Raw genomic sequence first — 70,374 nt, 5'->3', positions numbered from 1 at the left:
TACATTAAAGCATAGTTATCCACCAAGTGTTTGTTTATTTATTTTTGTAGTATTGGAGATGGAACCCAGGGGCATTCCACCTTCTAGCTACACCCCCAGCCCTGATTTTTATTCTTTTTTTTTTTTTTTTTTTTTGTACTACTGGGGATGGAACCCAGGGATTTTCTACCTCCAGGCTACACTCCCAGACCTATTTTATATTTTATTTGGAAACAGGATCTCACTACATTGCTGAGAGCCTCCCTAAGTAGCTGAGGCTGGTTTTGCACCACCATGCAGGGTTTATTCTTTGCTTTGAAATAGGGTCTAACTAAGTTGCAGAGGGCCTCAGTAGCTGAGGCTGGCGGCAAACCTTCAACCCTCCTGTCTCAGTGAAACGGGGGTTTCTTCTGAGCCCCCCAAGATGAAACGGGGGGGTTTCCTGAGAAGAAACCTGGAGTTTCATCATAGATGAAATGGAGTTTCTTGAGAAGAAACTCGGCATTTCCTTACAGGGTTCTTGTCTACAGCGAGCGAAGAATGACACCCGCAGACCTCAGGAAGGGGAGTAAAAGGTTTATTGGAAGCAGCAGGGAATAAGGAAGATGGCTGAACACCCCAAAGGGCTGTCAGGTCTCTGATGTCCAGCCGCTGCCTTCAGGACATTACTTGGGAGTGGCCCAAGCCCAATGCCTTCAGTTACAGGCTGCTTTCTTCCAGAATCCACACAATCTGCCAGAAAGGAATAGGAAAGGTGGCAGAACACCACTCAGGCTGTTGGGGCTCTGATGTCCAGTAGCTGCCTTTAGGTCACTACCCAAGTGTCGCCTGAGCCAAGTGCTGTCAGTTGCAAACTACCTTCACCCAGAGTCCATGCAATCTGCCAGAAAGGAGGAGCAGGTCACCCCTAGGGGCACTGGTCAGCCTTGATGTCCAGCAGAGGCCTTCAGATCACTAACTGAGAGCATCCCGGGCCACGTGCCCTCAGTCTGCCTTCTCTCAGAGCTAACACGACCTGTGAGAGAGAGAACAACTCCCCCAAAGGAGAGGAGGTCCTGAGAAGGAAAAACCTCATTTGCTGGCCAGCTAGGGGCCTTTGCCTGACGTTTTCGAGTCTTCTTTTGGGTTAGGGTGATTCTGGTCCTTCTTATCTCTGAGCCTTTGGAATTTCAGATATTCATCGCCCCTCAGGAAACTCAGGAAATTAACTTTTTCTACCAAGGTCTCTTCCCTATCTGCCTATTTCCTTCTACTTCCTCATCAGCCTCCCAAGAACTGGGGTTATAAGCGTGTGCCACCACGTCCGGCTTGTTTATCTATCTATCTCTCTCTATATATATATGCATGAAATAATAAGGCCAATTTAATTTCTGCAAGCCATGTAGGTAAAAAACTTGGTATTTTACTATTTAGTTCCAAAATAACATTTAATGACTCATTGATAAGATTGAGGAAAACTAAATATTGGTTGGTTTTTTTTTTTTTGTGGTACTGGGGTTCCTGGAAACCCTTCTACCTCTGGGTTACACGCCCAGACCTATTTTTTTTTTTTTGGTGATACTGGGGTTCCTGGAAGCCCTTCTACCTCGGGGCTACACTCCCAGACCTATTTTTACATTTTTATTTGGAAACAGGGTCTCCTAAACCAGCGCACGCGCGGCTGGCTTCGAACCTGCGCGATCCTCCTGTCTCTGCCTCCCAAGCGCGGGGATTACAAGCGTGCGCCACCACGCCCGGCGCCCAGACCTATTTTTATATTTTTATTTGGAAACAGGGTCTCTTAAGCCAGTGCAGCTGGCTTCGAACCTGTGCGATCCTCCTGTCTCTACCTCCCAGGCTCGGGGATTACAAGTGTGTGCCACCACGCCCGGCCTAAATATTGTATTGTACAATATTTGCATAAAAAATAATGGATAACTAGGAAGACTTAAAAGACTCTGCCTTCATTATAATTATTTAGTATTATTCAATGCTTGGTGCCTATTTCATTGTGTATAAGATAGTGTACTAGAACTTTTTCTTAAAATAGAAAATATTATACTGAGTTCTAATTTGATAGAAATTATTGAATCCCAATCTAAGTTTTTATGGGCATTGTGTTTCAAAACAAGTGAGACGCAAGCTTTGCCTAGATGTGAAATCTCACCCAAACGCCCTTTAATTTGCCCTGTTCCTGCCACTGACCATAAAACAATAAATGTAAAACTGGGCAATATTCCCTCTCGTCATAAGCTTTTCCAATTATTGAAAATTAAGTAACTCCCTATAGAGAAGAAATCATTAAATATATAGTAAATAATGAGGTTAATTAATTTAACCCTTCTAATTAGGAAACTAATTAAATCAGAAAATTAAAACTGACACAAGACATTAAAATTAGGAAGTTCTGAATTTAGATCTAACAATTGTCTCTTCCACGTCAACCAATTTCAAGAGGAATCTATATTAGCTACAAAAATATAATCAGTACGCTGTTTCAGCCTAAATAAATTTTCCATAGTATATATAGCATTTCTTGAGAGTTCACTTCTTTTTCATTTTTATTACATAGCAACTCAAACTTTTTCCTTTAAAATTTTTTTAGAAGAGTGAATTAGAATAAGCCCCTCAAAGATGGGCTTAACCTAAATTCAGTAACTGTAGCCATGAGCAGGTCACTTATACTCTAAAGGCCTTGCTTTCCTCATCCCTAGTGCAGAGGAAGTGAGAGCAGCCCGCCATCTTGGAGGTGGAAATAGACCTCCACGGGAGAGCCGGCAAGGCCAGCCACATCCTTCAGTGAGGCGAGCACAGGAGCTGACCACAGGGCCTTTAGTGATTAGTGTCGCGCTAATGGATGAAGCCAAGCAAGTCGTCGTCATCGTCGTCGTCCTCCTCCTCCTCTTCCTCCTCCTCCTCCTCTTCTTCTTTCAGAACTGGGGGTTGAATCCAGGGCATTCTACTTCCAAGCTACATCCCCAGCCCTATATTTTATTCTTTATTTTGAAACAGGGTCTCACTGAGTTGCCAAGGGCCTAAGTAGCTGAGGCTGTCCATGAACCACGATCCTCCTGTCTCAGCCTCCCAGATGCTGGGATGACAAGCGTGGGCCACCATGCCTGGCAAGCAAGTACTTTTCAAATAACCCATCTCTTTCTACAACCCCAGGCCTGTTAACATTATTTCTGGATATCAATTTCTAGTCTCTGGGAAAGTCTCAGCACATCCACTAAGTGGATGATTAGTTTTTCTGTGTGTTACCACTGAAAGTGGTGCTCCTAAGCATAAAAACAGCCAAGAAGGCATCCTACTGTACATTTGGGGCTCTACAAGGTTTTCAATCATTTTTGTGCCACATGCAACGGACAGGGACACGGGGCACTCTAAGAGGTGAGGAAATGCCGATTTCCAAAGCTCGCACCCCAAATCATTCGACAGCAAACAAGGCCTGTAAACACTTATCTCACCATGGGAGAGTGAGCAGCCCCAATCTGTAGAGAACCCGCCAAGTTTCAGGGCTGTCTTGCTTCAGTGTGTACTTCCCGTAGTTGGCACCCTGAACAGAAACCAAGCGCAGCTGGGCATGGTGGCACATGCTGGTAATTCCAGTACTTGGGAGGCGGAGTCAGGAGGACTGCAGGTTCAAGGTCAGTCACAGCAACTTAGTGAGACTCTTAGTAACCTAGCAAGAACCTGTTTAAAAAAAAAAAAAATTAGCCGGGCGTGGTGGCGCATGCTTGAAATCCCTGCGCTTGGGAGGTGGAGACAGGAGGATCGCGTAGGTTCAAAGCCAGCTGTGCTGGCTTAAGAGACCCTGTTTAAAAAAAAAATTATAAAAATAGGTCTGGGAGTGTAGCCTAGAGGTAGAAGGCTTTACAGAAACCCCAGTACCACCAAAAAAAAAAAAAAAAAAAAATTAAAAGTCTGAGGGTATAGCTCAGGTAGAAGGCCTCTGAGTTCAACCCCCAATACCAAGAATAAAGAAGGGAAGCAGGAGGAGGAGGAGGAGGAAGAGGAGGAGGAGGAGGAATTAAGTACAACCTGGTCAAAGTGTTATAATCATAAGTACAAGTAGAAGCTGATCAGACGCAATCTCATCTCCTAGGTTTGAATGTTTAACTTGTTCATTTTAATTACTGTAAACAAATGTGCTCTTAGGCATGGCGAGGCTGTTGAGTGCTTTTAATTAAGTGATCAAAGCAGTTCCCGACCACAATTTTATTTTCATCCACATCGAAGGCCATAAATGAAGACACGTTTTCAGTCACCCCATTGGCTACTTCTGACTAGGGATGTATTTTTTTGTTGTTTTTTTCCTAGACATGCATTTTGTCGCTCGTGCCTCCCTCTGCCCTGCTGCTTCCAGAAGCTGCAAAGCTCGGCCTCTCTTCCCTGAGGCCGCAGACTCAGTGCAGAGTTGACGCCCCGAGGAACTGAGTAGCTTCATGCAAAATCAAGGTACCAGAGTGTGTGACTTTAGCCTTTAACGACCTTTGTCTTAGAAACAGATTTTAGGGGATATTAAGTAAATACTCATGAACTCAAAAGTAATTCGGCCAGGCACTTTACTTCTGCGCAGACAGGTGCCCACACACAAGTTGGGCAAACACTGCACACCGCGCAGGCAGTCCTGGCTCCTTTTTATCCTGCTGAGGTGTGGACCATTGTTCTTGAGGATGAGAGGGACTGGCAGGTAGTGTTATGGTTCAAATGCTGTAGAGGGCTCTTTTTCTTATTCAACTAAAGTCTGTTGAATAGAAAAATTAAAACTAATAGGCAGCTTGGTGCAGCTTTAACAAATCTTTATTACAGAATCAGCAGAAAATAGAGGAGAAAGCAGTGTGCTGTGCACGCTGGAAAGCCTAACAGAGGAACTCCGGCCCTTTTTGGGGACCCCAGCCTTTAAATGGATTTTGCATTGGTATCTTCTTATCAGGGTTACCAAAGCAACGGGCTAGTAACTTATTGCTTAGCCAGGTGGTGCCTCTTTGTCCCCGGACAGCGCACTTACTAGGTGGAGGGTCAAGAATCTACCTGTCCTTTGCCCCTATCGTATTGGGCAGTATTGGCTGCTCATCAATTATGGGTTCTTCGAAGCAGCACTCGGAGTTTAGCTTTCCTACACCCAGGCCAGTCACAGAGGAGAGCAGTTAAGCAGAGGCACTGATTGCCTCCATATATTTTTAGGACCAAGGCTTCAATTGCCTCTAAGGCTTTTACTATAGGTTAATCCTTAGAACGAAGGGCAAAGAGAGAGGGGAAGTCTGCATTGTTAACAGCTGCCGCCCCTCCCTGCCTGAGCGCCAGCGCAGCGCCCAGGCCCTGACTACTTTTTACATTTACAAAACCAGTTTTCCAATACCAGCGCACTGGATGCCAGTGGATGCCAAGAGGCGCTATGGGAACGTCCCACGGTTGCTTCCGCATTGCTCTCCTTCGTGGGGCCTGGGCACGCCTCTGCCGGCGATCCAGGATGGAGGAGGGCAGGGCCAGGCCCGCATGCACCCTGTGGGCAGCACAGGAGCTGGGAGCGGCACTTGTGGGAGCCACTGCGGTCTGGAGTCACACCAAAACGGCCGGGGGCCCACGCCATCTCTGGATTTGTGTGATGCTAAGAGGAACTCCTTGGAGAAGCAGAAAGCGCGTCCTCAGGTGGAGAGCAGAGGGCCTTTATCTCAACAATCATCGGCGCAGCTCTTGGGCACTAGGAGCTGGTTACAAGTCCTGCAGCCACTCTGAGGTGGTGCGAATTTTTACTATAACTTTTAGTAATTGTTCAGCTTCCGTCAACTCCAAACACGGCTCGCCATTTCTGCTTCATCTTGACCACTCTACTGCCCAGCAGAATGTGCTTCTTCAGACACCCCTTGCTCTTCCCACTTGTGGGACACAAAAGCTGCGGGCGAAGGGAGCACTTGCCAACATATGCTCCCACAGTATGAGTCTTCAGCCCGAGCCATCTGTGGAGAGTGTGAAAGCCTTAAAGAACGCGCAGGTCCAGTGCGGCGTGTCCTAGGGCCTCAGAAGCACAAGTCACACACCGACGCTTCCAGCACCACAAGTTTATTCTCACTTCTAGGGGTTAGAAACCCAGCCCCAGGTGTGGGCAGGGCCCTGCTCTCCGAAGGCTGGACAGGAAGGCCCTTCCGGGCCTCTCAGGGTGTCACAGGCAGGAACTTCCCCGGGCTGTAGACATCGCTCTACCCTGTTGCCATTTTCTCGGTGTGTCTGTGTCCAGATTCATTTCCTTTTTGGTACTAGGGGATGAACCCAGAATAGTTCTACTTCTACACTAAATCCATGGCTCTTTTTATTTATTCTTTTACAGGTACTGAGGATTGAACCCCTGAGCATTCTACCTCAAATTATAACCCAGGCCTTTTTATTATTTGTTTTGAAACAGGGTGTCACTAGGTTGCTGAGTCTTAAAACATTGCTGAGGCTGTCTTCAAACTTGCAACCCCCCCTCCATCTCAGCCTCCCAAGGACTAAGCCCCCAGCCCTATTTGTCATTCTTTATTTTGAAACAGGGCCTAAGTAGCAGGAAGCCTAACTAAATAGCTGAGGCTGGCCGCAAACCTGCAATCCTCTTGTTTCAGTCTCCCAAGTACTGGGATTACAAGTGTGCGCCACCACACCTGGTATTTATTTATTTATCTATTTATTTTGTGGTACTGGGGAGGGACCTCAGGGGCCTTCTATCTCCAAGCCACACCCCCGCCCTATATTTTTATTCTTCATTTTGAAACAGGGTTTCACTGAGTTAGTTGCAAAGGGCCTAAGTAGCCGAGGCTGTCTGTGAACCGCCATCCTCCTGTCTCAGCCTCCCAAATGCTGGGATTACAGGTGTCACCACCACGCCCGGCTCAGAGCATCATCTTATTTCCTCAAGGTAGAACTGTTCTTTTCCATCTATAAATCCAACCATGGGGTACCAGCCACTGTTAGTGATACACACCTGCTATTTACTGTCTGAAAGTCTCTCCTTGATTTTTGTTTTTCAAGTGATAGTAGAACCGTGTGGGTGGGTTTTAAGAAAAAAAACAGACACCTACATGGACAATGTCTGGAAGGATCTCAGTAGCGGTCTGGAGTAATTTACACATTTTTCTAACCTGTGCGTTCCAGTTTTTCAACACCGAGTAGCTGAGATGGCTAATGGCAACAAGTACTCCCTCCTTTTCTTTCTTTATTTTTGCGGTACTGGGTATAGAACCCAGGGGCCTTCTACCTCTGAGCGGCACCCCCAGCCCTATTTTTATTCTTTATTTTGAAACAGTCTGAGTTGCAGAGGGCTTCACTGAGTAGCTGAGGCTGGCCACAGACCGCGATCTTCCTGTCTCAGCCTCCTAAATGCTAGGGATGTAGTGTGTACCACCACGCCCAGCTCTGTCTTTTTCTGGAGCTTAAGTGCTGTGGTCTATAAACACAAAGGAAAGTTTGTTTATATATTTATTTAGGTCTTGGGGATGGAACCCGAGGGCCTTCTACCTCCAGTCTACACCTCCAGACCTATTTTATTTCTTATTTGGAAACAGGGTCTTGCTAAGATACTGAGAGCCTCACTAAAAAAGGAAGGCTTATTAAACAATACCTAGCTTTAAGGGTTCTGTGGCTAAACTGAACAGATCATGAGACTAGGATGAAGACTGTGGCATACAATATAAAAATGCGTTTTAGTTTCTTTTTCTTTTTTACGTTACTAGGGATTAAACCCAGGAGCATTCTATCTCCAGGGCTACACCCCGTGTCCTATTTCTTATTATGTTTTGAAACAGGGTCTCACTAAGTTGCTGAGGGCCTCAGTAGCTGAGGTTGGCCATGAACCCATCTCAGCCTCCCAAGTACTAGGATTATAAGCATGTGCCACCATCACCATGCCTGGTCCTTAAAAATGTGTGTGTGTGTGTGTGTGTTTTTTTTTTTTTTTTTTTTTTTTGCGGGTCTGGGGATGGAACCCAGGGGCATTCAACCTCTGAGCTACACCCCCTGCCCATTTTTTTTAAATTTTGAAACCAGGTCTCACTGAGTTGCGGAGGGCCTCACTAAGTAGCTGAGGCTGTGAACCGCGATCCTCCGGTCGCAGCCTCCCGAATGCTGGGATTACAAGCGTGCGCCACCACGCCCAGCTCTTTAAAATGTGTTTTAAAAAAGGCTTTTGGAAATATTTCCTTAAATAATTGTTTCAGGTTTTCCTCCACAGTACAATTTCAACTATTCTCTACTTTTGTTTTTTCTAAACTCACACTTTTAAATTCTGGTACTGGAGGCTGGGCGTGGTGGCACAGGATTGTAATCACGCGCTTGGGAGGCTGAGACAGGAGGATCGCAGTTTGCAGACAGCCTCAGCAACTTCGTGAGACCGTGATCCAAATAAAATATAAAAGAGGTCTGGGAGTATAGCCCAGAGATAGAAAGCCTCTAGGTTCCACCCCTAGTACCACCCAAAAAAAAAAAAAAAAAATTCTGTTACTGGGGACTGAATGCAGGGACATTCTACCTACAAGCTACACTCCCAGCCTTTCTTCTTCTTCTTCTTCTTCTTCTTTAAGGTTTATTTTGAAAACAGGGTATTTTTAGAGCCAGGTGTGGTGGTGCATGCTTGTAATCCCAGCATTTGGGAGGCTGAGACAGAGGATCGTGGTTCGAGGACATACTCAGCTACTTAAGCCCTTTGCAATTCAGTGAGACCCTGTTTCAAAATAAAAAATAAAATACAGGGCTGGGTGTGTAGCTTAGAGGTAAAATGCCCCTGGGTTCCATCCCCGGTATTGCAAAAACAAAAACAAAAAACAAACAAACAGGGTATTTTTATCTATGATCTTCCTGTCTCAGCCTCCCAAGTCCTGGCATTACAGGTATACACCTTCTGGATAAATCCACATTTTCACTTTTTCTAAGCTTAGGCTATCTAATTTTTCCAAGAAAAAGATGAGAAATGTGTTATCATATTTACCAGATTATTAGCAGTAAGCAAGCTGTTGATTCCCTGAAGGTCATCATATGCTTTCTTTAATTTTTTTTTTTTTTTTTTGCGGGTCTGGGGATGAAACCCAGAGGCATTCAACCTTCAAGCTACATCCCCTGCCCTAATTTTTATTCTTTATTTTGAAACAAGGTCTAAGTTGCGGAGGGCCTAAGTAGTTGAGGCTGTCTGTGAACCACGATCTCCAGTCTCAGCCTCCTGAACGCTGGGATTACAAGTGTGCGCCACCATGCCCGGCCTAAAATTTTTTTTTTCCTAAATTTTTTTTTTACTGGTGCATTGTGTTCACACATCTTAATGGGATGAAGGTTATCAAACAAAATGATTATGCTTTCAATTTACGTGGGCAAGTTCCACCCGTGTCAACACCGGTGTCAAGCCTCACATTTTGGGTATGTTTTGGCACTGTTTCCTGAAGCTCTTCCTACAGCGGGTCATCTCTGCATCACAAAAATCAGTAATAAGAATTACTTATCCAGAATACATTTATTTTTTGTTGCTGGAGATTGAACCCGGAGGCATTCTATCTCTGAGCTATAACCCCAGCCCTACTTTATTTTTATTTTGAAACAGGGTCTCCCTAGGTTGCTGAGGGCCTTGCTAAGCTGCCGAGGCTGGTGTTTAACCCGCAGTCCTCCTGTCTCAAGTTCCCAAGTACTGGGTAAGTGTGCGCCACCACGTCCGGTTCAGGAAGTCTGTTAAGACCTTATCATCCAAATGAAGCTGATTTCACATAATATTTTTACTTTTCATCACTCAGCAGGCTGGAGTGGTTGAGGCACTGAGCGACGTTGTGTGATTCTGCCTCCAGATCTTCCTGGTGCTGACGTGGTAAGACCCACTTTATACGGGCCCTGCACCACTTACATGGAACTGTTACAAATTCTCACAAGTTGATTTTTTTTTTTTTTTTTTTTTTGGTACGGGGGATGGAACCTGGGGGCATTGTACTTCTGAGCTACACCCCCAGCCCTATTTATTCTTTATTCTGAAACAGGGCCTCACTAAATAGCCGAGGCTGTCCACAGACTGGGTTCCTCCTGTCTCAGACTCCCAAATGCTGGGATTACAAGCAAGCATGGGCCACCGTACCCGGCTCAATTGATGGGGTTTTAAATAGCAGACTTCTCAATCCTACAGTTTGCATTAGTATCACAACCTGAAGTAGGGCCAACTGGTGGTCTTCGTGAATTTGGAAACTGCTTATTTTTTTGGTAGTGGGTTTTGGACCCTGAGCCATTCTACCTCCAAGCTACGCCCCCAGCCCCTTTGTATTTATTTGGAAACAGGGTCTTACTAGGTTGCTGAGGGCTTAGTCACCATGGCTGGTTTGAACCTGCCATCCTGCTGTCTCAGGCTCTCAAGTACTGGGATTACAAGTATGCGCCACCATGCCCAGCTTTCTTAACTTCTGGAATAAAATACCTGGCTGAGGTCGGCTTCAAGCGACAGCTTAGTTTAAAAACGGCACGTTCCATATTCAGGGCTACAACTGACTACACCATCTTTCTTTCTGATACTGGGGATTAAACCCAGGGGCACTCTACTTTTTAGCCTCATCCCCAACACTATTTAGCTAGAAACAAGGTCTTGCTAGGTTGATGAGCCAGGGTCTTCCTGGATTGCTGACAGCCTTGCTAAGTTGCCTAAGCTGGCTTTGAACCTGCAATCCTCCCTTCTCGGGCAAGTACCGGGATTTCACCTGTATGCCATCATGCTCTGCTACACTGGCATTTTCTTAAAATGTTATATAATCATCGTAAGCCTATTCCTAACTATATTCCTGAGCATTCAAAACTTTCTCAACTACAGAGGGATGAAATAAACATCTAAAGATGGGTCACAGATTCTTGGTTATTCATGCCAACAAGCACTAGATGTGTTTATTATTTGTCAAAGAAATTTGCTAACTCAGAAGAGGGGTTTTCGATTGTCCCAAGTGACAAATGCAAGAGAAAACAATACAAGACAAAATATTAAGTATACTGAAACGCATGCCACTTACTTTCCGTCCCCCCAAACCACGTCCACGCCACGCGCAACCTTAAAAGACAATCGGCCCTGCACTGGTGTGACCGCCCGGCGAGCGCGGCGCACAGGCCGCTCCGACCCGACCCAGGCCGCAGCCGTCCAGCGGCGCTTTTCGGAACGTCCACCAGGAGCCAGGATGCGACGCAGCGAGGCCCACTCGGCCAGCGCGCGGCGGCCCCACCACCGGGGTCTCGGCTCCGTGCAGCCTGGCGGAGCCCATCCATGGGCATGCTGGGCCGGCGGCGGGGCCGGCTCCTGCCGCCCGCAGGTGCTTGGGCCAGCGGCGGGGCGGCCGCGGTCACAGCGCCGGTCCCCGCGTTCCCCGGCCGCCACCACCCTTGGGATCAGACCCCGCCGCAGGCCTGCCCGCGCGCCGACACTGCCCCGCCCTCGGTCGCCGCCCCGCCCCGCCTCTCGCGCATGCGCCGCCCACCCCGCCCCACGCGCACGCGCCACCCGCCCACCCCGCCCCGCGCGCATGCGCCGCCCGCGCCGCGGTGGCTGACGGGAGGGCCGCGGCGCCGCGGCTTCCGGGACGGGCCCACTCGGGCGGCGGGGGGGGGGCGCGCTCGGCGAGCCCGGGCCCGCTCGCGGGGCCGCCGGCTGGGGCGGGGGGGGGCGCGGGCCGGGCCGTGCGCGCGGGCCGGGGCGGCGGGGCGGCCGGGCCGGGCGGCGGGCGGGCGGCGGGCGGGCGGGCTCCCCCCCGGCGGCGGCGCGATGGTGCGTCCCGCGGGGCGCGCGCGGCTCCCGCGCTTCGGGCGCTCGGCGCGGGCGGGGGCGCGGCGGCGGGGAGCGGGCCCGAGTCGCAGGGCCGGGCCGCGGGGGCCGGGTCGTCGGCGGGGCCGGGGGCGGGGCGGGCCGCCGCAGCCTTCCGCGGCGCCGCCGCCACCATGTCGGAGCGGGCGGCCGAAGTTCCGGAGGAGCTGTTCCGCGAGGTCAAGTACTACGCGGTGGGCGACATCGACCCGCAGGTACGGCCGGCCTGCGCGCGCCCGCGTCGGCCCGAGCGGGGGCGGGGGCCCGGGGCTCGCGCGCCCCTGCCGGCCGCCCGGGGTCGCCGTCCCGGCCGGGCGCGGCGGGTTCGGGGCCGCCGTCCCCGCCGCGGGCGGCCTTCTCGCGCGGACGCGTCTGATGCGCGAACGGCGCAGCGAGCGCGGAGCGTGCCCCGTACGCCGTCGCTGGAGGCATTTGATTTTCCCACGCCGCAGGATGCGGTGGGGCTCCCGAAGTGATGCGTCTGTTTACGCGGCGGGCTGCTGGTACTCCACGCGAGGGACGTTCTTCAGGTCAGGTCGCACGTCGCACAGCTGAATTCGGAGGGTGGGGAGACCCAGCGGTCAGAACAGCCGGGGAGGTGGGCTGTACCTGATCCGCGTGGCCGATGGCAGTTGTAGAAGGCGGGTGGAGTTGACCTTCCAGAAACGGGTAGCTTGGGAACGGAACTCTCCCGGGCTCCTTTCGCATCTTTGCGGTGCTGCTACTTTAGAGATCTGGAGCTTTGAATTTAAGAGTTAAACAAACCAGGCATAACCCTAATCCCAGTACTTGGGAGGCTGAGATGAGGGTCACAAGTTCCAGACCAACCTCGGCAACTTAGGGAGACGCTGTTTAAAAGCAAAAAAACCCACCACCACCACAAAACTAGAGTGTAGTTTGAAGGTAGGATGCCCCAGGGTTCAATCCCAATACCAACCCCCCCCCCAAAAAAAAAACAAACCCAAAAGCAGTTTCTGAAAGAGAGGTCGAGATGAGTGAGCAGAGCAGTGCCCTTCCCAGTGTCGACCCCTCCCCCGCTACCCACCCGGCTCTTTCCTGCTCTTCCTTTTAGGACTTTGGCTCTTACTGGGGACTTGAACCAAATGGTAGTTGAATCTGGGAACACACTGAACTGGAGCCTTACTTGCTCACTCTGAATCAAATCTTAAGTGCTTAAGAATGTTCTTGGCAAACCACTTTAATCTGAAACAGTGTATTTTCTTGAAAGTTTAGAACCAGAATGTCCATTCTCCAAATAGGGACTCAGAAGGTGCAGGAGCGGTGAGCATCCTGCAGCATCCTGCAGCCTCCGGCCCTGGTCTAGGTACCAGATACACGTGAGGAGGAGCAGGCCAGAGCACCGCAGGCTGCCAGGTGGCAGGTGCCAGAAGGGACCACTTTTCCCCACTGGTTTGTAGAGTATCCTGCCGAAAGGTCACTCAGTAGGTGTCGAGTCTTGCGATAAGCATTCATTAGAGCAAGGCGTTATTTTCATGTGCCATGTACAGACTAGACATTGAAGGCATTTCTGTATTTGGGGCACATCCAGATGGTCTCTGGGGAGGACGGACATCAAGTACCTGGTGATACAGACAGCAGCATGGGAGATGTGGAAGAAGCCATGGGTTCTGGCATCCTCAGAGTTTGTGAGGTCTCCCGAGTTACTTTCAGTAGAGTTTTGGTGGAAGCATTTGGACTCTGGGGAGTTGAAGACTGTAAAGGAGGTGAGAACGTGAGGACAAGAAGGTGAGACTTGTCTCAGGATATCTCTCACCAAGGCTGTGGGAGAGGAAGAGCCAGGGAGCTGGTCCTCAGCAGCAGGTGAGCTGTTCCAGCGGCGTTTGCAGCTGCGAGTCCCTGGAATCAAGGGAAGAAGGGTGGGGTGGCTCTTGGTGCGTCACCATTATTTTTTCACTTATTAGACAAATACTTAGCTTCTGCTGTAGTTTATATCTACTTGGGGGGGGGTCACTGAAAAGGTTCCCAGTGTGGGTGGGTTTAGCTCTGGACGCCATGCGCTTGCCTTCAGGTCCTTCCCTCCATCCCACCCTCCCCTAGTGCTCTCGCCTGCCCCGCCCTGCCCCTTCAGTGGCTGCCTTTGGCCTTCAGCTCACCACCCACGCTGCGCTCTGCAGCTCTGCACTTGCGCTGCCATCTGCTTAGGCTGCCCTGACTCTTTATCTTGGGAAGTCCCAGTCCTTTCCTAGCTGTAGCAGGCCTCCAGCCAGGTATCACACAGTGCGCCCCACCCGAGACGCATCACAGTCCCCCCTTCTGCTGCCCTGCTTGTGAGTGGCTCCAGCATCCCCCAGCACGTCTGATAGTCTGCCCTGCCAGCTTCTTGAGTGCTCGTGGCCCTGGCACTCCCCACCTGGCTCATGCCACCCTCCTCTGGCTGGTGGCTCTCCTTCAGCCCCGTACCTGCCTCTTGGGGCTGGCTCATTGCTGCACTTGTGTCTTAGCTGGGCTCCTGTGTCTGGGGACTCAGCCAAGCCCAGTCCCGCCATAGGTCTGATTGCTCCACTTCTCTGCATGAGATTCTTTGGGGAGTGATGGACAGACTGTTTGCATAGCATCTAAGAGCGCACCGGGTCAGATCTGACTTCACCTGCCCGCACCTGGAGCTTTGTGCCCTCCCCCAGGGTGACACCCGTACATTCACAGGTTCTGTTCATGGGTCCCCTCCAGAAACTCCCTTAACTGGCAAAAGCACCCATCCCAAGCCTTTAGGTTGAGGGCCAGGACGAGTATCCTGCGGGGCCTGGTCTCAGCAGTGACTGCTTGGTCCTGGTCCCTGCTGTCTTGAGGAGAGGTGGTAGCTAGTAGCTGGCTCACAGTCGTTTGCTACTTGGTAAACCAGTCAAGATTTGCTGAGTGAAAGGTTGTGAATTCTGTGAAGGGTATATGGTACATTCTTGTTTAAAATTAACATTTTCAGTAATTATTTCTATAAACCAGGAGTGCAGTAGAGTTTTTTCCATTTTAACTTACATTTTTTGTTTTCAGGTTATTCAGCTTCTGAAAGCTGGGAAAGCCAAGGAAGTCTCCTACAACGCACTGGCCTCGCACATCATTTCTGAAGACGGGGACAATCCGGAGGTCGGAGAAGCCCGGGAAGTCTTTGACTTGCCTGTTGTAAAGGTCGCTAGAAACTCTGGTTTTCCATCTTTTCCTCATGTGTCTTGAAAGCATTACATGACATTTCAGGGTAGCTCTCTTCAAGGTTTGCAGAGGTTACACTTCAAGTAGGAGATGGCTGAGGACTAAAGCCCTTTCCACCTCAGTGACCCACCTTGGCTTTGGGCCTTTCGTTCCAGGCACGATGGAGCCAGCTTGCTGCGGCAGTCCTAGGTCACCTTTTACACCTGCTGTAGCAGGAATCCCACACTGCCCCAGCCTGGCTCTTTTGCAAGCCAAGGACACCTGCCTTGGAAGCGGGGCTGGGGCTCCGTGGGCATCTGAACTGTGGTTGGGTGTGCATTAGACTCCAGAAGCAGGTGCAGGCCTGTCGAGAGCGCGGCTGGGCTAGGGCAGCTTCCTTCCCCTCAGCGGTGAGCAGCCCTGACCCCCAGCTCATAGCGGAAGGGGTTCTGTCCCCCACTATCCGTGCCATTAGCTACTCTGCCAGGAGCCGCGGGCTCGCTAGTTAAACTGACCCCTGTGCCGTCTGGACTGCTCTTCTGCCTGGCCTATGGTGGCTTATTGTAAGGGGGCTTCTGGTGGCTGAACTGTTTAGACATTAGTCTGTCTGTGGTGTTCTGTGTTGGCCAGTAACGGACCACTGTTAAATGTGCTTTTAAGATTTGTTAGTTTTGTAATGCTAATCCTTCAGTTTTGCTTCCCTTCCTCTGTCCCTCCTCTTCCTTCTTTTTGTGGTCCTGGGGATTGAACCTGGGGGCGTTCTGCCTCCAAGCTATATTCCCAGTTCGATTATTTATTTTAGTTTTGAATAGGGCTCACTAGTTGAGGGAGTCTGATTACTTGCTGAGGATGCCCTGGAACCTGCTCCTCCCGTCTCAGCCTCCCAAATACTGGGATTACAGGTGTGCACCACCACACCTGGCTTCATTTGTTTTCTAATTATCTCTGTTATATGTTTGTTTTCTCTCTTTTGCACTCTTAAATGCTTTGCCTTAAGAAAAGTCAATGTAAGCCAGGCGTGGTAGCGCACGCTTGTAATCCCCGCGCTTGGGAGGCGGAGACAGGAGGATCGCGCAGGTTTGAAGCCAGCCACGCTGATTTAAGAGACCCTGTTTCCAAATAAATAACTATATAAAAATAAGTCTGGGAGTGTAGCCCGAAGAAGGGTTTCCAGGAACCCCAGTACCACCCAAAAAAAAAAGTCAATATTGCCGGGCTTGGTGGCGCACACTTGTAATCCCCGTGCTTGGGAGGCGGAGACAGGAGTATCGCGCAGGTTCAAAGCCAGCCTTGCTGGCTTAAGAGACCCTGTTTTCAATTAAAATATAAGATAGGTCTAGGATTGTAGCTCAGAGGTAGAAGGGCTTCCAGGAACCCCAGTACTACCCCCCCCAAAAAAAAAAAAGAGAGAGAGAGAGAGAGAGAAAGTCAACATTGAAGTCATTGAAGTTTAATTATAACAGAGTTTAGGCACTAGGAAAGATTGCCATCCATTGAGTCAAATTGGGCAGCAGAGACTGGCTGCTGATAAATGGTCACTTCACCAGCATCCAGGGTCTGAAACTGCTTTGTAGGCTTAGGAACCTGACTTTTAAAAATAAACCTGAAAGTAGATCTGTCTCAAGAGGAGGTTCTCATAAATCAGACGCCCATGAGGCTGCTGAGTCCGAGCGACTTGATCCACAGTGGTAAGTACAGTGGTCACGTGTGGTCAGTGTGGGCTCAGACTGAGGTCGCTGCGCAGGTTCCCTGGTCGGCTGGCCTGAGGGCACTTCCTAAGACTTGCTGGGAGCCTGGCCGCCTCTTCCTCCCGCTATGCGTCTTGGGCCCTTCCTCTTCCTGGAAATTGTCTCAGACTGTGTCAAGAAGTCTTGATGCAGACTTGATAGTGGAAGGTTAACTTTAGAATTAACACAGTCTGGCCCCAAACCTCATTTTTGGAATAAATACTTTATGACACCCACCTTAGTGTCCCAAAGTGAAATTCCTATGTAATACAACTATAAACTTTAAAAAAAACGTGTTGCAAGGGGCCGAGGGTGAGGCTCAGCGGTGGATCAGTGCCCAGCGTGCACGAGGCCTGAGTGTGTCCCAGCAGCAGAGCAAATGGCCAAGCATGCACGTAGATTGGCCAAGCTGACACGTAAGCACCAACGAGAGGAAAACGAGTGGCACGCATGTGTTGCACCATGCAAATGCCCGCACGTGACCACACAAGGGGATGGGAGGGAGCGCAGATGCTCTGCCCAAAGGGCCCTGAGCCCGACCCTGGGGCACAGGGAGCTGTGCCCACACGAGAGTGCTTCAGGATGGTGGCCAGTCCTCCGGCAAGTCCTGGGCTGATGCAGAGCAAACAAGTGAGGCCCGAGTCTCCAGGGGCTTCTGCAGCGTACCCGCGGCATCGCAGCACCACGTCCCCGCCCGGGTGCCCGCTGGCCGTAGTTAGTACTTGAAGAGCAAGGCCTGCTCCAGCTCAGTGGAGTGCCCTGGCCCACGTGTGACCTGTGTGCCTGTGCTGTCCCGGGCCGTCACGTTGCAGTCCGTGGTGGCAGGGTTGGAAAGCTGGTCTGGCAGTGGGTCCAGCCTAGGACAGTTCTGGTAGTCCTCAGCCTCGGCCTGTCTTACTGGATCTTAAATTCAATGCTAAGGCATGGTTCCCCTGAGACATAACTATTGGCCTTAGATTTTAAATTAGTGCACAATTAAAACACCAGCATCTCCATGCACAGTAACAGTTTGTCCATCAAGTGCATATTTGTTTTTTGTTTTGTTTTTTTTTTTCTTTTTTGTGGTACTGGGGATGGAACCCAAGGGCATTCTACCTCCGAGTTACACCCGCAGCCCTATTTTTTATTCTTTATTTTGAAACAGGGTCTCACTGAGTTGCCAAGGGCCTCACTAAGTAGTAGCTGAGTCTGGCCTTGAACTATGATCCTCCTGTCTCAAATGCTGGGATTATAAGTGTGTGTCACCAGGCCCGGCTGCAAGTACATATTTGAATTTCATAGATGTTTAAATTCAATATTTTAGGTACCAGGCATTTTTAAATACTTTTTTTTTGACACTGGAGATTGAACTCAGAGGCATTCTGTCCCCAAGCCACACACCTAACCCTTTTTATTTTTTATTTTGAACCAGGATCTTGCTAAGTTGCTGAGGCTGACCTTGAACCTGTGATCAGATTCAGATCACAGGGATTACAGGTGTGTGCCACCACACCACCTGGTTAAATACTTTTTTGATGGGAACATTTTTCTCAGGGGCCTTGGCATCGTTAGGATGTTGGTTATGCTGACTGACTTGTAATAAGCTGGTTTTACATGTTCTTTTCCTTTGGGATAAATCTCCACTTAATACTTTGTTGTATAGTTCTCCATTTATGCTTTATCCGTATTTCTTACTCTTGCATTTTTCTGTGTAGACATACCTGACTGAGGGCTTCTGAGTGGTTCTCCACCTAGACTAGACTTCATGGTAGCTCTAGCAACAATCTTTATATCGGGAAACTCTCTTCCAGCCCCTGGTGAGGCTTTCTAGGGTGTGTGATGCATAGATGGTGGTAAGGGTATATGCTTCCTAGAGCCGCCTGCGACACACCTGTGGTCACAGCAGCTCCTCTCCCAGCTGACTCAGGAAGAGTCCGTACTTTACCCATCCACACCTTAGAGTGTGCTGCTCCAGACTCTGAAGGCTTGGGCACTAGACAGAAGGACAGCCAGCAACACTGGTTTTGGGGAACCCTCCCTGAACTCAGGCATCGCTCCACAGCTCCGCTGGGCTTCTGGGTATTGCTGAGAATGAAGCATGGCCCACGAGAAGATGTTCTGAATTCAGTAGAGTCAGAACCCATGCAGGCTACTGGCACTGGCCCAGGATGTACATTTAACTAGAGTCTTCCTAGGACTATAAAAAGGGGAAGATGCTGGATAAGACATATCAATACAAAAACATAAAGGGCTTTCTTTTGATTTTGGTGTACTTTTTCTAATGAGTTGGCTTAAACCTTTCATAAAATTATAAAATCATAGCTGGGCATGGTGGCACATGTGTAATCCCAGTACTTGGGAGGCTGAGAGAGGAGGATGACAGGTTCACAGACAGCCTCAGCTGTTTAGTGAGGCCTTCTACAACTTAGTGTAAAAATAAAGAACTTTAAAAATAAAGAATGAAAGTAGGACTGGGGTTATAGCTCAGTGGTAGTATGCCCCTGGGTTCAACCCCTACTACCGCTAAATAAATAAATAAATAAATAAATAAATAAATAAATAAATAAAAATAAAACCATTATGAAATAATTACCTAGCTGGGTGTGGTGGCGCATGCTTGTAATCCCAGTGCTTGGGAGACTGAGACAGGATTGCACAGGTTCAAAACCAGCCTTACAATCAATCCTTTTATTTCACAAAATAGATGTAAACTTATGTCGAAGGGTAATTTGGGTTTGAAATTGAAATGCCACCAAGCGATGCTGAGGGCATGCTTTTGTCTAAAGCCTGTTGGATGCACCCTTGACAGTAGTGTGCAGGCATTCGCGTGGAGCCCAGGTTGCAGGAGAGCAGAGACTACATGTTTCTTGTTCAGTGTAGGTCCCCAGAACCTGCACCATCTCTGCACAGGGTAGATTTGGAATAATATTTCGTGGCTGTGTTGATGGATGAGCAATGAGCATACATGTGTGTTTCACTTGCCTGAAGGTCCTGGAAGCCAGCTGGCTAAGTGAGGGCATTACTATATTTTTAGATTGCTATCAGGATAATGATCAATGTAATTCTAAAAATTAAATATAAAATTACGGGATACTTTTTAAGAATATAAAGTACCTAAAAAAGTAGCAACTAATCTGTTTTTATAATTAACGTCTGTTTTAGAATTCTGAAGATTAGCCAACAGAATAATTTTTATGGTTCACCAACATTGTATCTCCTTGGCTTTACCAAAAAAAAAAAAAAATCCTTTGTACTTGTACTTAGTTGAACTCAGGATTCCAGAAGGGCACATGAAGGGCTGGCTGGATCCTGGGTCCCGGTCCTGGGTCCTGAGTGGGCTACGGTGCCAGGCTGGTGGGTCGCAGCCCCACCATCTGGTTGTGAGGTTGGCGGTCAAAGTTTGCACTAGAATTTAAATATTTGTGTGTCATAATATATATGTCTATATATGTTAGTGATTCATTATAGAATTGGGATTTTTGTTTTTGTTAACAGTAATTGATGGCTGGCTATGATAGTGCTACTTATACTTATATTTCGATGTGTTATAATCACAACAGAGCCTTTTGATTTCCTAGTGAATAAATGCCATTTTGATAATAAATTGAAAATAGTTTTTGATTTGTTTTCTTCTTTTTCAGCCTTCTTGGGTGATTTTGTCCGTACAGTGTGGAGCACTTCTGCCGTATCCTTTTTTGGGGCAGGGGGAAGGGAAGGGTAATTTGGGTTTGAAATTGAAATGACAGTTACTGAGTGAAAGGTGGGCTCCTCCTTGGAACCAGCTGTCTCTTCTGCACTCTCTCCTTACTATTTTCTGTCTCCTCTCAAATGTCACATACTTGATCCTTGTCATCCGTGTCAAAAGGGACCGGCTGTGACTAGCAACTCTAGCTAAGACCTGGAGGCGCTTTGTGGAACCCAGCTAGGCAATATCTAGAATTATGAGTGTAAAAACCAAACACAAGTGCACTTGAAGAGTTCTATGGGGAGGAGAACATGAGGTGAAAAGTTGAGTTTTGTGGCATGCATTGTTAATTTTTTAGTCACGAGGGATGGGGGTTTATTAAGTCCTGCACCTGCTATGCGCTGGGTTCTGAAATAGAGTAGTGAAGACACCCCGTCTGCCCGTGGGGCCTCTTGCGAGGCTCCTCAGTAGCGCTGCTCGAGTGCGAGTGTGCCTGCCAGGGGCTGAGGGTGGGCAGCCCCTCGGAGGGAGCTCCTCAGACGTCCCTCAGGCCTAGCGGCTTCTGCGTTTCTCCAAAAGGAGAGTCACTTCAAGCGTCGCCTGGTGGTGGAAATCTTTTTTTTTTTTTTTTTTTGGTACTAGGGATGAAACCCTACCTCTGAGCTATACCCCCAGCCCTATTTTAGTTTTTTTAAATTTTGAAACAGGATCTTACTTAAGTCGTGGAGGGCCTCACTAAGTGAGAGGCTGGCCCCAAACTTTCAATCCTCTTGTCTCAGCCCCCCAAGTACCGGAATTACAGGCGTGTACCACCATGCCCAGCTCTAAAATCGTGTCCTGCAGTTATGATGTTGGGCTCTTGGGCCTGGGCAAGACACTGTCGTTCACCCTTTTTGACTTTGCGCTGTACCAGCAGCTCCTTTGAATGTCCTTACAACCTCTTAAATGAGTGCACAGAAGGAACTTACTGTAGTGAAGTATTTAGGCAGGACCGCAGAGAAACATCTTTTTAAGGCACTTCTTGAAGGGAGTTTAGAACTTTGAACAATTTCAACTAAAAATTTTAATATTTTTCACCCATAATTTGAAGAGTTGAAGGAAATCAGTTCCTTGGTTTGTTTTGGTTTTCATTATAACACAGTTTGGGGGTGGGTATTTCTGAAGACCAGAGGCCAGCTTACCTTCTGGATAATTTCCTCTCCACAGCAGACTCCCCGAGAAGCTTTCGTTCTTAGGAGTCTGTCCATGAGAACCCAAAGGCCAGAAAAGGGACCTGGAGTCTCTCGACCGTGCACTCGGAGATTTGTTAATGTTTCCTTAATCTCTGGAAGTAGAGTCCCTGAGCTCAGGTAGGAAGGCTCAGAGAGATTTGAGTGACGTCCTATTGGAGTCGGTTGAGTTTATTACAGTTAGGGAAACTGAAATATATGTAAGATTTGTCTGAATTAACTAGGTTAATTCACCTGTCTCAGCAGGTACACTTTTCTCCTATAAGGAGAGAGACCAGCTTTCACCCATTTTGAATTTTGGGCACTCCAGATTGTTCAAAAGCAGCCCTTGTGTTTGCATTGAGCGAGCTGTCAAGTACAGGCACACGGCGATTGCACTCACGCCGAGTGTAGCCCTGTTCTCAGTATTGGCGAGTAGGAGCTGTCAGGAATGAACCTGAATGAATTTTAGAAATCAGAGTTTTGGAACTAGGAAATATCTTGGAAATTTCAAAATTCTTGTTTTAACCAAGGGATCAAAGTTGCCTAAGTTCACAGAGGTGGTGGTGGTGGTGGTGGTGGTGGTGGTGGTAAAGCCAGCGCAGGCTCCTGTAGGAAGGAGTCGGCACTGTGCGGGAGTGAGCACACCACAGGACCGAGCACACCACTGTTGTGTTCAGAAAGAGCGAGAAAGTGCTTTGCTTTTGCAATGAGTGCGATGCCATACGTGTATATTCTGTGCACGTGTGTGTGTGTGTGTGTGTGTGTGTGTGTGTGTGTGCTGGTGTGTAAGTGTAGTCAGCTAGCTTCAGGTCAGAGTACTTTCCCTGGGAACGTGTTACACCCATTTCATTTATGGCTTTAGTGGAGAGATTGTATTTTGAAACGTACTTCACTGAAAATTGCTGGGTTCTTCTGTTGTAGGACTTGTGATTATTCCGTCTCCACTCTGCTTAGGTCATCTGAGGCCTGCTCTTTCTGAGTGGTCTTTGTGGGAGGGGAGGAGGGCCTGTCCAGGGGCAGGTAGGGTGTGTATGTTAGTGAAGTACAGGTGCACTGACATTACTCATTGTAATCTTAATAACTAAAACAGAGTAAATGGTTTTTCTCCAGAGTCATGTCAGATTTTTTTTGGGATCACTGCCTGCCTTTCTCAGGTAAGCATGGTTACAGTTTGTCCTCTGTATTTACACATTAGAGTTCTGAGTCTTTATATGATTTCAGTTGTGACTTCTTGTTAACCAGTTTCAGAGAAGCCTTGTACTAAACTGATTACATTCAAAATGAACTTCTGGTACCCTGAAAATGATTTAAATACTTTTAAGATTTAAGGTTTTAAAAGTAAGTAATAGTAGTCTAAAGAAACTATAAAGATTTAAATTTGAATATGAAAAAATATTTAAAATGAAGTTAAATGATGACAAGGAAAATTCAAGGACTGTAGTTAGAATATTTTTATCAATCTGAATGTTGATACAGGTCAGTAGAAAAAAATAGTATGAACTTTAGCTGGCAGTCTGAGAAATGAATATTGAGCTTATGGAGAAAAATGACAGATACTTACAGAACATGTGGTTCTAGTCAGAGACACGAGTGTTTGGTACTGGTTGGGTAGGCGCGAGGTCTGGCGCCGGCCTCTCAGCCTGTGCGGTGCAGCTCGCCTGCAGCAGGTGGTGGGCCAGGAGCTGAGCAGCACCTTTTCTCCTCCCTGGTGCTCTCCTGAGAAACGTGGAAGTGAGGGCAGACTGCTCACATGAGGGTAAAATTGGGTACACGCAGATCACTCTGTGGGATAAAAGTTTAAGAAACTAGCATATATGCTTATGCAATAGATATGTAGCCACTTTAAATTATGTTTATGAAAATATAAAGATGAGGGAAATGTTCTAAGGGGCAACAGCAGGATAGAGCATAAGGATGCATGTTCTTACAGCGTCCGGGTAAAGCACGCGCTGTGGGGCTGGGGTGCTCGTGATGGGCCTCTGGGTAGGGACCGCACTCGGTTATGGTGCTTTGTCCTCCTGACCCCAGCTGTACCACTGTAAACGTTAGGTTGGAATTACTTAAATTCATTTTGAAGTTACATGGAGTCGTTTGTGTAGAATTAGTGGTCACCGCACAGAAAATGTGTAGAGGCGCACTCCCTTCTGCCCGCCCTGGGCGCTGCCATGGGCGCCCTGGCTCTCAGGCCAGGCGGGGTGGGCAGTGTGACTGGGTCCTGTCGCTCCTCCGTGGAGGGCTAGGGAGCCAGGCGAGGCATGGTTACCGCTGCCCGCTGCCAGCCACTTGCAGGCAGACTCCTGTGACGGCTGCTGGTGCCAGCCTGAGTGTGATCCCTCCCTGACCAGGCAGTGCACGTGTGAGCTTAACTCTGTTAACTCTATTCTTATTTTTTGTCTCTGCTAAATTCTGAGTACTTTAAAATTAGGAAAACCTCCTTTTTTGTTCTTGCTTGATGCAGACCCTTAAGAACACAATTTTTTTTATCATTTAACATTTAATATTTGCAAATATATTTATTACAATTTACAGATTAGTTAAGTTATATACAAATAGAATTTTAGCTATAAAATCCCAGTGAACTGGTTACATTTAAATCACTATCTGAATAAGCCAATTTAGGAGTTTTCTAGACCTTTAACTTCACCATCCTTAAATTATAAAAAAATAAAAGCTGATAGTTTTGATTTCAAGTTATAGAAGAACACAAATTTGCCTTTTTTTCTGAACAGGATTTTGTTGGGATTTGTATTTTTCAGTGTTTTTCGTATTTGGTATAAATACATGATCTTTAGGCTTGGCTCAAATGAAAAGCTTTTCATGCTGGGTGCTCTGATAGTTTTTGTTGTTTTCCTTATATTCTCTATGTGTTCCAAAGTTACAATATGCATTTCAGAACAGGTTAAAAGTGAAGATGCCTCCGCACAATCACTGTTTGCACAAGCCGCAGCGAGCTTTTGTGCTGCCCACTGGGCCACACTTTGCTGCTTGGCCTTCTGGGCTCCAGAGCCTCCGCCCACTCCCTAGAAAGGGCAGGCTGCAGTGCGAGAGGAAGCCAGGTCGGCGGAGGGCCGGTGGGCAGGGCCGGGGGCTGCTTTCAGAGCAGGAGGGCCCAGTGGCGTGGGGTCAGCAGAACTGGGAAATCCCAAAGCATCTGAACATTATTAAAATGAACTCTTGAGTTGAACCCCTAGAGAACACTTGAAGAAGACGGCTAGCTGGATTTGACAAAGCGGTGGCATGATGGATGTTAGGTAGGACACGGAGGCGCAGGGTGCACCACACCCCGTCACATGCTGGTCAGCTGCAGGTGAGCGCACGCTGGACAAGGGGCGTCTGTCCAGCTGAGGGAGGCTAGGCTCCACAAGAAAGCGGATCACAGTGGCCCCGGTGCCCTGTGGGACTGGCCACGGACTGAGGGAGGAGTCGGGCACGCTCGGCTGGCCAGTGATGAGTGGAGAGGAGGAGCAGGCCTGTTCCTCCTGTGTCCTGTACTCAGGTTGGTAGAGACTGTTGGGGCCTCAAAACTCAGCTGTATGGGTTTGGCCTTGGTAGAGAAGCCAGCAGGATGCTTCTTCACTTTTTTCTTTTATATTTAACATATGTTTTATGTTAGAAAATTTGGGAAACAATCAATAAACCAGACAGAATTAAAGTCACTTGCCTGGGAGCTGGGAGCATGGCGTAGAGGTCAGGGTGGAGATTAGTCTGACCAGGTAGAAAGTCACAGTTCCAGATGGGAGGAGATTTGCATCTGGCTTAGTGGGTGCAGCATGGAACCCAGCCATGGAGGGGCTGGTGGCTCCGGCTCCGTGGAGGACGCAGTCTGGTGGGTGCCTCCTGCAGGCCCAGGAGCTTGGGCTCCGTCGTGGCTCCTCCATCCCAGGAGCTTCAGGGAAGTGGCGGCCTCCAGGATGGAAGAGAGGAGCCTGGTTTTTGGGGAAGTCAGGGCTGCTTTGAAGCACCAGTTTGGAGTGTAGATGAGCTGTCCAAACCTGGGCACTTGCAGGTAGCATGTCATGAGGGGTTTCCCAGAGCCCAGGCTGAAGAGCAGACTAGCAGAGCAAGCCTCAGCTAACATGTACAGTTGAAGAGGTGTGTGGGGGGAGAGCTCAAGAATAAACAGAGGATGTTGGAGGAGTTAGGCACTATTTTTAGATGTCAGGAGTGAAGTCAGACTTAATCACTTACTTTATTACCGGGAAAGAGCAATCTCCCAGGTAAAGGCTTGGAGCCTGGTGCGTAGTTGTGTGTATTCCTCAGTTGCGTCTTGCCCTAGGAGCAGGAGGAGCGAGAGCCTGGGAGACGACAGCAGGCGCGCCCATGGCTGGGCGAGCACCCTGGGGCTCCGGGGCTCCGCAGGGCCAGGCGTCTAGGTTGAGACAGCGTAGACAGCCTGGGTGGGGGGCTGAGGAAGCTGTGGCCGGCCAGCTGGCTGTGTCTAGGTTCTTAGAGGTAAGACAGTGTATGGTGGCCTGGGAGGGGCCCTGCTGGCTCTCCGACGCCTAGACGAAAGGGAGAGTTTTGTCCAGGAGTTGATGCATCCACGGCAGTGGCCGTGTCTGGGCAGGAAGGGGAACTTAGCACGATCTTTGGTGGCACTTGATACCCTTTCAGCAAGTCATTAGAGAAGTAGACCAGAATTCAGGATCAGTCTGATGCTTATGGGTCATTTGCTACATTACTATAATTTGTCGCTTAGTGTGATGGACTGAAGCCTCCAGTGTGGTGGAGTAGAATATAAAGCTCTTCTTCTTTTGGTACTGGGGATGGAACCCAGGGGCATTCTACCTCTATTTTTTTTATTCTTTATTTTGAAACAGGGTCTCCCTGAGTGACAAAGGGCCTAAGTAGTTGAGGCTGGCCGCGAACCACAATCCTCCAGTCTCAGCCTCCCTCCCCCCTCGAGATGCTGGGATTACAAGTGTGCACCACCATGCCTGGCATATAAAGCTCTTCTTGAAATCCAGAAAATTTTTTTAGGAATGGGAAGATTTTATTTGATAGTTGCGTATGTAAAGAAGCCCTGCAAATTTTACTTTAAGGAGAGTGTACTGGGAACGCTAATACCTTGTGGTTGCTAAGAAATGCTAACTTGGTTTTAAGATACATTGACAGTCACACATGGAATGTGCAATGCAGGGCCTTGGGTCCAGCACGTTTTCAACAAGCACTTCTGTGCAGCAGGTGCCAAGCAAAAGAGCACATGTTCATCATGCAGCTCCTTCCCCGTCAACCCACAGTCCAGAGGGTGAGGGGTGAACAGACACAGTGCGCTGGGACTCTCAGGGATACAAGTGGGTGCCGCGTACAGACGGGAGCAGGCCCAGTGGTCAGTTCTGCACTGGTTGGAATCTGTCGAAGGACCTGCACGTCTCTGCTCCCAGGAACACCTGTACACGCACACCAGCCAGGACCACCTCACCAAAGGACTGTTTGCTTGGTGGTTCTCAGTGACCTTCTGTCTTTTCCCGTCAGGGTGTTGACACAAGCTGGAGCTCTTTGTTGGAGTCTTCCAGAGCTCTCCAGGGAGAGGTAGGGAAGGGAGCTTGTGGCAGCAGAAGTTGGGAAGCACAGAGACCACCCGCCTTCTTCTGAGCCGGTATTGATGCAGGCCGAGGCCTTTGTTGTAATGTGCGGGGTAGGTTTGGGGAACAGGTCGAGAGTCCGATGGAGAGCCTGGCCAGGTCACAACTTAAACCTAGAAGCCAAAGTGGAAGGTCCTTTCCATCGTGTCTCAATCAACAAATATTTCTTGACTGCCTACCCATGTGCCTTGCGCTGTACTAGGTCCTGGGACAGCCGCCAGAGCAGCGTAGGACTTTACGACCCTGGCTTTTAGTAAGTAGTGTTGTGACGTAAGGGAGGCTGGGCCAGGAGAAAGCAGGTAAGCTAGAGTCAAAGGCTTGTCTTTGGGGCTGGGAGGCCTGGAGTAGAGGAGGGTGCTTTCGATGGGCTGGAGGAGGCATTTATTCCCGGGGAGCAGATGAGGTGCTGTCCTGTGCTTCTCGGTGCTGAGAGCCGAGCGGGGGAGCAGGGAGCCTAAGACTTGTGCACACCTTGTTGGGGTGCGGTGGGATCCGTCGTCGGAGCTGCATCCTGCAGGAGGAGCTGTGGCCCGGGGAGCCCGCACAGGAAAGGCTTAGCATGTTGGAGGAAGCGTCTTTGGAAGTGGCTGGAGTTGGAGGTCCCTGCGTGGCAGCATTTGCTAGCAGGAGCCAGACAGAGCAGGAAGCGTTCTAGGGCCCCAGCCTAGCACACCGAAGAGATGGCAGGATGAAGTTGGCATGGTAGAAAGATGGCTTTTAAAAGGGAAAAATCAGCCGGGCGTGGTGGCGCACGCTTGTAATCCCCGCGCTTGGGAGGCTGAGACAGGAGGATCGCACAGGTTTGAAGCCAGCCACAGCTACTGAGTGAGGCTCTCAGCAACTTAGTGAGACCCTGTTTCCAAATAAAGTATAAAATAGGTCTGGGAATATGGCCCGGAGGTAGAAAGCCCCTGGGTTCCACCCTCAGTGACACACACACACACACACACACACACACACACACACACACACACTTTTTTTTTTTAAAGAGAAAAATCACTTCCCCAGATAGAAAATTAGTGCTATTGAAAAATTGGAAAATACAGAAAAGTATAAAAATGTCCCCATAATCCTGTAACCCCCAGCAGCTTGTTAAAATTTTGGTGTGGAAAGAGCATTCCTGGTTACGCTGAGGCGGGCCGTGGAGTGACTTGGAGGGACGCGCTGAGTGTTAGTGCAGAGGCGTTGATGAGCCTGGGTCCGGGGTTCTCCAGGTTGATTGAGCTGGCTGCTGCAGACAGCTGTTAGCCCAGCTCTCCGCACTCCTCGCTCTGCTCCTCCACGGCGCAGTGCTCCCGTCTAGCTGCTGCCTGACACAGGCAGACGGGCTAGCATGTCTCGCCAGCGGGCCCAGCCCCGGCAAGAGGCATACCCAGAGTATGTGTTAAACTTCATTTCTAATAAAGATCATACAATGACTCATTAGATTAAGTTTTCTTCTGTAATTAAATCTTAATTCTCTAAAGGCTACAAGATAAAAACATTTTTTGTGAAAGCTTCTAGTAAATGTAACCTGCTCTTAGGAAATAGGACACTGAGTTAGTTACTAGAGATACAGTGATTTTCAGAGCGCCTGGAACAGTGGAGTGTTCTTGCTAGTCACAGAGCAGTGCGGGGTTCACCTGATTTCTAGGAGCATTTGAAAGACGATGAGAAGCAGAATGTCCGCGCGGTGGCAAGCCGTGCACGAGGAACTAACGAGAAGTACTTTATAAAGTCAGCTTGAGAAAGCTCCGGGTTTTCAACACTCACGATCCTCAGCATAGAATAAATTCACTCAGAAAAAATTCACATCGTTTATATGATTATCTAAGAATTAATGCTCACAACACTATTTCCCTTAACTGTTTCGTTTGCTTTTTAGACTCTAAAATTTAAAATTTTAAGAAATTTTATTTGACTTACCCAGAAGTAGCAGCTCTTGAGAAGCACTATAGAACCGTGGAGACAGAGCAGACCTAGACCTGGGTGCAGACAGACCTAGCTTTGAGGCCGGGTTTTGCAGTGTGGAGGTGTAATTTAGCGGGTTTCCTTGCCTTTAGAATACAGTGGTGAGTTCTGCTCCCATGGTGCTGGCTGGGATTAGGGGTCTGTGGGGCACTTGGCACAGTTCCTGGCACATAGTAGGCAGGCAATAAATGATTGCTGTGTTACCATCACAGCAAAAGCCTGCTTTATGCAGAGCCCTTTACTTGGAGTATTTATTTCACCTGAGCAAGCATAAGAATTACTCTTTTTATGCTTGCCTTATTTCTCTTTGCATTAAATGATATTTGCTTTCTCCTGATATTATAAACCACTGTGTTAACGTTTTATTTTTTCCATACCATAATTAGTATTTGTTGCTCATTAGTTTTGAGAAGCTCCTTGTAGCTATTGACACTGCTGTTGTATTTCAACATTTTCAAAATGGCAGAGGTGGAAGCTGGAGTGGGACGCTAGCTCTTCCTGCCCGTTTTCTCTTTGGAATGTGGATACAAATGTTTTATTCATTTGACGACCAGAGAGGACTTGTGAGCCTGCCTCGAGAGGGGCAACGCCGAGTGCTTACTTCCACCGTAGCTTAGGTTAATGTGGATGAATAAGGAGGAGAGTGGATGAGCTGTTGCGCTGTGCCCTGTGCCAGCGTTTGTTAAGTGCACACACGGCGACTGCGGTGAAAGCTGCTTCTCTCTGCCGCCAGGTGTCCGCTGCAGACAGGAGCGCCCTGTGGGCTCTGGTCACATTCCACGGCGGGAGCTGCCAGCTGAGCCTCAACAAGAAGTGCACGCACTTGGTCGTGCCGGAGCCCAAGGGGGTAAGTTCTCCGCGTGCGCCGCTGGCCGCCTGCGTCCGCACACGCCGCCGCAGCAGCCACGTCGCGGTTTCTGGGCTGCTTCCACGCTGCCGACGCCGTGTTCAAAACCTCGTCCCGCTGGCCTAGGTCGCTCGTGTCCAGGTTCCTTCTTCAAGAGACGTGACCTGACTGTACACGATAGGAGCCAAATAAGACTCCAGTCACAAAGAAATCTGGGTTTATTTTATAGGGAAAATAGAAGTTTTCTATCTTTAGAAATTCCTTTCAAATTTTATAAAATTTCAGTTTATTTGTGAAAACAATATTTTTAGTAGCCATCACATTGATTTTGGGAGTGCTAGAGATGAAAATCTTGGCCTGGGTGCACAGTAAACCCATACTTTACTACTGAGCTACCCCAGAGAATTTTTTCAAATGGCCTTCTACTGCCAGTTATGGTGGCACATGCCTGGAATCCCAATACTTTGGAGGCTGAAACAAGAGGATCGCAGATTGGAGGAAAGCCTCAGGAAGTAGTGAGGCTCTCATCAGCCTAGTGAGGCCTTGTTTCCAAATAAGAAATAAAATAGGGTTGGGAGTGTAACTCGGAGGTAGAGTGTCCCTGGGTTCAAACCCTAGTATCTAAAAAACAAAAAACCAAGAAAAAGAGGCCTGCTACCAGATATAATTATAAACATACCTTTGGTAAGGTTTTTGATACACTTACTTAATCTAGGGTATACAAACACTACTTATTTTTTTTTTCTTGCGGGTGTGGGGATGGAACCCAGGGGCATTCAACCTCCGAGTTACACCCCCTCCCCTATTTTTTTTTTTTTTTTTTTTTATTCTTTATTTTGAAACCGGGTCTCACTGAGTTGCAGAGGGCCTCACTAAGTAGCTGAGGCTGTCTGCGAACCGCGATCCTCCGGTCTCAGCCTCCCGAATGCTGGGATTACGAGCATGTGCCACCACGCCTGGCCAAACACTCCATTTGAGAAGTGTGGTCACTCACCTGTAAGCACTGGTGTGGCCACAGGGATTTGGGTCCTCACAAGGGGTCCTTGGGCCTTGTTAGAAATGCAGGTTGTCAGCAGGGCGTGGTGGTGCATACTTGTAATCCCAGTACTTGGAAGGCTGAGACAGGAAGATGTTGGTACACGGCCAACCTCAGCTACTTAGTGAGGCTCTCTGCAACTTAGACCCTGTTTCACAATAAAGAATAAAAGATAGGGCTGGGGGTGTAGCTTGGAGGTAGAAAAGGCCCGTGGGTTCAATCCCTAGTATGCAGCAAAAAAAAAAAAAAAAAAAAGGAAAGGAAGAGAAATCCAGGTTGTCCAGGCCCTTCGTAGAAGATTTTCTGAAGCCCAGCAGTCCATTTTTGAACAGGCGCTCGTGGTCCTGATGCTGCAGAAGTTGAAGACTGCCACAGTGTGCAAAGTAGCGTTCTCTCTCCCTTGAACAAATTTTCGTATTACTTTTGAGAGTCAAGTTTAGTGTGCTTATAGTTAACTGGTCTTCTGATTAGCTAGTGTCTCCACATAGCAGCCGCCGACCTCCCATTTTTAGGTTGCTTTGATCTGAATGGGTATCGTCAGCATACTGTCTGGGTGCACTGAGTCACGGTGCAGAAAGCAGTGGCTGCCCGCGGCAGAGCGCAGTGAGGGGCTCGCCTCTGAATGGCTGGCGTGGACTTGGGCTCAGCATCCCCAGAGCTGGGTGTACTTGGTACTGGCAAGTCTGGCAGCTTAGTGGGTCAGAAGCTCCCAGAGGAGACCTCTGAAGACTCAAAATGCTACTTTGTGTGTGTGTGTGTGGTCCTGGGGATGGAACCCCTCTCAGCTGCACCCCCAGCCCTATTTTTTATTCTTTATTTTGAAACTGGGTCTCACTGAGTTGCAGAGGCCTCACTAAGTAGCTGAGGCTGTCCTTCAATTGCGATCCTCCTGTCTCAGTCTCTCAAATGCTGTGATTACAAGTCATTTAAATTTTTTTTTTTTTTTTTTTTTTTTTTTTGGTGGCACTGGGGTTCCTGGAAGCCCTTCTACCTCCAGTCTACACTCCCAGACCTATTTTTATATTTTTTTTATTTGGGAACAGGGTCTCGTAAGCCAGCGTGGATGGCTTCGAACCAGCGCGATCCTCCTGTCTCCGCCTCCCAAGCGCGGGGATTACAAACGTGCGCCACCATGCCCGGCTAGTAGCTAGTTTGAAGGAGAAATGAACACTTTTGTGAGTGAACACTTCTAAAGAGTTGGTTAGAACTGTGTGAATAGAGTAGGTTTGTCAAGGCTCTTATATTTATTTTTTTATTTTTGTGGTACTGGAGGTGGAACCCAGGGGCTTTTCTACCTCTGGGCTATACTCCCAGACCTAGTTTATACTTTATTTGGAAACAGTCTCACTAAGTTGTGGAGAGCTTCACTGAGTAGCTGAGGCTGGCTTTGAACCTATGCGATCCTCCTGTCTCAGCCTCTCAAGTGCTGGGATTCCAAGCGTGAGCTACCACTTCCAGCTGTCAAAGCTGTTCTAAAGTACAGTTTGACCTTTCAATTCTAAAACCCTACCTCAACATTGTTTTTCCCTCCAAAGATATTTTGTTTATAAATCCTTAGTAACTCCTTGAATTTTGGGGTATAATATGTGTTTTTTAAAGTTAATTCATATATTTATTTGTTCATTTGTGATACTAAGGATTGAAGTACTTACTGACTTTAGAATAATTTTTAAAATATACGTAAGCCGGGTGTGGTGGCGCATGCTTGTAATCCCAGCATTCGGGTTAAGACAGGAAGATCACAGTTTGTGGACAGCCTCAGCTACTTAGGCCCTTGCAACTCAATGAGACCCTGTTTCAAATAAAGAATAAAAAATAGGGCAGGGGTGTAGCTCTAAGAACTAATTCAATATAGACATTTCCTCTGTTATGGTAAAACTTATTAAAAGTAGACTTTATGTGTGCTGATGATAAAAATACTAATGATTAGCAGTCATGCCCACAGCATACCAGGCAGCATGCTGGCCACCATGAATAAAGAAATACGGACCCTACCCCTTTTTCTATAGCACACACCCCTCGCCATGCCTGAATCATTGTTAAGAAACCATAGTGCCATCCAGACATCATGGCACACACTTGTAATTCTTGTACTTGGGAAGCTGAGACACAGGAGAATCACAGGTTTAAGGTCTGCCTCATCAATTTAATAATGCCCTCAGCATCTTAGTGTGAGACCCTGCTTCAAATTTAAATTTAAAAGGGGCTGGGAGTCTAGCTTGTGAAACACCCTGGGTTCAATCCCCAGTGCCACAAAACAAAACACCATAAAGCCCATGTGTAAAATGAACAAAGGCAGGTATTCATGAAAAGTGTGTAGGATTTCTGAGTGCAAAGCACAGCTACTCTGGAAGACAGGGAAATAGTGAGCTCGCTATGTGTGTGCCACATGATACTTATACATAGAATTATCACAGACATTCCAGCCACAAAACGATGAGCATTGTGTGTTGTAAAGACGACATAGAAACCTTAGTGACAGGTTTTCCAATAGAATTCAATGCTTTCATTAAGTTATTTTATTCCAGTACTGGGGATGGAACCCAGGGACATTCTACCTCCGAGCTGCACCCCAGCTCTGTTTTTTATTCTTTATTTTGAAACAGGGTCTCACTGAGTTGCAGAGGGCCTCACTAAGTAGCTGAGGCTGGCCGTGAACTGCGATCTCCTGTCTCAGCCTCCCAAATGCTGGGATTACAGGCGTGCGCCACCACGCCCGGCTCTTCAGTAAGTTCTCGAATACTATAAAGCGGAAATAAGCTCTTCAGTAAGTTCTCGAATACTATAAAGCGGAAATAAGCACCTCTGGCGTTTGGGCAGCTGTGGACAGGACACAGCCCACTAGTTCCTTGCCTGTGCAGGTGTTTGGTGGCGCGACACAGCACATTGTCTTAGGCTTATCCTCCGCTGTGAGACATCTGGCTCTCTGGAGCTCCGCACCCCTGCACCTGCCCACCTCCTCAGTCTTTAACACAGACAAAGTGAGGTCCTTACTCACCCCCCAAACTGGAGGCAGTGCTGACGGCTCCTCTTAATAGTACTGAGATAAATCATCTCAGCCAACATCAAAGAACCCAGAATGAACAGGACCGGCACTTGTGCCTGTGTCTGTTACCTCTTCGAAGCAGTGTTGCTGCTGGGCCATGCCAGACCACGCCTCCTCGGTGCAGTGGAAGGCTGTGATTCCTACTGAAGCTCCCGGCTGCCGAGTGAACTGCAGGGGCCTTGTGCTCTGGCCTCGTCTAGGTGTGGAAGTACATGGCTTCAGGTTGATTTATGTTATGATTCGCTTTTTTTTTGTGGTACTGGGGTAGAACTCAGGAGCTCTCTACCTCTGAGCTACACCTCCAGACCTATTGTATTATTTTATTTTGAAATAGGGTCTCACTAAGTTACAGATGGCTTTTTCACTAAGTGGCTGAGGCTGGCCAAGAACCTGCCATTCTCCTGTCATAGCCTTCCAAGTAGAAGTACTGGGATTACAACTACTATGCCTGGCTTAGCTATTTTGTTTTTTATTTTATTACTTTGTCTGTGACATATACAATATAATTAAGTAACCACAATATTTGAAATTAAATTTCTTTTAAGTGACTGAGGCTTGCTGGTGCAGTGGTATACTCGGTAATCCCAATACTTAAGAGGCTGAGACAGGAGGAACACAGGTTTGAGGTCAGTCTCAGCAACTTAGTGAGACCATTTCAAAATTAAAAATTAAAAAGGCTGAAGTGTAGCTCAGAGGTAGAATGTCCCTGAGCTCAATTCCCGGTACCAAAAAACAAAGTTAAGTTTTACAGTTTTCTGTAGGATTTCTAGGTGGACTTGTATATTTACAGTGTCACTTCAAGTAAATTTAAATGTTCAAATGACCTCCGGGGATGCTGTCAGTAGCTGAGGCATCCTGCTGAGCTGGCCTGTGGGCGTGCGGGTGGGCAGGGGCGCCTCCTGGCACCTCTGGGAGGGCGCGGCGACACTGATGGCTCTGTTGTGCTGTGCTGGCGCTTTCCCCACAGGAGAAGTACGAATGTGCCGTGACGCGAGCGAGTGTTAGAATCGTGACTCCTGACTGGGTCCTGGACTGCGTGTCTGAGAAGACCAGGAAGGACGAGGCGTTCTATCACCCCCGCTTGATCATCTACGAGGAGGAGCAGGAGGAGGAGGAGGAGGAGGAGGAGGAGGAGGAGGAGGAGGAGGAGGAGCAGGACTCCCAGAACGACGGCAGCACAGAGGAGAAGTCGAGCCCGGCCAGTTCTCAGGAAGGCTCTCCTCCTGGGGACCGGCACTTCTCCCCCAGGCCTAGCACCGAGACATCCAAAGGGGAGCTGATGTTTGACGACTCCTCAGACTCGTCGCCTGAAAAGCAGGAGCGGAATTTAAACTGGACGCCTGCCGAAGTGCCGCAGCTCGCCACGGCGAAGCGCAGGCTGCCGCAGGGCAAGGAGCCCGGCCTCATTAACCTGTGTGCCAATGTCCCGCCCGTGCCCGGCAGCGTCCTCTCCCCTGACGTCCGGGGTGGCTTGATGGCTTCCGGACAAAGTCTCCCAAATTCTGAACGATCAGAAATGATAGCTACTTGGAGTCCAGCCGTGCGGACACTGAGAAATATTACTAATAATGCTGACATTCAGCAGGTTAACCGACCGTCAAATGTAGCGCATGTAAGTGTATTGGGTGTGAGAGCTGAAGCTCACGTCTCTTTCTGTATGCTTTCTGTTAGAGTTTCTGCTTCTTGAGGCCAAGTAGCCTTTGGACTGTCTTCACTTGGAGAGAGCTTGTTTCACAGTCGTGTATAGGCACAGGTACAGTCAGTGCCAGGGAGCGACCTCCGGGCCCTGGTCGACCCCTCGTGCTTCTCAGGATGGGTCCCTGTTGGAAACAGCATGGGACTGTTTCCTGTCCTCTGCTCCATTGTGCGACAGGGACCTGTTCATGGGGTGGAGAGCGAAGGCCGCCGAGCAGAGCCCGGGTACCAGGTCGGAGTGCTGTCCCTCCAGGGCTCTGCTCACATGGTTTAAAATTAGCGCTGGCAGCAACGAGACGATGCTTACCAGCTGTTCCTGACCAGCGTGTGAGGAACTTGCTGGCAAATAAATGGCCTCCGTTAAGCATCTTTATTCACTGCAGACCTGAGTTCAGCGTAGTTTGCGAAAGAGAGCTCACAGGTACGGGATGGATCTTAAGTGTTTCAAGTAGATACTTTTCAACAAAGGGAGAAGGTATGAGATGCCGAGTCGCTCACGGTTTGCTTTGTTTTGAGCCTCCGGCATAAAATGCTCTTGTTCTAGTAGAGAAAGCAGACAGCAGGCGGCGAGCAGGACAGCACTGGTGGTGGCCGTGTTCTGAAGAAAGTAGCCGGGTCCTGTGGCAGTAGCAGTTTTAGATGAGGTGGTCAGGGAGAGCCTGTTACGGCATGCGGTGCTGTAAACCAGGGTCGAATCGCGAGCCTGCAGCGGGGACCGAGGCCGAGAGTTCCAGGGAGCTGCGGCCACAGAGACCCACGTGCTGTGAGTGGGGGGTGATGAGCGTGAGCCTGCCGCGTGGCCAGTGCCAGGAGACGTGCGAGGGCCTTGTCGTGGAGGCCGTGCAGAGTGCGGGCTGCTGTACTGGATGGCTCTGGGGCTTTGAGCAGGGTGAGGTTCACCAGGGCCACATAAACAGAGTGGGTAGAGGCAGGAAGGGAAGCCGGGAGAGAGAGGCTGTCAGTCAAGGCGTAGGGGTGGAGCCAGCCTGCTGGTGCTTCCTCTGTAAAGGGGGAAGTTCCTTTCCAGGTAGGTTGGGGGCATCACGCATCCAGCAAGATGTCTTCTCAGTGGGTACAGGGGTCTGACTCTCATTAAAGGGCTTGACTAGTGGCGAGGGAACCAGAGGAAACTGCCGCTTGACACTGAAACAGGGCAGAATGTGCAGGGAGCCAGGGCAGAGCAGAAGAGGACTGGAGGGCCACCTGAACAGCTCCACACCAGAGCCAGCCTGGGAGCTTGTCCCCGGCAGCGACAGCCCTTCTGTGGCTCCCCTGTGCTGGCACTCTCACACTTCAGATTTTTATTTTCTGTGTAGCTGTTCAGCGTCCAGGGTGTAGGGACAGTCTGAAGCAGGACCCAGTGTTTTCTTTTTTTGTTGTTTTTGGTGGTACTGGGGTTCCTGGAAGCCCTTCTACCTCCGGGCTACACTCCCAGACCTTTTTTTTTATATTTTATTTGGAAACAGGGTCTCTCAAGCCAGCGCGGCTGGCTTCGAACCTGTGCGATCCTCCTGTCTCCGCCTCCCAAGCGCAGGGATTACAAGTGTGTGCCACCATGCCCAGCTAGGACCCAGTGTTTTCAAACATGCCCTTGCCCCAGGAGTTGGGGGATTTGAAGATGACCTGATAGGAGGTGGTAACAAGAGCCATTGCTCCTTTACTGTGTTTTCTAATGGCATTTGCTTTAAGTCCTTTTTGGTTAAGGATTCTTAGGAACTCCCTCCTCCCTGGGTTATGCAGTGGGTATCGGTAGGTAGTACATGGTTCTTGAAACGGTGGACGGGGTGGTGTCCAGAGCAAGATATCCTTGGCTGTTAGGAGGAAAGGCATATGTGAAGAGAGTGGGCAGGTGCAGGAGGGCCGGGATCTGAGGGAGAGCAGCGATTCAGCACTTGGGCAGCCAGCTCTGCTTTTGAAACCCTCTCCTGAGAGGAGCTGGCTGCTCAGCTCTGCTCTGGGGGTGGATGGTGGGAGATCCAGGATCCAGGATTGGAGGATCCCTGGGACAGTGCAGGTGCAAAGCTTTTCAGCACAGTAGGGCACAGGCTGTGTTAAGGCTGGTTTGCGACCAGCCTCAGCAACTTGGTGAGGCCCTCCCCAACTTGGTGAGACCCTGTTTCAAAAGTAAGAGGATGAAATAGGTCTGGGGATGTAGCTGAGAGGTAGGCTGCTCCTGGGTTCAGCCCCTGGTACCACAAATAAAAGAAATACCTGCCGAGTGCAGGTGTCCCGCAGAGGTCTGGGTGGGGCCTCCCAAGGGTGAAGAAAGCGCCCTGGCCTTCCAGGTGGGGAGTTGGGCCACGGCAGACGCGTCCCAGTTCGCCGGGTAAGCCTGGCCTCCCTCAGCCCTCGAGGTGACCTCCCGCGCAGCTGCAGGCCCTCAGGAAGAGCAGGGCTAAAGGCCAGCCTCTGTCCCGGTGTCCCTCTGCCCTCCTGGCACCGCCTGCTGGTTTGTGCGGGGCCGTCCCTTGGAGGCCCCCTTGGCCGGGTGGCTGACGGGGGCTCAGCCCGCTGGTCGTGCAGGCAGCGTTCCCTTCCTGTGAGCTGTCGGTTCTCATGGTGTTTACTTCTGAGGGTGAAGTACACATGCAAACTAAAAGGCTGCCAGATGACAGGGAAGGGGCCTCCTCACCCTCGGCCGCTTACTCTTGCGGAGGCAGCTGTGCACAGGCAGGGGACCCCGGCTACTGCCACTCCTCGGCGCTCAGCCGCCACTGGCCGCTTGAGCTGGTTTGTGGAGGGCTGGGGATTTTCCCTTTACTTTATTGGGGTTTTTGGGATGTACTCTCAATGATTTCTTACACTTGTTTTCATGGTCATCAGAAGTCTTTCAAAATTTTGTTGAGCAGAGTTCATCAGATAACATGTTCCTTTTGCTTTATTCAGTGCAGTTCAGGAGGTAATGATGAGACTGAGCAGTGTCACGCTTGATGGGCCTCCGCTGGCCCTGGCCCGCGCGCCTGCCCGCCAGCACACTCAGGCCTCTCGGCCAGCTCCTCATGGAGAGGAGGAAACCGAAGGGACCACTGTGGCCCTGGTGGTCTGTCCAGCTTCAAGCATACATTTTTGCTCCATCCAAAGAGCTCAGTCTATTGTGTGAGAGTGTGTGGTAGCTGGGCGTGGTGGCGCACACTTGTAATCCCCGCGCTTGGGAGGCTGAGACAGGAGGATCGCACAGGTTCGAAGCCAGCCTCAGCTACTTAGTGAGACCCCGTTTCCAAATAAAATATAAAATGGGTGTGGGAGTATAGCCCAGAGGTAGAAAGCCTCTGGGTTCCACCCCCAGTACCACCAAAAAATAAAAAAGAGTGTGTGATGATGGGTTCGGTACTAGGGTTGGAACCCAGGGGTAGTCTATCTCCAAACTACACTCCCAGCCCCGTTTTGTTCTTTATTTTGAAACCAGTCTTAACCAAGTAACTGAGATCCTCCTGTCTCAGCCTCCCAAGTACTGGGATTACAAACATGTGCCACAACGTCTGGCTTGAGCTGGGTCTTTTTTGAGGAAGGATAATTTGCCAGCTGTAATGCTCTTCTAGGGGTAAAGTTTGCTGTTTAAGCAGACCAGTGGGCGGGGTGTGGTGGCACATGCTTGTAATTCCAGCAATCTGGAGGCAGAGACCAGAGGATCACAGTTCTTGCTTGGACAGCCTCAGCTACTTAGCGAGGCCCTTCTCAACCCAGACTCTGTTTCAAAAAATAATAAAGATTTAAATAGGGCTGAGGGTGTAGCTCGGAGATATAATACCCCTGGGTTCCATCCCCAGTACCCTCCAAAACAAAACAAAGAGCTGTGTTGGGTTCATCTGTTCCTCTATATGCCACATGCGCTACACAGATTGGGCACAGTGGGGCCTGGGTGCTGAGCCGGGCCTCTGTGCAGGCTGCTCCTGGCATTAGACTTGAGCCTCCCACTTTGGTGTGGAGGTGGCCCCTGGGGACCTTCATTGGCTGGGGCCACTGGACAGGAGGAGGTGAAGGTGGCATTGGAAAGGAGGTTTGGGTGGGGCTGTGTCTGGCCCCACAAGCCTCAAGCCCGGTGATTCCCAGTGCCACCTTGATCCCGGGTGGGGAAGGGCATGGAGAGGTACTGCACACTGCCCTGGGCACCCCGGGACGGGCAGAACTCTGCCATTTTGTGTAGGTTTTGCTGTTCTGTCGCTCAGCTCTAAATCCCAGCAGCCATGAGTCTTGTCAGCTGCAGTTCATTTTGCAGCATATAGGAATTTCCTTGCTTTATTGACGGTGGTGGCACAAAGTAAACATGAGGAAAGTGCGGGGCTGGTTCTGAAGTCCTGGAGGCTTGCTCCTGTGCAGTGGAGCACTAACTGCAGAGGACGCAGCATTGTTGACGGAGGAGCTGTCCATGCCCAACTTGCCTCCCTTTTGTTTTCTAGATCTTACAGTCCCTCTCAGCACCCACAAAGACCCTAGAACAGCAGGTGAACCACAGCCAGCAGGGGCACAGCAACGCCGGCGCCCTGCTGTTCGGCCAGGTGAAAGGCGCGCCGGAGGCCCACGGGCTCCCGCAGCACCACCCGCCGCAGCATCAGCATCAGCATCAGCATCAGCAGCACCCAGTCTTACACCTCCAGCCCCAGCAGATGATGCAGCTCCAGCAGCAGCAGCAGCAGCAGCAGCAGCAGATGGCTCAGCAGTCCTACGCCCAGCAACAGGCGCATCCGTTCTCACAGCAGCAGCCAGTCCATCAGCATCCGTTTTCTCAGCAACAGCTACAGTTTCCACAGCAACAGTTGCATCCTCAGCAGCAGCTGCATCGCCCGCAGCAGCAGCTACAGCCCTTTCAGCAGCAACATGCCCTGCAGCAACAGCTCCATCAGCTGCAGCAGCACCAGCTGCAACAGCAGCAGTTAGCACAGCTCCAGCAGCAGCAGCACATGCAGCAGCAGCAGCAGCTCCAGCAGCAGCAGCTCCAGCGCCTTCAGCAGCAGCAGCAGCAGCAGCAGATGCAAAATCAAACAGCACAACATTTGGGTCAAGTGTCCCAGGCCCTCCAGCATCAGGTTCCACCCCAGCAGCCCCAGCTGCCCCCGCAGCCGCCCCCGCAGCCGCCCCCGCAGCCGCCCCCGCAGCCGCCCCCGCAGCCGCAGCAGCTCTTTGGACATGACCCAGCAGTGGAGAGTTAGTAATGGGGGTTTCTTCTCTCTTTCTCCTACAAGTCTCGTACTTGCATAAATGCTTCGAGAGTGTTTGAGGGTATGGGTAAGGATTCCTATCTAATGATTATTATGAAATGGTACTTCACTAAGTAGTAGTATAATGAGACAATTATGCTTTATTTGGTAGTCAGGCATAGGCTGTGTTAGTTTTATATGGGCTTTCGCAGTACTGGGGATTGAACACATGGGTGCTCTACTAGTTAGCTACACTCCCAACTCCTTTTATTGTTCGTTTTCAGACAGGGCCTCACTGAGTTGCCCATACTAGCCCTGAACTTGCGATCCTGCCTCGGCCTCTTAGGTAGCTGGGGTTGCAGATGTGTGCTCCCAGGTCCTGCTGCCTTTGTGTGTGTGTGCGAAACTGGAGATTGAACCTGGGGTGTTTTACCTCAGAGCTACACCCACCCCCAGCCCTTATTATTTTTCTATTTGTATTTTTTTTTCTTTTTTTTTTTTTTTTGGTGGTATTGGGGGTGGAACTCAGAGGTTTTCTACCTCCAGGCTATACTCCCAGACCTTTTTTTTACATTTTATTTGTAACAGGGTCTCACTAAGTTGCTGAAAGCCTCACTGTGTGATCCTCCTATCTCAGCCTCCCAAGCGTGGGGATTACAAGCGTGCTCCACCATGCCCAGCTTTATTATTTTTCTATTTGAAACAAGATTTCTGTGGGTTGCTAGAGTCTCACTAAGTTGCTGAGGCTGTCCTTCAACCTGTGATCCTCCTGTCTCAGCCCCCAAGTACTGGGATTACAGGCTGTGCCGCAGTGCCCTCCTGGTTTTATTTTTAAATTAGTTTTTTTTTAGCATCATTTCAGATGTACTTGGATTGCTGATGCATACTTCATAGGCAAGACTCAGTAACTTAATTCAAATTGAATTTTGCAAAATGTGCGTGCATATTTGTAGAATTTAAATTTCTTTTTTGTGTGTAATTCTATTCTAGTTCCAGAAGAAGGTTTCTTACTAGGATGTGTGTTTGCAATTGCGGATTATCCAGAGCAGATGTCTGATAAACAGCTGCTGGCTACCTGGAAAAGGGTGAGCGGTGCTTGGGAGAAGTACACTTTGTGTGTGAGCCTTTATGAGCATAGTTCATTTAGCTGCTTTCAATGAGATGTGTCTGTGTGTATTCTTTTTTTTTTTTTGAAGATTTAAAGAAGTTTATTAGAAAGATAGAAATACAGAAAATAAAAATGCAGCTCCATACCAGACTGGCATGGAGGGGTGACTCGAAATGAATATACCCTGTCTGTGTGTATTCTGAACTTCTGAACACACAACACGTTTTATCATTATGGTTCTCTGTGGCCTTGGGTCAATCACTTCTCTGGACTTTGTTATTTTTACTATTTTTTGTGGTACTGGGGATTTTACCTTCCAGGGGCCTTCTACCTCCCAGCCCTATTTTTAATTCTTTATTTTGAAACAGGGTCTCACTAAGTTGCAGAGGGTTTCACTAAGTAGCTGAGGCTGGCCATGAACTCGCAATCCTCCTGTTTCAGCCTCCCAAGTACTGAGATTACAAGCACGCACCCACCAAGATTGGCCTTTTGTTGTTGTTAAGATTCTTTTTTTTTTTTGGTGGCACTGGGGTTCCTGGAAGCCCTTCCTCCTCTGGGCTACAGTCCCAGACTTATTTTTACATTTTTATTTGGAAACAGGGTCTTCTAAGCCAGCACGCGCGACTGGCTTTGCACCTGCGCGATCCTCCTGTCTCTGCCTCCCAAGCGCGGGGATTACAAGTGTGCGTCACCACGCCTGGCTTGTTAAGATTCTTTGAAGCACTGAAATTCTGAGGGGAACTAGTTCGTTGTCTGTAAGTGGGAGTATGGGGTAAGAGCAGGTGTTTGGTGGCCTCGGACAGGGACCCTCAACTTAACCTGTGTCTTAAACGTTCTCTTTCTTCAAAGGCAAGTGTTAGAGAATTCTAGATTCTCCAGGCCCAAAGAGATTCAAAGCTTGCCAATCTAATTATGGAATGGAAGTCCATTTGTTTGTTTATTATGTTGCCTAGTGGCCCATAAAAGAAGTAAGCAATTTTTCTTTCTGTACCACAAATCAAAACTGAATCAATTTTTTTTTTAATAAAACTGAGTTTAAGGAGGTTTCAAACCCATTTAGCATGCATTTCATGTAGACATCCCTGGAATATGTCCAGCACGCTGCAAGACCAGGGCCATGCTGGGTAAGCAGAGGTTGAGCTGGCCAGCGGCCCTTTGCAGCCAGCAGTGGGGTAGAGGCGCTGGGGTAGAGGTGGCCCCGGGCTGTCCTGGAGCCTGAAGGAGGATGTGAACCTGCATGGGGGTTTGTGCTCAGAGGTCTGGCCGTGGTGACTCCCGCCCTGACTCTTACAGGACAAGCAGAGGTAGAACTGGGGAGAATCCCAGACAGCGCCAGGCACAGGCCCGGGGTTGTGAAAGCACAGGGCGAGGGAAGAGCGTGCGCGCAGCGGGCAGAGGCGAGGGAGGCCGGCCACGTCTGCAGAGGCGCCCCAGATGCTGCGTTGTGGTGGTTGCATTTTGCTCCTTGGAACCATTGTGGGAAAGGGGTGAGCAAAGTGGCCAGCCGCGCATGGCATGTGTGGCCTGCGGGCTTTGGAGCTCACCGGGACGGTGCTTCTGCCTGCCGGCGAGGAGGCAGGGATGGGCCTAGGCGGGCGGCAGGCGGGAGGCATTTGTGAGAATTACAGCAGTAACTTAAAACCTGAGTTGTTGAAAGGTGACATTCAGAAACCTTTCTCAGAAGCAGAGTAAAACTCAGGAAAAAGAGTCAAGCTTTTTTTTTTGTAATTGCTTGTTTAAATTAAAGGGTTAGTCCAAGAGGCTCACCATTAAATACTAGGAGTTGGGGAACAGAGAATGAAGGGAAGGAAATTATTAAGGAAGACGGCTCACGACCAAAGGCATGTGACAGCGGACCAAAAGGGAGGCGAGTGTGCAGTCGCCGCAGCTCTGGCTGTCCAGAACATTCCAGAGGGTGAGGCTGCTGCTGGCGCCAGAAGCCAAAGCTTGGACGAGAACGGAGCTCAGTGTTGGCTGCCTTCGGCCACTGCTGATCCGAGGAAGATTGGTGGCAGGGTCTAAGTGGGAAGGCTGCAGGCACCTGTGTCTTCTGGGGGAAGGCGTGGCCTTCATGGTAGGTCAGTAGATAATGTATAAGACAGGAAGTAAGCCGGGTGTGGTGGTTCATGGATTGCGTTTGTTCGAAGCCAGCCTTGCTGGCTTACGAGACCTTGTTTCCAAATAAAAAATAGAAAATAGGTCTGGGAGTGTAGCCCGCAGGTAGAAGGGATTCCAGGAACCCAGTACCGCAAAAAAAAAAAAAAAAAGATGGAAAGTAAACGTAGACGGTGAGTCAGACTCTATTAGTGCTTATCAGAAGAAATGGGAGATTTGTGTCAGGGTGCATGGGAGGGACAGGCGGGCTTCTGGTCTTGTGTGCCTTTAAATGATGGCTTGTAATACTTGCAGGAAAAGTAAACAGTAACTTAAAAGTGGTACACGACACAGAATGGGGGTTTGAGGAGGACGGGTCCTTTCTGAAGTTCACGGTCTCACTACCATGGTGAAGTTGCCCTCCTTCGGTATCCAGTATTTTGGATTTTGAGATTTGAGCGAGGCCTATCGCTAAGTCAACACCACAGTCTGGGCGCCTATCAGCTTCCTCACCTAATACTAAGTCTGTTTCTAAAGCATATTTGGTATTCTTAATTTTATTCTGAATTTTTGGCTTATGTGTGTGTATGTGGGGGTACTGGGGATTTTTTTGGGGGTGCCAGGGATTGAACCCAGGTGCACTCTACCTCTAAGCTATACCTGCAGCTCTGTTTTACTTTTTACTTTGAAATACGGTCTCACTATGTTACTGAGAGTCACACTACTTGCTGGGGCTGGTCTTGAACTTGTGATCCTCCCGTTTCAGCCTCCCAAGAGCTAGGATTACAAGTTTGTGTCACTGCGCCCAGCCTGTTTTCTTCTTTCCTTTTAGTGTGGTGGTTCTTGAGCGGTGTGAACTTGGGCACTTGGGAATATCTGGGGATACTTTTAGCCGACTCAGCGAGGGGAGTGACTGTTGGCGGCCATGTGAGGCCAGGGCTGGCCACTCCCGCGCGGTGGGCCAGCCTTCCCACACGGCGCACAGTCCGGTGTCAGGAGCGCAGCAGTGCAGACCCTGGCTTACAGGAGGACATTCACTTTTCTTCTTTTCTCTGTGGAAACTGAGATGTAATGAGTGTTGGAGCTCATTGCACTTTATGAGTAGCAAAGTCTGTAAATATGGTTGCTACATATCTTGTACTATGGGGAACTAAGCTATATAAATACGGACTGGATCCTTTTTAAGAGCTTTCTTATTTGAACTTAAAATTCTGCTGCATTCTCCCTTTAACTGAGACTGACGACATCTTTGGCTGGGTCTTTTGTGTAGATAATCCAGGCACACGGTGGCACTGTGGACCCCACGTTCACCAGCCGCTGCACACACCTGCTTTGCGAGAGCCAAGTCAGTAGTATGTACGCACAGGTAAGCAGCCCCCCTCCCCTGGCACTTGGAACAGCCTGCCATTTTTATATGCAGCCTTAAGATTCCCGTGACTGGTGCTTTTGGAAAGAACGTTTTCCACCTTTAAAAATAGGAAAGTTGCGTATTAATTTTCAGAGTATTTGGTGGGCTAGACACTTTTGTGGACACTTGTCTTTGCGCAGTGGGAAAGAAAGGGAAATTCTAGGTAGTGTTAGGAAACAGTGGGGCTCCTGCCCGCCCTTGACACAGTGACCTGAAGAGAGGGGTTTCACACAGGCCTGGGGCCTCGACTGCCTGCGCTTGGGCAGGCGGCTCTCGGCAGGGTGGCCACCTCTTGCCTTCACAGTGTCATTCCTACTCTTTTCATTAGCCCGCCCGTCCGTCCGTCCGTCCTTCCTTCCTTCCTTCCTTCCTTCCTTTTATTTTACAGCACTGGGGTGGAACCCAGGGACATTCTACCTCCGACTGCACCCCCAGCCCTATTTTTTTATTCTTTATTTTGAAACAGGGTCTCACTGAGTTGCAAAGGCCTCACTAAGTAGCTGAGGCTGTCCGCGAACTGCGAACCTCCTGTCTCAGCCTCCCGAACGCTGGGATGACAAGCGTGCGCCACCACGCCGGCTCTCATTAGAGTACTCTTTTTGGTAGATTGATATTGAGGTGTATGTGATACATGGCCTTAAGAAAGTCCTCTTGAACGAGAATGTAGCTTCGTGGGTGAGCACTTGCCTTGCATGTGCACGCCTTGGGCACCACCAAGCCCAGCTTGAAAGTTTTCTTAAGCCAGACGTGGTGGTGCACACTTGTAATTCCAGTACTTGGGAGCCTGAGAAAGGAGGATCACGGGTTTGCGGCCAGCCTCAGCTACTTAGTGAGGCCCTTTGCAACTCAGTGAGACCCTGTTTCAGTGAAAGAATTAAAAATAGGGCTGGGGTGTACCTCAGAGGTAAAATGCCCCTGGGTTCCATCCCCAGTACCACAAAAAAAGAAAAAAATTATGTATTGTTTACTGGATCAACTTTGCAATTAAATAGAAGAATCCTGGCTGGGCGTGGTGGCGCACGCTTGTAATCCCAGCAATTAGGAGACTGAGACAGGAGGATCGTGGTTCGCAGACAGCCTCAGTTACATAGCGAGGCGGTTTGCAACTCAGTGAGACCCTTTTTCAAAATAAAGATTAAAAAAATAGGGCAGGGGGTGTAGCTCAGAGGTGCATGCCCCTGTGTTCCATCTCCCAACCCGCAAAAATAAAAAAAGAGAGAAAGAAAAAAAAATAGAAGAATCCTCATGAGCTCTCTTCCTGTGGTTTAATCTAGGTGTGTGGTTGCATTTTTATACCTGTCTTACATGGGAACCTTTGTGTTCTTATAGGGGAATTTTAATCTTGATCATCATCAGTGTGATTCTTGATTATTGTTATTTTAAAGATTGTCACAAAATTTGTTGTTTTTAATCCCCACTAAAGATAGTAACATTTTCAGTTTCTATTAAATGTAACCAGAGCTTGGGAAGCTGAGACAGGAGGATCATGCAGGTTTTTAGCCGGCCTCAGCTACTTAGTGAGGCTCTCAGCTACCTAGTAAGAACCTGTTTAAAGTATATAAAAAAATAAATGTAACCAGTTAGACTGTTGTAGCTTGTTACTTGAGTAAACCATGTGTTGGATGCAGTGAAATTCTTTTGTTTTTAAGGTTTCTAGAAAGATGCCTTCATAGTCCCCCAGTGTTGTCATTTGTTTTGAGCCCCATAGCAGAAGCTCAGAACAGCACGTGTGTGGTTTTGTCTGACAGGCGATCAGGGAGCGGAAGCGCTGCGTCACCGCGCACTGGCTCAACACCGTCCTGAAGAAGAGGAGGATGGTGCCGCCGCACCGAGCCCTCCACTTCCCGGTGGCCTTCCCGCCAGGAGGGAAGCCATGTTCCCAGCACGTGAGACCGACTTCTCTTTGCTGTTTGAGTCAGTGCTCTGCTCTGAGAAGTGGCGTGTGACCCAGTTTTGAAGTATCTAGCATAAAAAACAGTATTTCTTCTTGTTTCCCATAGCAGTCATAGTTTCTGCACATTGTAGATATGTAGTGGATTCTCCAAAGTCTTTGTGACTACTTACAGTCCTAAAACAAGTCGGGCATCATCCCAGTACATTCACGGTTGGGCTTTATCAGCACTCCTGAGCCCTCACCCCGGTTGTTGCGTAAAGATCCGTCTCATATTTATATGCTCAACAAAGTAACGGAATCAGCTGGGTAGCAGAATTTTAGCACAAAAACAATTTTCCTTTATCTAGTGTTTCTTGTTTTGCCTTTTCTTCCTGCCTATGAGGGCTCTGTATGTAGAATGTAAAAAAAGTTAACTTGGATTTTGTGCATGTACACGTGAGTGTGTGTGTGTGTGTGTGTGTGTGTGTGTGTGTGTGTGTTTTAACCTGTATCTTTTTCTTGCAGATTATCTCTGTGACTGGATTTGTTGATAGTGACAGAGATGACCTCAAGTTAATGGCCTACTTGGCAGGTGCCAAATACACGGGGTATCTGTGCCGCAGCAACACAGTCCTCATCTGTAAAGAGTAAGCCACGTTCTGAAACCACTTTTAATCCTACAATAGTGTGTGTGAGCAGTTCTGTGTTTCTTAATATGTTGTAGTTTCGAGGTAGAAACTCAGCTGTAGACATCAGTTTGTTCATGGAATGGCAGTGATATTTTCTGTAATGTTACAGAAATTTCTGTAAAGCATTTGGATTGGCAAGTTTAGATGAATGCGTGAAGTTTGGGTAGCAGTGGGGTCAGGCAGGAGCAGGTGTTCTGTGACCTCATCAGCCCAGTGCCCCTCAGCTACCGTCAGCAGTCACTGGCAGGTTGGCTCTAACACAGAATAATTGTGTTTTCTCCTCAAATAAAAAGACCAAGTGGCTTGAAGTACGAGAAAGCCAAAGAGTGGAGGATCCCTTGTGTGAACGCGCAGTGGCTCGGGGACGTCCTGCTGGGGAACTTCGAGGCCCTGCGGCAGCTGCAGCACGCTCGGTACACGGCCTTCAGCCTGCAGGACCCGTTTGCACCTACTCAGCACCTCGTCTTGAGCCTCCTGGGTGAGCGCTCTCCCACCCGACCCGGCTTGGGCAGAGCTTAGAGGGGCATCTGTGCCCAGCAGATCCTGGCGCCAGGCCCAGCCCGCCTTCCGGCCAGGCTGCCTCGTGCCTCTGCCTTCTCCCCAGGGCTTTTGTTGGTTTGGTGATCTTGTCTGTTTTAGTGGACTTTTAGAGTAGGAAAGACACATGAGCCTTTCAGGCTCGGCTCCTAGGCACCCCGGTGCTGAGAAACGCCCTGACCCTGTGGACCCGCTTTCCTAGTGTCTGTTTCTCCTGGCCACTGTCCTCACTGCAGCCTCCTGACCTCGCCGTGCCTCCTATGGCCAGCCCTTCGCCATCACGCTGCCTCCAGGGGAGGACCATGCTTACTGCAGATAGTGTACTGAGCTTCAGGTCCGCTTGGAGCACTTGAAAATTAACTGCAGCAGAATTCTGAGGTTTTTTTTTCCCCCCAGTACTGGGGATGGAATCCAGGGGCATTCCACCTCCAAGCTATACCCCAGCCCTATTTTTTTATCCCTTATTTTGAAACAGTCGCACTGAGTTACAAAAGAGCCTCACGAAGTCGCTGAGGCTGGCATGGAACCATGATCCTCTGTCTCAGCTTCCCAAGTGCTGGGGTTACAAGCGTGTAGCACCATGTCCGGAGTTATTTTTTATTAGGAAACAGGGTCTTGCTACGTTGACGTGAGCCTTACTGAATTGCTCAGACAGGCTTGGAGACTGTGATCCCCCTACCTCACCTCCCAAGATTTGGGATTACAGTGTGCGCCACTGTGCCTGACCTGGCTGGCTTTCCTCATGAGCGGGCCCCTCGTCTTGAGCCCTGATCTGTCTCTGCAGCGTGCCTGCTGGTCCAGCCTCACCTCATGTCCACTCTTCCTACCGCACATGTGCCTGCCGATGCGCAGTGGCCCTCCCTGTTGGCCACCTCGTCATAATTGGTGTGGAAGATCCCGGGCTGTGTGATGCCCAGAACTCGACACCGTCTTCTGGAAATGTCTCACACGTACCACGCGGTGGGATGGCGAGAGCCTTTCTTTAGTCGGTGTCTGCCGCTTCATGTTGGGTACAGTAAGCGGAGCATTCATGCAGCCACATGACAGCTTTCTAATCCATCCCTGGAAGCTTTTTTTTTTTTTTTTTTGGTAGTACTGGGGTTCCTGGAAACCCTTCTACCTCCGGGCTGCACTCTCAGACCTATTTTATACTTTTTTAAAATTTGGAAACAGGATCTCTTAAAGCCAGCACAGCTGGCTTCAAATCTGCACGATCTTCCTGTCTCTGCCTCCCAAGTGCGGGGATTACAAGCGTGCGCCACCACGCCCAGTGGAAGCTTTTCTTAAACTTAAGTACAGTACTAACTGTGTGAGCTAAGCCACCTTTGAGTCTAAGATTACCAGCCCCTGAAAGGTTCTTCTGTTTAAGCATGGTGTTTTAAGCAGTCCTCTTTCTCCCTTTCTTCAGATGCTTGGCGAGCTCCGCTGAAGGTCTCAGCAGAGTTGTTGATGGTAAGTCAAGTTAGGAATCGCCTGGGTCTCACTGTATTTGGAAATTGAAATTCCTCCTGTATTTGTCAACATCACAGCAAATGAGCACTTCTCACCATTAAATGTTTCCTACGTCCCGGATCTGTCTGGTCCTCTGATTGTTGGTGATGATCATTAGTCACTCGTGCGTGCGTGCGTGCGTGTGAGAGAGAGACACACACACACACACACACACACACACACACACACACACACACGTGGAGCGATACTTCAGAGAGCTCTGTGCCTGCCTGGGGGATCTGGGACAGGAGAGAACCAGAGCCCGCTTCTCGTTCCCAGGACAGAGGCAGGCCCTTGGAAGCAGCACGCTTGTGGTCCCTTGGCCATAGGCCCACTCTGAGGGCCTCCTTCCTCAGGAGTGTTTTCCTGGACCTGGGTCAGGGTCACATCACACTGGACCAGCCTCCCACGAGATAGGGCACCCTGCGAGTTGGGTCGATGGTTGTTAGCCGACAACGACGGGCTGGTTTTGGAGTGAGGGGCTGTTCATATCCTCATCCGTGGAGTTTGAGTGGTAGAACATTGTTTATTTCGACCGGTGTTTTCCATTCATGTTTATTCAGCTGCAAACAAGTCTGTGCAGTCGTTTTCACCCTGGAATTCCTCCTGTGTTGCTTGTCACCCTTGGAGCCCGTCAGCACTGCCGTGTTGTCAGTCGGTGCGGTGGAGGTCCGAGGCTCGGGACCGTTGCCCGTTGTGACGTGTGTGTTAGCCTGGGCTTCCGTAAGAATGGACTTCTGAGCCGGCGCACACCTGTAGTCCCAGCTGCCTCGGAGGCTGCGGTGGGTGGCTGTCAAGTGTGAGTCCAGCGTGTCGTTCGCTGCATGGCTCCCCGTCTCTGTGTAAGGACCCCCATGCCCTGTTCCCTTTGCTCTGGCATGCATGGGTGACGGGGGATTGTGCAGCTCGAGCAGCGTCTCGCTCACCATCCTCGCGTCTAGAACCAGAACAACAGACTGGAGGAAGGAAGAGCTGTTTGCTCAGTTTGGCGGTTTTGGGCTCAGCCCACGTGGGGCAGGGTCTGTGGAGCTGGGGCCCGGCAGAAGGAAGCAGAGAGCGGGGCAGGGCGCTCTCACCTGGAGACCGGAGCTGCCCGCCAGCAGGCGCAGAGCAGCGCAGTCCTCAGGCCCGCCCGAGGGCCTGCCAGCCGAGGCCCCCCAGGAAGTCCGCCCCAGTGGTGGGCCTGTGCACTGAGGAGAGTGCGACCGCTTGTCTTAGCGCTAGCAGCTCTAAACGCGAATGCACGAGCTCTTCAGGGACGTTCTCTAACCATAACAGCTACATGAGGAGGACATTTTTTTTTATTGTAGTACTGGGAATTGAACCCAGGGGCATTGTATCACTGAACTATATCCCCTACCCCTTTTAATTAATTAATTAATTGATTAATTTGCAGTACTGGGGATGGAACCCAGGGGCATTCTACCTCCAAGCTACACCCCTAGTCCAGTTTTGTATTTCTTATTTTGAAACAGGGTCTCACTGAGTTGCGGAGGGTCCCTCACTAAGTAGCCTAGGATGTTCACCATTCTGTCTCAGCCTCCCAAATGCTGGGATTACGAGTGTGCACCACCATGCTCCACTCCCCTTTTTATTTACATTGAGATAAGTGTGTCTCTTAAGTTGCCAAGGTTGGCCCTCACCTTGCAATCCTGCCTCAGTCTGCTGCATAACTAGGATAACAGGCATATGCTACCATGCCTAGCTAGGAGAATGTTCTTAGTAGGATTACACTAGCACGAAGCCCACCTCCTGACGGTTGTGCCATGGCGCGCTCATTTTCAGTGTCTCCAGGAAGCTTGTCTGCAGTCAGCTCCCTCCTGTTCTTAATGCTAGCGATGTCACTGTATGTATATATTTTTTCTAGCTCAAAGTAGGCGGTTTCTGTTGCATTGTTTTGTTTGTCTTGTTTGATTCTGGGGGTTGAACCTGGGGGCACTCTACCTCTGAACTGTACCCCAGCCCTACTTAATTTTTATGTTGAAATGGGCTCCCTAGTTGTGGAGGGCTGCACTGAGTTTCTGAGGCTGGCCTTGAATTGTGACTCTTCTGTCTCAGCCTCCCAAGTACTGGGATTATAAGTATGCACCTCCATACAAAAAAGTGTGACCAGCTCTGACGTAGCAGCAAGAACAAGTAATCTCCCAGCCCACTCAGATGAAGGGGGTTTTGGGGTAGCTTTAAGACTAAGCTGGGAAGGGGGTCGCCAGTTTTTTCTTATACACCGCATGGTTAGATACTCAAATTGTCAGTGCCTCTCCCTGTTGAGTTCTCTTGTGGCGTTGAACTAAAAGCTGAAACCCTAGCGTCGAGGCTGGTTCAGCCTGGTGCGTGGCCCACCTGCATTCCTGTCCTTGCTGCCAGTGGCTGTGGACCTGGAGATGTGGGCAGGGGCTGGAAACTTAAGTGGTGAGATGCTAAAGCTTCCTGGAGATTCCTGTAAAGCTCTTCCTTCTGTCCGAAGCTAACTTTCCAGATATGTTAGACACATGCCTATTTACTTATGTCTAGACATGGTAGCAATGTTTAGAAAAGGTAATGTGATCGAGAGGTAGTTACAGGAGGTAAACATAGTTCAAAGAATAAAACATGAACAAGTAGAGTGTGTTTTGAAAGAGTGAGTGTAAGATGTGACGGAATCGAGGTACAGGCGGCCCCCTAGGCTGGGCGCCCTGCTCTGGCCCGGGTCGGGGCTGGGCCTGGACGTGGCACCTTCCTGAGTCACTGCCTGGGCACCTTGTCGCCCTCGGTGGCTGTGTTCATCTCATTGTCATGTAGCATTTGCTTTGCCGCCACGGGTAATGTTTTTGTTTTAAGAATAATCTTAGAGACATGTCATATTTTTCACGTACTATATGGGACACAGCACAAAATACTGGAAGTAAAAGTTCTGAGAAGCTCAAGGTTGAGGATGTGTGTGGTCCGAGGTGAGGGAGGATGGGGACTGAGAGGATGTGGCGAGTGCAGGGGGCAGCGTGGGGCTGGGACTCTCCAGAACCCCATCCCTGGGAGGCTGAGACTCCCTGGGAGGCTGAGACTCCCTGGGAGGCTGAGACGGGATCGCAGGTCTCCGGACAGCTCATCCACTGACGGAGGCCCTGTTTCAAAATAAGAAGCCGGCTAGGGAGTGGCCTGCAAGTAGAATGCCTTTGGGTTCATTCTTTAGTACCAAAGGAAAGAGAGAAGAGAGAGAGAGAACAAAGAGACAGGCTCTTTCTGGAGTGTTAGTTTCTACTTGTTGTTATTGTTCCCTCATCATTACTATTTTGAAACAGGGCCTCACTAAGTTGATGGGGCTGGCTGTGAACCTGCGCTCCTCCTGGCTCAGCGGCCGGGTACTGGGGTTGCAGGCGTGTGCCATCGCAGCATGGCGGTGCCTCCGCCCGTGCCGTCCTGGGTGGCTCTAGGTGGCACTGGTGTGAGGTCGAGTGTTGCCCTTACTTATGATTAGGTGATTTATTTGACACCTACGTCTCTTGAAAGCTTCCAAAATCACTGGAGATGACTTGACTAATGTAGACATATTTTACTTGCAGGGTGTCAGATTACCTCCAAAACTGAAACAGAATGAAGTAGCCAACGTCCAGCCTTCTTCCAAAAGAGCCAGGTACGATGGTAACTTGGTTTTAGTGATGCTTGAGTGTCTTTTGCAGGGCTCTCTGAAGACCTGGTGGCAGTTGGGGAACGTTTCTAAGACTGTTTACAGTTAATAGGATATGAGGAAGCTGAGACAGAGGAGCTGTCAGTTCTCAAACAGCCTCAGCTCTGTAGTGAGGCCCTTGCAACTCAGAACCTCTTTCAGAATAAAAAATAAAAAGTAGGCTTGGGGGTGTAGCTTGGAGGTAGAATGCCCCTGGGTTCCATCCCTGGTACCACACACACACACACACACACACACACACACTAGGATATATCTCATCTTATCACTGGAGATAGTGAATAAAGACATACTTCTCTCTGTATTTATTTATTTTTGGTGGGGGAACTGGGAATTGAACCCCAGAGGCTTTCTGCCTCCACGTTACATTCCAAGACCGATTTTAATTTTTCATTTGGAAATAGGGTCTTGCTAGATTGCCGAGAGCCTCACTAAGTTGCTGAGGCTGGCTTTGAACCCGTAGTGCTTCAGTCTCATCCTCCCAAGTACTACTACCAGAGGATGCCACCGCGCTGGGCTCATGTTTCTTTTTATTTTTTAAAAGAGCCTTTTTCTTTAAGTGAGACCTTACTGCAGTCCCCAGCATATAAAACAGAGGCTGCCGTGGGGAGGATGTGCTGAGGTCTAGAGCCCAGCCCAGGCACAGGCACTGTGGAAGCACTCCTGCGCTCCTGCGCCAGGCGCTGAGAGCGCCAGCCCACCGCTTGGTTTTGCTCCTCTGGGCTGCTGGGTCCACCGAGGGAGCAGTGTGGGCCGCGGTGGGAGGAGGTTCGAGCGCGGTTGGTGTCTCAGCTGCAGGTGTCCTGCGGGTACTGCAGATACGCGGCGAGCTGCGGGGTGAAAAGCCTCTGCCATCTGGCCAGAGTGCAGGCTCTGGAGCTGTCTCCTTTCTGCGGTGGCGTTCTCCTGTGTAATCCCCAGATCCAGAGCAGCGCCTGAAAATGGTCCTAATGGCATGACTGCATTTTTAAGCCACAGATAAATTTTAAACTTTCCATACACCTTCTCATTTAAGTATAAACTGAGAAATAAGACTAAGAATACTTTAAGAGAAATGTACAAGGCTGGAAGACTTTATTGAAATCGTGTCCTTCAGTCAGACAGCTTGTTCATCCTTTGGTAGAGGACAGAGCTTAGGACTGAAAGGGGAGCAGAAGCGCTGGGTTGGTCCTTGGCCCTGTGCCTGCCAGCGAGGAGTCGCCCGGGTCACGAAGGTCGATGTGAATCTTGAGGGAGCTCTTAGGAAGTGCCCCGAGGCCACACTAACTGGACTGGAGAAGAGAAGTGTTGAGGGCGTGGCGCGGGCGCCCGTGAGCAGGGAGAAGGCAGCTTGCCGCGCCGCCCAGCGCGCTTGCTGAAGGGCATCTTCACGCTAAGGAAGTAACGGAGTTGCGTTTTGTGTGTCTGTTTTGCAGAATTGAAGATTTACCGCCTCCCACTAAGAAGTTAACACCAGAGTTGACGCCTTTTGTGCTTTTCACTGGATTCGAGCCGGCCCAAGTACAGCAGTACGTTAAGGTGAAATTCTACTCTGTTTCGCTTAAGGAATTTTGGTATCCTTCCTGTGGACATGTCCTTCAGGCTAGCAGTCCATTAAACTCATTCTTGGGCCGGGCGTGGTGGCGCATGCTTGTAATCCCCGCACTTGGGAGGGGGAGACAGGAGGATCGCGCAGGTTCCAAGCCAGCCTTGCTGGCTTAAGAGACCCTGTTTCCAAATAAAATATAAAATAGGTCTGGAAGTGTAGCCCAAAGGTAGAAGGCCCCTGGGTTCCATCCTCAGTACCACCAAACAAAACAAAACTCGTTCTTAATCGGGATAGCTTGTTGCCACAGTTGTCGAGGTCGCGCTCCCAGCCTCACATCAGCCTTTCTGGTGGTGCCAGCCATTAGGAGACTTCCTCCTGTTCCCCTGTGGGCACCGCTTCCTGAGTACTTGGGCGCATGTTGATTGTCCAGGTCCTCTGCTTGGAACGGTCTACCCGAGCCTCCTTTTCCTGGAAGAGAGGCCACGCCGGGCTGGGGGTGTGTATTTGTTTGAGCGATAACTGGGAACAGAGTTGGAAATAGCACGGGGCACGATGGGATTTGCTTGGTCTGGCTGGGTGGGTGTCAGGGGTTAAATTGTAAAGGAAAAAGTGCTGGAGAGAAACTGATGAGCCGGGCGTGCACAAGCGCCCCAGTGAGGCGCCACCCATATGCTGGGCCCAGGGAAACCTGCTCTGGAGGAGCCATGGTGACCTGTTGACCTGCGTGGGGTCAGATGTGTACGTGTTACTTCTAACTTCTTTTTTTCTTTTTGTGGGTCTGGGAATGGAACCCAGGGGCATTCTATCTCCGAGCTACACCCCCTGCCCTATTTTTATCCTTTATTTTGAAGCAGGGTCTCACTGGGTTGCAAAGGGCCTCACTAAGCTGAGGCTGTCCGCGAACCGCCATTCTCCTGTCTTGCCTCCCGAGTGCTAGGATTACAAGTGTGCGCCCCCACGCCCGCTTATGCTATCCTTTTTAAAAGAGCAGCTGTGTGTTGCTGTCCTTCAGTCACACCGGCATTTATTTGGAAAGTCTTGGCACACTTCCTGTCTCTGTGAAGTTGGCTGCATGTTCTTGGGGCATTTCATGTATTCATGAAGCTGAGTTGCTGATGGTGAAGAATTCCTGTTTTGGTCCTGATTTGTGTAGCGCTGGCTGCAGAGACGTGCCTTGTTGGTCCTGCCCCTCCGCAGGCCGGGCTTTGCGCCTCCTGTCTGGGTCTCTGGGGCCGAGGACGAGGCCGGCGCTCACAATCCCATGTTCAGACTGGCACCCTCTGTTGCACTCCTCACTTGGGCTCTCCCGTCTCTTGGCTTTAGAAGCTGTACATCCTTGGCGGCGAGGTCGCCGAGTCCGTGCAGAAGTGCACACACCTCATTGCCAGCAAGGTGACGCGCACCGTGAAGTTCCTGACGGCCGTCTCCATTGTGAAGCACATCGTGACGCCCGAGTGGCTGGAGGAGTGCTTCAGGTGCCAGAGGTTCATCGGTGAGTGGCGGGGGCCTGGGCCTCACCGCCCCGTTCCCTCCGTCCTGCAGCCCTCTCGTTTGCCCTTTAACTGTATGCAGTTGTTCACGTGTGCTTACAAGTTTATTTCATGTCAGTGGTTCTTTTGATGGTTCTTTTGACCATGAAATATAAAGGTTTGGGTAATTTGAATGTTATCTGGGGGAAATAAGCTCTGTCTCCCTGTTGTTTTCTTATTAGTTTATTATTATTATTATTTGTGGTACTCGGGGTTGAACCCAGGTCTGTTCTACCTCTGAACTATACCCCCAGCTTTATTTTTTCTTTATTTTAAACACAGTCTTTTTCGGTTGATGAAAGTCTCACTACTTGCTGAGACTGTCCTTGAACCTGGGATCCTTCTGTCCCTGCCTCCCAAGTACTGGGATTACAAGCAAAATTATTAGTTTATTTGGAAGTCTGGCTGTGAAATTACATTCTCACAGAGCAATAAAGTGCAGTTTGTCTCTTCATTTGGAAAGGAGACAGGTGCACACCAGCCTCCCTGGCACAGCGTGAGGTCTCTTTCTATAGGAAGGGAAAGCTGCTCCTGCATCACTCAGGGCGTCGTGGATCAGAGTGCTTGTGTTTAGGGCTGGACGTAGAGGAGGGTTTTCATAGGGTAATAAATACACCTAAGCGTTTCTAGAACCTTCTACATACAGAATAAGGAGAAATTCAGCTTTTTTTCTACATAGAAGCTGTAAAGCCCAGAAAAACTTGTTCTGATAGAGTACCCTGCTCCCAAAGGTGCTGTGGGCGCAGCGGTGTGCTGGGAGGCACGGGAGGCGATGGCGGCAGGCTCTTGCAGACTCCCAGCTGCGCCTCCCTCTCAGCCACAGCTGCGCTCGCTCGGGTGGGCAAGGTGCCATGTGGACCTGTTCTAGCAGAGGTTCGCAGCAGCCCAGGCGCCCGCTGCCCTCCTTGCACTCTGCTCTGTCCCCTGCCCGGCACCAAGTGGGGATGAGGGGTCAGCTCCTGCCCCCGCCAGCTCTGGAGCCTCTCCCTGTGGTCATCAAAAATGTCCAGCTGGACGATGTTGCAGGTCCTGGCTTCCCAGCTCTAAGCTCAGACGCGGCCACTGCGGATAGTCAGCTGCCGCGATGGCCAGTCCACGTGCCTCTCCTGGTGTTCCCCCCCTGGGGTAAGCACAACTTCCTGTGTGGAGTCGCGGTCGCAGGAGCTGCCAGCCTTCCCCGTGAGTCTCTGCTGCCGCCCTCTGCTCTGCTCTCTCCTCCTTGATCCCAGCCGCAGTCTCTCCTCCCGTCTTGGAACCCCTCTCCCCAGTCTCTTGACAATGTCCTGTACAGAACAGAGGCTTGGCTGTATGGAGCCCGGCTGGTCAGCTCCTCCTCGCGAGTTGTGTCTGGTGGGTACCACAGTCGCCGTCACCCAGGGCCCCTCCTGGAGCTTTGCCCTGCGGTTAGTCTTCGTGGAGTAGAGGTCTGTGTGGAGAGGCACGCCCTCACAGGCTGTGTGGCTGCGCAGCACAGTCGGTGAGCTCCCCGGCTCCTCCAGCAGTGGCCTGTGTGCATTGGCTCCGGCCGTGGGGGCTGGCTGCTCTGGCCTGGGGCGGCCGTGCTGCACGGCGTTGGGCCTCTCACCTGTCCTTCGGCCCTGAGCTGGCCGCGCCTCAGCCTTGTCTCTGCCTCACACTGGAGGATCCGCTGTTGGTACCCACTGGCATTTTAAACACATACTAAAGAATGTCCACTTTCAGATTGTCCTTGGAGTTCCTCAGGAAGATTGTTGACCTTTGCTTTGCTTTATTATTTCTGGAAATTAGTATTTGAAATTTCTCTTCCTGGCTAATTTCTTACCTCTTTTAGCATCCTAAGGCATCGAGTGGGTGCTGGCCATTAAGGGAGCATATGCATGCTCAGCACACACTGTGCCACTGCATTGACAGCCCTGCCCCATCTTAGGGATTTTTTTTTTTTTTTTAAAAAGGAAGCAACTACAGAAAGCTTTTATTTGCTCGAAGTAACCAGTGCTACTGATGCAAAACAAAAAACCCAGCAACTCCCCCAATGCTACTTCCAAAACCAACATATCAAACTTGATTTTCATTAGAATGTAGTTATTTTCACACTAGTAAATCAAATAACCAAGACTCAGATTTCACACACACACACACACACACACTCACATATATATATATATATATATGAACAATGCAAACAATTATTGCGCTTCATCTTCTGGACAAGAATGCCAAGTTAGTCTCTCTTCATACAAAGCAATTGGCCTCTTTTGGCAGCACCAAGTCGGCCTCATCAGAATCTTTCATTTCATGAGGAACATCAGCTCCCCGCTGCTGTCTGTGGCCGATGATCCGCTCCGGGTGGAGACCTCTGGCAAAGCCGCGTGGCTTGTGGGCAGCATCTCTTTTCTTTGATTTGCGATCATCAGATTCGCTGTCAGACAAAGATTTCCTTTTTGTACCATCTTTTTCTTTACCCGCTTTTTGAGAATTAAGAAATGCTTCAATTAATTCTGGACAATCTAAATTTTCTTCAGGTTCCCAAGTATTGTCAGCATCTGTGAACCCCTTCCACTTCAGGAAGTACTCCACCTTCCCGTTCACCACACGCCGGTCCAGTACTTTTTCCACCACAAATTCTTCAGGTTCTGCCTCTTCAACTTTTTTGCTCTTTCCATTCTGTTTCTTTCCCATTTTTTGCAATGTGGTTTTATTGGAAGCCATTTTTTATTGCAGACTTGAAGAGCGAGCGCGGCTCCGGCCCAAGGAGCCGAGGGCGGGCGCGGGCCGAGCGTCGCCGTGGGCACCGAGCCGGCCATCTTAGGGATTTTTAAAACCACTTCAGCCTTTTGGTAGGGGCCTGTTTTTGTAGTTTTGTATTTGTTTAGCCTGGAGTTGGATCCACCGCTTTCACAGATGCGTGGTCTCTGGGCGCTGCCCCTTTGCTCTGTGCCCTCTGGAGCTGTCTCCTGTAGACCCCCGCGCACATCTCCCCGCTGCTCCTCTGTGCGGCCACGAGGTCGCCCTCGTGGTGCAGAGCGGCTCTCGCTGCTCCCCCTCCTCGGCGCGGTTTCTGCCACAGTGGCCACGGCTCACCGGCTCGTTTCTGCCCGAGACATCAGGTTCTCACGAGTGATCTTAGTGATACGTGATGCCACCTTTTTGTTTAATGTTTTAAGTCATCAGTTTTTCTCCAATTTATAGACATTCTTTTTCACCTAAACAAAGTTAAACAGTTGAATTGGTTTGCTGGCTGGCCGGCGGGCTGGTAGATCAATTTTGTGTTTCTAGCAGTTGGTAAATACATCTTAATGTCTCTGTAGTAATGTGAATGCTCATGGCTAAGTGCCAGCAAGCTGTGGGATTATTCACAGAAATAATTCCAGGAAGTAAATAAATCCTGAAAGCCACATCCGGTGGCCAGCCCCGTGCCCAGCTGCCCAGGCCATGTGCTGGTGCCTCAGAGAACTGCTCCTCAGCATGACACACATTCAGAACAAGACTTCAGTTTTTGTGTTCTTTAACTTTTGGGCAGTTTTTAATATGGAAACTGAAAACCAGCCTATAAGAATTTCTTGGAAGGTGGGCATTGTGTTGCATATCTGTAATCCCAATGCTTGGAAGCTGATAACAGGGTGATCTCAGGTTTGAGACCCGCCTCCTCAATTTAGCAAGGCTCTCAGCCGCTTAATGAGACCCTGTTTCCAAGTAAATTTGAAAAAGACTGGGAGTGTACCTCAGAGGTAGAATACCCCTGTACCCCTTGGTTTAATACCCAGTTGTAAGAAAAACCACAAAATCTTAAATGTCTTCAGAAGTTGATTGCTATGTGCTTTTTTATTTTATTTTTATCCTGGAAATTGAGTGCTGTACACTTTTAAGTCCTTAAAAGTATATTTGGATAAATCAGCAAAGCATGATAAATCCGCCTCAGTGATTATCATCTGATTGACTCTGGTGTCCCTCGTGGCACCGGGGAGGCGCCCAGTGTGTACACGTGGGTGTCACAGTGTCCTGGAGCTGTATAAGGACTGGAGTTCTTTACCTGAGGCCTGTGGCTGGAGAGTTTGTGAACTCCCTAGATCAGTGTGTGGCAGGTGCAGGTGGGCAAGACGGTCTGCAGCCTTCAGGAACTTTTCCAAAAGAGTTTATGCCCTCCCCCCTGTTGATTGGCCCGGTTGCAGGAGAAAGAATATCAGCCTGTCCTTTTTAGTGTGGCGTTTTCAGGAGGAAATAAATTGAAACATAATGGTGGGATAGAAATACAAAGTCTGTACAGGTAAATGTAGCCACAAGCAATACTTGCCACCTGCTTGGGGGTAGGAGCACTCCTGCGCTCCTGCGGAGGGAGGCCCTCAGCCGGCCCTCACCTGCCAACCCGTCTGCGCTTCTCAGAGCGTGTGCTATTCTGTCTTCCAGATGAGCAGAACTACATTCTCCGGGACGCCGAGGCTGAAGTGCTTTTCTCTTTCAGTTTGGAAGAGTCCTTAAAACGAGCACACATGTCTCCACTTTTTAAGGTACACATGAGAGGAAAAACCACATTGGTCCAGGCGGACCTGCGGCGGTCCACTTGGCAGTGCTGGGTGGCCTGGCGAGGGCTCCGGCTCCGGCTCCTGGCCACTCCGTGGACATTGCGGGGCCATAGGAGGGAGCGCAGCACATCCCTAGAGAGCTGCTCCTTGGTATAATGGGAAAAAGCTGCTCAGAATCACATCGGTGGGCCTGTTAGAAGACTCAGGAGTGATTTAATTAGGAAGAGACGTTCATTTCTCTGCTCTTAAAACTTTGAAGGACATTGCTTACTTATGCTATTCTCAATAAGTATGTATTCAGCTAGAGATGACACTAGGAAAATATTAACTGAATGTTGCTTAAATAATTGAAAACTGAACATTTTTAAGTGTTAGATAAGAGACTTAAGACAGTTGGGTAGGGGTTTTTGTATCAAAGAGCTGAGTAAATCAATAATGATAATCTGTTCTTTGAACTTCTTAAGAAGCCATCTTAGGAATTAGAAATGATTTTGAATACCATTAGGATGCATTTTACCTAAAGGTTTGATGATTTTTATAAATGTTTGTTTAGCTTTTTTTTGTAGTACTTGGTATTGAACCCAGGGGCATTCTGCCACTTAGGTGTATACCCTCAGCTCTTTACTTTTCGATTTGAAACAGGACTTCACTAAGTTGCTGACAGTCTTGCTGTGTTGCTAGGGCTGGCAGTGAGCCTGTGATCTTCCTGTCTCAGCTCCAAGAACTGGGATCACGGACGCGCATCACGCGCTTGGCTTGTTTATCTTTTTTGTGCGAGCAATTTAAAACAAAGTAGGATTTTGTGGCATATGTAGGAACAGACTTACCAGGGGATTCTTGAGCATCAGCACCTTCCTGTTGTGTTTGAGTCCAAATACAGAGAAATGGGAGGATTGCACATCAGGAGCTGTGCCGCTGGTCTGTCGCTGGGCAGATACTGCGCTTCCGTATAATGCCGATTTAGAATTTTATAGAAATTGAGCTGGGTGTGGTGGCGCACGCTTGTAATCCCAGCATTTGGGAGGCCTAGGCAGGAAGATCGCGGTTTGCAGACAGCCTCAGCTCCTTAGTGAGGCCCTTTGCAACTCAGTGAGACCCTGTTTCAAAATAAAAAATAGAGCTAGATGGGTGTAGCTTGGAGGTAGAATGCCCCTGGGTTCCATCCCCAGTACCTTACAGAAACTGAGAAAGATGTTTGTAGTAGTTGTGCACGTTCTCTGTTTCTTTTACTGATTTATCACCTGGTTAGTTTTCAGTATCATAGGTCATATTTCACATGTGAATGGGCTCAATTATTTCCAGGCGTACATACCTGGATTTTTCTAGGCCCAGTAAGTGGGGAAATTTTGTCTTTATTTTATTTTTTAATTTCTTAAAATTTTTATGTGGAACCTATGAAAAATGGCATACATTCAGACTGTTCTTGGTACCCGCCCTCTGATTCCCTTTTCCCCCCTCCCAACAACGAGTGTCCAGGTTAACCATGCTGTATTGAATATTGCCTTTATAATTTCAGGAATGAAAAATTGTGTACTGTAAAATGTAAAAGCATTTTAAAAACAGCATATGTGTATTTTCATCTTAAGGCAAAGTATTTTTACATCACACCCGGAATCTGCCCAAGCCTTTCGACGATGAAGGCAATTGTGGAATGTGCAGGAGGGAAAGTGCTGTCTAAGCAGCCCTCCTTCCGGAAGCTCATGGAGCACAAGCAGAATAAGGTGGGTAGAGCGGGCTGTGCCTTCCTGTCCCCGCGGTCACTGTGCACGCAGTCACTGACCAGGTCACTTTCTTCCCTCAGAGTCTGGCGGAGATAATTCTAATATCTTGTGAAAACGACCTTCATTTGTGTCGAGAATACTTTGCTAGAGGAGTAGGTATGGCCCCTGCCCTTGCTCACGTAGCCCGTGCGCGTAGACGACGCTGCAGGTGCATTGTTGATGGTAACGGACTTGGCTTTTGTTCCATTCAGATGTTCATAACGCAGAATTTGTTCTAACTGGAGTGCTCACACAGACACTGGACTACGAATCATATCCTTTTTGAAAGAGAATTGCATGGACAGGAGGGGTGTGGAGGTGGCCTTCAAGGACAGCGCGGCCAAGCCTGTGCTCTCGTGCCAGCCTCTTTACTCTGCTGCTGGGACGTGTAAATTAGCTGCACTTCCTGAGAGGCTAGTTTCAGCAGGGGACGCTAACTGCAAAGGATCTTGGGAGGCTGAGACAGGAGGATTCAGGTTCTCAGCCAGCCTCGGCTGCTTAGTGAGGCCCTCTGCAATTAAGTGAAACCCTGTTTCAAAATAAAGAATAAAATATAGGGCTGGGGATGTAGCTTAGAGGTTAGAATGCCCCTGGGTTCTATCCTCAGTACCACAAAAAGAACTAGAAGGACCTGTCTGTGCTGTATGGTGCATGTACATGTTTGAGCATTTGATAATTAGAAAACAAGTGCAAAATAAGTATCCAAAACATGTGCTTCTTTGCATCATCTCGGCCTCAGGTTTGTAGTTTTCAGAGTGAAGCGTGCAGTCTGCTGTCCAGAGCATGGACGTGGGCTTGAACACGGCACAGCAGCGCTGGGAGGGAGAGCTGCCGATGCGCTCTGCAGAGGCAGCGGCAGGGCGCAGCCTTCGGCTTTGACATCCTCCGCTTTTATACCAAGGTAGTCAGGAAAAAAGAAGCTTTTTACTTGTAGTTCATATTGAACAGTCCAAAGTGAAGCAGACTGTGCCTCACCAGCCCTTGTGAGAAAGCGTGTCTCCACTGTTTCCCAGGGCAGAGAGCCTGCTCTTGGTGAAGTTTTGTGGCACATCCCTGTGGGCTAGGTGACCAGGCCGAGGGTCTGTTCTGAGTGTAGCCGCACCTACAGCCTCCAGTCCGAGTCAGCCCCAGCCGGACCATTCACTGGGGGCTTTGTGTTTCAGAAGCAAGCATCTAAGCCATGAGGTCAGAATGAGGTCCGTCCTGAATGCTCAGACAAATCTGTTTCATCCAGGTGATTATATTTATCAAGCATTTCCTTTTAGCCTGAGAGAGCTGAGGATCGTAATAGTAGGCAGAAGACCTACCTGGGTGCCATTGAGAGAAATGGGCTGTAAAAGGAGATTCTCTTCTCTGCCTCAGTTCCAGAAGCCACGTAAGGTTTAGCAGTGGGGGCCCGCCCAGTTGGAGCGGTGCTTGGAGCAGAGAAGCCCTGGTCGCTGGCACCGAGCGCAGCCTTCCACAGCGCTGTCTGCCGAGCCGTGCGGAGTTCCTGGTGCAGTGTGAGACGTTAGGTTCCGCAGATAGGCTGTAGACGTTTGGTTGTCATTCCACTTTGTCCTCTCGCTTGTTCTGCAGATTTGTGTCTGTGGAAGCCTGCTCTGTTTTGCACTGACTTGCAGAAGGAAGAATTTCTTTAAAAACTACTCGGGTAGCCGGGCGTGGTGGTGCACGCTTGTAATCCCAGCATTTGGGAGGCTGAGACCGGAGGATCGTGGTTCGCGGACAGCCTCAGCTACTTAGTGAGGCCCTCTGCAACTCAGTGAGACCCTGTTTCAAAAATAAAGAATAAAAATTAGGCCAGGGGGTGTATAGCTCGGAGGTCAAATGCTCTGGGTTTTATCCCAAACCCGAAAACAAAAACAAAAAACAAAAAAACGACTCAGGTGATCTGTGGCTATTATCTCAACATTTTTTTTGTTACCTATAGCCTGGAAGTAGCCTAACCATTAATGTTACCCAAAGCGTATGTTTAGAATTGTAGGCGCGCTCGCGTGCGCGCGCGCGCTCTCTCTCTCTCTCTCTCTCTCTCTCTCTCTCTCTCTCTCTCTCTCTTTCTTGGTGGTACTGAGAATTGAATCCAGGGACATTCTACCTCTGAGCTACATCCCCATCCCTTTTTAGTTTTTATTTGAAGCAGGGTTCACTAGATTACCGAGATTGGCCTTAAACCCACGATCCTCCTATTTCAGCCTCCCAAGTACTGTGATTGCAGGGTTGCCCCACTCTGGGGATGCAGGTAGCATCAGTTTTAGTGCTGGAGCTTTGGGGATGTGGACCCATCAGAGATGCACATTAAACATGTTATTTGAAAGGAGACTCCAGCTGTTACTGGGCGTTAGCGTTGGCCTCATGCTGGAATCACCTGGGTGGGTTTAATTAGCCCCAGGAGGGCAGTGTCGGGCTGAGTGGGCCTGTGCATCAGGGTTTTAAATACCCCCAGGACTTGGATGTAAGAACACCAACTGGTGTGAATGGCTTACTAAGGAAGATACTTCTTAGCATTCTCAGGAGTAGTATGTAAAACTGGCTAACTTATTGGAGGCCATTGTTTATGTCACTCTTGCCTTGTGTTTGAGAGTTGTTTTCCTCAACAAGCCCACATATAAATTTAACTGACACCTCTGGCCTGTGGCAAGCCTGAAGCCGGCGCTGGCGCTTGCCAGGGTGATGCACACCAGGGCTTCTTTCAGACGCGTGTGTTTTCCAGCTGCTCCCCGAGGGGCACGATGCTAACGCGGGAAAACAGATGTGATCCATAATACTGCATCTGATTAAGATGTGTAACTTTATTCTGAGGAAACATAAATTATGTTTTGTATTATATAACTTTATGAGCTCACATTAGGTTTTATGATTCATTTACCAAGTTTTTAAATGTTTTCACAAAACCGTATGGAACCATAGCTACAAATAAAATGGTGTAAATAAAGACCTTGCTATCTAAATTATGGATGTTAAAGATTTGAAATGTTTTGTACTTCAATTATTTTTATTTCTTATACTCTTTTCTTTTATATTGATATCTTGCCCACATTTTAAATAAATGTACTTTTGAATTTTACTTAGAATTGGGTGATCCTTTGCTATTTCTTATTTTTTGCATAATTTATATGATTTGCATCAAACTGGATCACATTTTAAGTAATTTCAAGACAAAATGTCTTTTAGAAATTTTCTCCTCAAGAACTAATTTCTGGGAGGCAGCTATCTTTTACCCAGACGGGAGGTCGGCGCTGGGCCGAGGTGGTCACTGAGCATAGGCGCCCAGCACTCAGATCGGGTCCCGCCTCTGCTCCTGCCCTCTCTGCAACGCTTGTCCTGCTGGGCTGTGCGGCTGTGTGTCATGTGTCAGCAGGCGGGGCTGCGGCGGGGCCTGCTGCTCAGGTCTCATTGGCTGATCCTTCACGAGGCAGACTTGCGACTCGCCACACTTTGTGACCAGGTGGGCTCCTAAGCCTGGACTTGCTCCTGTGGCAGTTTCCTTGTCTTCCTAGAAATATTTGTGATTTGGTTAGGAGTTTATCCCCCCCCCCTCTTTCCCACGCTTCCTATTGTGTGTGTGTGTGTGGGGGGGTACTGGGGAATGAACCCAGGGATATTCTACTCTGAGCTACATCCCAGCCCTATTTTATTTCTTACTTTGAAACTGGGTCTCACTAAGTTACCAAAGTGACCTCAGTGTGTGCCGTGGCAGCTCCGGAGCTGCTGAGCTCATGGCTGCGCACCGGTCTGGCCTGCTTGGCCGCTTAAAAGTACAGCGTCTGCGTGGCAGCTCTCCTCGGGTGCGCTCCGTCCTGTCACGTGCTCTTTCTAGACTTCCTGTCTTGGTGTGTCTACTTGAGCACGTATCTTCGTTTCTAAACAGTCTTGGAGACTCATCCATAGAACTGGCCTCTCTCCATGTCCCACAGGTGAGATTTGTTCCTGTGAAATGTCAGGTTCTATAGAATCCTGGAAATGCGGAAGAGTTTCACAAGTTGGAGTAATGTTTCGGTCTGTGAAATGTTCCAAACGTCGTCCCATGACTTAGGCTCCTGAAGTGGAGGTGACTGGATAAGCACCTCCACTGGAGCCTCGTGCCCCTGCCGTCTGCGGAGAAGACAACAAGAATGACTGGCCTGATTAACTTTTCAATTAGCAATTTCTTTAAAAGCTGCCAAGAAAGAATCCTTAAAAACTCCAGGAGCTGCCTAGAGCCAACTGGCTTACACAGCTGTTAGGAGCTGATTTGGCCGAGGGTATTCTGTATGAACATGCAGGAGTAAGAAGACTTCAAGCAAAGGCCTGTTATGAAAGATGATTAGATCAGAGAAGTTATTTCTCATAACAAAGAAATCTTTCCTCATTTAATCCTCTCTTCTTTCTTTCTTTCTTTCTTTACTTATTTATTTATTTTTGCAGTACTGGGATGGAGCCTAGGAGCATTTGACCTCCGAGCTAGACCCCCTGCCCTATTTTTTTTTAATTCTTTATTTTGAAACAGGGTCTCACTGAGTTGCTGAGGGGCTCACTAAGTAGCTGAGACTGTCTGTGAACCGCGATCCTCCTGTCTCAGCCTCTGAAATGCTGGGATTACAAGCGTGCGCCACCATGCTTGCCTTATCCTGCTAATTTTGCCTGGCACAATGTCTAATAGAAATGCCATGTGAGAGAACCAAGTGGGCAGCCTGTGGTCTGCCCGTCCCTTTGATCGCCTCTGACAGGAGGCTGCAGGCGGGCGCGGAGCCCTCCACCAAGCCACCCTGGCGCCATGTCTCAGAGAGGAGCCTTGGGGTGGCAGGAGGAGAACCTGCAGGGCTCCTGGGTAGAGCTGCATTTTAGCAGTGATGGAAACGGGAGCAGCGTTCCAGCCTCGGTTTCCATGGGGACATGGAAAAGATATTGCTGGAGGCCCAGCATGAATCTGGGTGGAGCAGCTCCAAGAGCTCCCACTGTGACAGCCTACCTCGCTCACAAGCGCCACAGCACCAGAGCCGATACGCATAGCCCTGGAGAGGATCACATTGAGAGAAGGAAAGAAATTGAGAGCATCTTAAAAACAGATTGGATGTGGGATTGGTCAAGTTGGCCAGAAAATGTCCCCCACCAAGGAGTTCCTCTTCAAACACCCAAAGTGCACAGCTGCCCTCAGCATGAGGAGCACCGTGTTAGGAAGAAGGGCTGCATCTTCTCAGCAGAGTCCTGAAGGGGTTCCCGCCGTCTCTGCTGCTCTCACCTGCTGGCCATTGGGTTGGGGATGTACAGCGGAAGGCGCCTGGCCTCCACCGGCACCTTTTGATGAGGAGTCTGCCCCTGAGCCAGCCTGGGGCTGTGAGCTCAGTGCTGGCGTGATACCGGGTCGGCTGCACCACGCATCTGTCCGTGAATACTGCGATCCTAAGTCAGTGACAGGAAAGAAGAGAAACTGAAATCATACTGACCGCTCATACCTACGGGGTCAATCAAGCATATCAACCAGTCAGTATCTGCTGTGAGAATTTGGTAGTGAGTTTCCTCTGGGTAGTTAGTATGAATAAATTTAATAGCCATGATGTATGTAGTGTTTAAAATTATCTTGAACTTTAATTCATTTAAAATACATTTCAAAAGACAGTAACGCTGATAGTAAAAGCGCTACATAAGGAGTTTGTCCAAAAGAAACACTGTGGCATTATAAGCACACCAGGTGTGGTAGGCAGTTTGTAATCCCTGTGCCTGGGAGGCAGAGACGGGAGGATCATGCTGGTTCAAAGCCAGCTGTGCTGGCTTAAGATACTGTTTCCAAATAAAAATATAAAAAAATAGGTCTGGAAGTGTAGCCCAGAGGTAGAAGGGCTTCCAGGAACCCCAGTACCACCAAAAATAAATTAATAAAAAAATAAACACACCATTATAAAAATGTATTTAATTTAAATGGATGCAGGTCATCTATAAAGACCACTTAACTGATTTTTTTTTTTTTTTTTTTTTTTGGCAGTACTGGGGATGGAACCCAGGGGCATTCTACCTCTGACCTATACCCCCGGTCCGATTTTTTATTCTTTATTTTGAAACCGGGTCTCATTGAGTTGCAGAGGGCCTCACTATTAGCTAAGGCTATCCGTGAACTGCAATCAGCCTCCCAAATGCTGGGGTTCCAAGCGTGCGCCACCACGCCTGGCTTCTTTGTGAATTTTTAAGTATCAGTGGAAAGCAAAGTACAGCTGCAATCTCTACCATGCTGTGCCTGCTCCTGCAGCGCCAGGCCTTCAGCCCTGCCTGCCTGCCGAGGGCACCTGTGTGGCACCTCTTACTTTGTCACTTTGGATTGCTGGATTTTGTGTGTTCTTAAAAAATGGCTTTATTGTAAGCAAATCTACTTTAAAATACTGGAAATAGGAAAGAAAATCTTTGCTAAGTCTGTCAGAAATATGGAGGTACTGGGGTTCCTGGGAACCCTTCTACTACCTCCGGGCTACTCTCCCAGACCTATTTTTTATATTTTTATTTGAAAACAGGGTCTCTTAAGCCAGCAAGGTTGACTTCAAACCTGCGCGATCCTCCTGTCTCCACCTCCCAAGCGCGGGGATGACAAGCGTGCCCACCACGCCCGGCAGGAAGGATTCTATTTCCATGAGGCTTAGCATCAATCTTTGAAGCTCCATGATGGAGCCAGGCCTCTTCCCTGTTAGGTCGTTCTTAGAGTCTGCCTTTTTAAAGGCTGACTCTTTCGTGCCCTGTATATATTTGGTTGTGATTGTCTTTTTGCACCTAACCCAGGTGTGTCTGAGCTGTGGCCTTGTGGACCTCAGTTCACAGCCCTTTGGGGAGGATAGTGGGGTGGCACCAGAATCCTCTACGTGGTTTATTATCTCAAAAGAGATCTGTGTAGCTGTGTGAATCACTGGACAATTGAGCTCCCTCCTTTATTTTTCTTGCGGTACTGGGGATGGAACCCAGGGACATTCTACCTCCAAGCTATACCCCTAGCCCTATTTTTTATTCTTTATTTTGAAACAGTGTCTTACTCAGTTGTGGAGGGCCTCATTAAGTAGCTGAGGCTGTCCAGAAACCACGATCCTCCTGCCCCGGCCTCCCAAGTGCTGGGATGACAAGCGAGTGCCACCACGCCCGGCATCCCTCCTTTTCTTTTTTTACTTTGTTGTGGCAGTGCTGAGGATGGAGCCTACCACCCTCGCAGGGTGGACAAGTCCCGAGCCACCATCTGCATCCTCCCATGACTTGGGAGACGGGCGGGGATGGTGGCTGTCCTTCACCCGGCACACTGGGGTTGCTCGGGACCCAGTGCCGGCTGTGGCTTCCCACCCAGGCAGGTGGGCACCCTCGTCGGTGGCCTCGGGCAGGACTGGCCAAGAGAATAAAGACAGGTGGGAGGCTGAGACCTTGGGTTTGCAGAGCTTGTTCAGCTGACATTACAGTGGACACAATTTTGTAATGAAAAGAAGTACCA

General features: G+C 49.3%; 1 protein-coding gene and 2 pseudogenes across 3 annotated transcripts; 2 read left to right on the top strand and 1 right to left on the bottom strand.

Annotated features, from left to right (window-relative positions):
* Nucleotides 1–11,692: 11,692 nt before the first annotated feature.
* On the top strand, nucleotides 11,693–63,228 carry PAXIP1 (PAX interacting protein 1; the record flags this gene model as incomplete). The annotated part of the gene is made up of 20 exons (XM_080701134.1): nucleotides 11,693–11,946; nucleotides 14,738–14,872; nucleotides 20,220–20,263; nucleotides 22,565–22,628; nucleotides 29,743–29,856; nucleotides 34,906–35,550; nucleotides 40,031–40,775; nucleotides 41,759–41,853; nucleotides 45,241–45,336; nucleotides 47,127–47,264; nucleotides 47,777–47,898; nucleotides 48,234–48,418; nucleotides 49,886–49,929; nucleotides 53,505–53,575; nucleotides 55,042–55,144; nucleotides 56,478–56,646; nucleotides 61,067–61,167; nucleotides 62,769–62,903; nucleotides 62,984–63,059; nucleotides 63,155–63,228. Exons 1-20 carry the CDS (start codon nucleotides 11,866–11,868, stop codon nucleotides 63,226–63,228), a joined length of 3,237 nt encoding a protein of 1,078 aa, XP_080557260.1. The 5' UTR covers nucleotides 11,693–11,865.
* LOC308266728 (chromobox protein homolog 3-like) lies at nucleotides 58,849–59,371 on the bottom strand (annotated as a pseudogene). The gene has a single exon. The product of its transcript is annotated as a chromobox protein homolog 3-like (transcript).
* Nucleotides 63,229–67,695: 4,467 nt separating the features above from the next.
* LOC308266727 (BCL2/adenovirus E1B 19 kDa protein-interacting protein 3-like) lies at nucleotides 67,696–68,223 on the top strand (annotated as a pseudogene). The gene has a single exon. The product of its transcript is annotated as a BCL2/adenovirus E1B 19 kDa protein-interacting protein 3-like (transcript).
* Nucleotides 68,224–70,374: the final 2,151 nt, after the last annotated feature.

The sequence above is a fragment of the Muscardinus avellanarius genome, assembly GCF_963383645.1.
Source record: "Muscardinus avellanarius genome assembly, chromosome: 9".
Taxonomy (NCBI): Eukaryota; Metazoa; Chordata; class Mammalia; order Rodentia; family Gliridae; genus Muscardinus; species Muscardinus avellanarius.
This window is presented reverse-complemented; position numbering and strand designations above follow the sequence as displayed.